This window comes from Chenopodium quinoa, unplaced genomic scaffold, assembly GCF_001683475.1.
Source record: "Chenopodium quinoa cultivar QQ74 unplaced genomic scaffold, ASM168347v1, whole genome shotgun sequence".
NCBI lineage: Eukaryota > Viridiplantae > Streptophyta > Magnoliopsida > Caryophyllales > Amaranthaceae > Chenopodium > Chenopodium quinoa.
The window spans coordinates 9,835,992-9,908,080 of NW_018743331.1; the positions used below are offsets into that span (position 1 = coordinate 9,835,992).

The 72,089-nt window shown below is 41.3% G+C and overlaps 2 protein-coding genes across 2 annotated transcripts; one reads left to right on the forward strand and one right to left on the reverse strand.

Moving 5' to 3' along the window:
* Positions 1-25,813: 25,813 nt before the first annotated feature.
* On the forward strand, positions 25,814-35,277 carry LOC110737626 (non-functional pseudokinase ZED1-like). The gene is made up of 6 exons (XM_021917959.1): positions 25,814-25,891; positions 26,640-26,870; positions 27,194-27,269; positions 27,748-27,899; positions 28,008-28,232; positions 34,306-35,277. The coding sequence occupies exons 1-6, from the start codon at positions 25,814-25,816 to the stop codon at positions 35,275-35,277; spliced, it is 1,734 nt and encodes a 577-aa protein (XP_021773651.1).
* On the reverse strand, positions 34,780-53,043 carry LOC110737914 (putative callose synthase 8). The gene is made up of 41 exons (XM_021918261.1): positions 52,374-53,043; positions 51,516-51,616; positions 50,980-51,101; positions 50,780-50,861; positions 50,582-50,677; positions 50,288-50,416; positions 50,100-50,192; positions 49,925-50,016; positions 49,641-49,767; positions 49,013-49,150; positions 48,849-48,925; positions 48,553-48,748; positions 46,941-47,072; positions 46,742-46,859; positions 44,806-45,134; positions 44,108-44,160; positions 43,950-44,010; positions 43,730-43,811; positions 43,595-43,644; positions 42,659-42,745; positions 42,437-42,568; positions 42,255-42,349; positions 42,094-42,178; positions 41,846-42,006; positions 41,599-41,722; positions 41,366-41,511; positions 41,150-41,288; positions 40,728-40,879; positions 40,517-40,623; positions 40,303-40,425; positions 40,125-40,193; positions 39,835-40,003; positions 39,609-39,729; positions 39,153-39,272; positions 38,959-39,074; positions 38,508-38,591; positions 38,160-38,272; positions 37,855-38,084; positions 36,648-37,496; positions 35,880-36,065; positions 34,780-35,767 (listed from the first exon to the last, which is right to left on the reverse strand). The coding sequence occupies exons 1-41, from the start codon at positions 52,642-52,644 to the stop codon at positions 35,531-35,533; spliced, it is 5,994 nt and encodes a 1,997-aa protein (XP_021773953.1). The 5' UTR covers positions 52,645-53,043; the 3' UTR covers positions 34,780-35,530.
* Between the last annotated feature and the right edge of the window lie 19,046 nt (positions 53,044-72,089).

The window sequence follows — 72,089 nt, forward strand, 5'->3', positions numbered from 1 at the left end:
CTGTTTCTTATGACGTACGGTGCAGAAACCGTCTTGCCTGTTAAGCATTATGAGTCAACTCTTCGAGTCATGCTCTATGACGAAGAGGCTAATTAGGAAGCCATGTGGCTAGCATTGGACTCACTCCCAGAGTGCAGAGGCAATGCTACCTTACGTCATGAGATCTACCATCTGAGAATGACAAGAGCCTACAATAAAAGAGTACACAAACAACCTTTTAAAGTGGGGGACTTTGTGTTACGGAAAATGGAGGCAATTGATAGGGCAAATGAGCAAGGAAAGTTGACTCCCAATTGAGAAGGCCACTATCGGATCTATGAAGAAGTGAGAGGCGGCACCTACCGCCTGGAATCTACAGACGGCAGGCGGCTAGCTAGAACTTGGAATGTAGATAACTTAAAAAAGTACTACTAAGACTTGTAATTTTTTTGTAAATAAAGTTTACCAATGAAAAGATGCTTTATTTTCACATAATTGTTGCTTTCTGTATAATTACCATATGTACAATGTACAAACGGACTGGTAAAAATTTTCACGTCTGCTCCAACATGTGTAGATATAAGCTAAGTCCAAGACTTAGCAGCTATTAATGAGGCCAATGACCAGATAACCTTAAAACCATCGACTGCTCCAACATGAGTAGGCAACCGGCGACGCCCATCCGGGTGAATTCGTCGCAGAGAGCATCTCCCATTTGGGTTCCACATTTTTCTATAAACTTAAAAACAAACGACCTTATCGATTGTCTGGATTAAGATAACTCGCAGCCGTTTGAATGATCAATTGAAACCTGGATAACTTTGGCTACCGCCTGTTCTATAATATCTGGTATCCGGTTTCTAGGTTGGATATGATCGGTTATTGCTCAAAAGCACTACAAACGGTTAAAACTGAAGATCTAAGCTAAATCAGAACCTTAGCAGCTAAAACAACTCGTTTAAAGCAACTATACACGGCCAATGGTCGCCTGCTATTAAACGATAACCCGTTGCTCCATCAAGAGCAAGAAATCGGTGACTAAATTCATCATAGAAATTGTCAAGCAAAGACTAACTAATCCCAGAAGGATTAAATTACAGCCGATTGACCTGAATAAACTAAGAGGGAACCTAGACGCCATAGCAAAAACCGCATGTCTTTTTGACACCAGCCGGTTTTCAACTATCATTTCAACTTAGAATAAAACTGAAATTTAACTTAGACGCGGCCAATGACCGTCTGACATTTAGCCCGGATGCTTAACGGACGAATGTCCTCTTGATTTGGGGCAATTTCCTAGGTAATTGATTAACCTAGGAATTTTTTAAACCAAGTATACATCCGTCCAAGGGCAAACACTCCTACTGTATCCGCATGTATTAGACTGCTTGGCAAAATATGTGCATGTTGAAAAAATTGCAGACTAAAAAATTTATGCAAGTTGTAGAGATTGGCAAAACCAACACAGTTGGCAAATCGTAATATAAAATCGACCAAAAGGCTGGGAGAGAAATTGTTAATCGGATATGCATCCGGAGAAAAAGAAGATTGTTAAATGCATTGAAGTATACGGCACGCAGGCCGGAAACAAAGGCAGAGAAATTTAAGCTTGAGGTGGAGGCCCCGCCCGGATGGGGGTTTGTCTTCAAGTTGCCCTAGTTGAGTTTTATCAACCGGCTCTTGCTCTTCCTCCTCTGCACCATCAACAACCTCCTCATCCTCCTATGCAAGCTCCTTCTGGACCCACTCTTGGAAGGGCTCAGGCTCCGGCTGACCTTCATCCTTAACCAGGATGGCAAGATCTGCGTATCTGTAGGCCAGCTCCTAGACGTTATAATCCGCCTCAGGATACACAAGAGACTAGGCCATTCTCTTCCGGTCCTCGCAGTCTTGCTCATTCTCCTCAATGAGCCGGCTCTGCTCAGCCTCCATTGTGGCCTTGATGTTGTCCCTAGAGGCGGGCATCTCCTTCTGCAGACGGTTGACATCTGCTTTTAGAGTGGCGTTCTCCTTCCTGGTCTCCTCCAAGGACTTGAGACCCGCCTGAGCATTTTTTAACTCCAGCTCAGCATTATGGCGCTCCGCCTCTAGATTTGAGGCTTCAGATTAGCCTCATCGAGGGCAGCCTAGAGTTGTTTGATGGAGTTCCCCTGCAATAGGAGCTGAGCTTTAGTTTCAAGATCATGAATTAGCATTTGATACCGAGCAACGTCAGTGGTATCAGACGCATCTTTCTTGGCTCGCCTTTCCTCTTCCTGCTTCCGGGCATACGACTTTTTTAGCCCCTCTACTCGCAGCATCATCTGTATAAATGCAAATGGTGTTAGAAAAGCAGCCGGCAATACAGTTGAAAGAGAAAAATAAAACTACTGTACCTTAGACAACATAGCAAGGATGCGATCAACATTGAATGTATGAATCCCGGGGATGGCCTCTTTGTCCTCCTGGGGACAACCTTCAACATGGCCTTGGACTACTACTGTACATCCGGCCACCGAGGGGATTGACCTGCACTTGAAGTTAGATATGGTGAGAAAGCTACATATGCGCCACCAATAGATCGCCGGCTGCCCGAAGATCAATCTGATTAAAGTTGGGAATGGGCTGAGGGTTTGAATCCCCTACAGCCGCTGCAGAACCGCTTGCAGCTTTGGGTGGCTGGCCACCCTTCGGTACCTTAGAAACACCCGACTGGAAAAAAAAAAGGTCAATCCCTACACTGACATTTTTTATACTCTTTCCCCCAACGGTCAGACGGCTTTTGTCAAGTGGAACCTTGGAAGCCGTTTAAGCAGACGTTTTTCTGGATTTGTTGGAACTAGTGACCTCGTCACCCAGCCTTTGTCTAATTAACTTGGAAAGCGATCTAGAAGCACCCTTGCTTCCATCCTGAAAAACAAACCAAATTTTAAGCACACAGTTGAAACCAGGCATTAATCATACAACCGGCTCATAACCGCCTATATACATTAATAAGGCAAATGGGAAGAAGCTGGGGCAGGCGGTTTATACCTGGCCTTTAGCCGCCAATGCGACTTTCTTCTTTTCCTCATTTTCCCTGCAAATGTCTATTGCAGAACGAAAGAGCGTTTTGTTTTTTGGGAGCATCCTTCTGGCGTTTTCTGCAAAAAGAACCACCTGTCAGACCATCAAGCAGGCAAAAATAAATCACAAGTTATAAACACTAAAGACGGCATAACATTGTCGGATGCATGCTATACATACGTCTTTCAAACATGGTGCTTAAACCACAGGTGGAAAAGAACCCCTCATCCTTCAAAAACTCGTGTTTGGGTACCCAGTTTTTGGGTACACTTTCAACTCCCCGGATGAGAGAGTGGTGGTTGTGAGTTCAAAAAACCCCGCTTCTGTTATCTTTTCATAGTCCTCACCCGGGACTTATGGAACCAGATCCGGCTTCTTATTTTAACAGCGGTATTCAAAGTTCTCTTGCCGTTTAGGGGCAGAAACCAGATAAAACCGGTTCTTCTAGTCAAACCACTTAGACGGTTTGTCTAGGGTCATCAAATACTTGGGGTAGGTGGTTAATGTGTACCACACCCTCTAGCCTCCTAGGCTACGGCTCAGATAATGCATATGGGCAAAGGCCTCCCAGTCGGGATGGAGACCCTGCATCTCGTAGGCGGCGATGTAGCCTAGAATGTTAACCCAAGAATATCCCATTTAATTAAAACACACGTACAGGGAATTTCAAAGCCAGTCTCCAACATACTTAATTCCCATCACCTCAATGTGCTTGTTGTGTTTCACTTGAGGCAGCGGTTTAGTCAAAGGATCAGCTACATTATCATCTGTGCCAATCTTACAAATTGTGATTTCACCTTCGGATTTCCATTCCCTTATCATGTGAAATCGCCTTTGCACATGTTTGACCTTCTGGTGCTCTCTTGGCTCCCTGGCCTGAGCGATAGCTCCATTGTTATCACAATAGAGGTTTATCGGCCCCTTGATTGAGGGTACAACACCAAGTTCGCTTATGAACTTGCAAATCCAAACAGCTTCCTTGCCAGATTCTGAAGCGGCCAAGTACTCGGCTTCAGTTGTAGAGTCTGCAATGGTGCTCTGCTTGGCACTCTTCCAGCTAAACGCTCCTCCATTCAGACAGAATATGTACCCCGATTGTGACTTGAAGTCGTCTTTGTCAGTCTGGAAGCTAGCGTCAGTGTAACCTTCAACTATGAGTTCTTTGTGGCCTCCATACACCAGGAATTTATCCTTGTTCCTTTTCAGGTACTTAAGGATGTTCTTGGACTCAGGGCATACGATACATCTGGCCTTGTACATATCATGGCATACATGATCGATCCGATTAGCGAAGCATATGGGATCTGATTCATTCTTTCTCGCTCAACAGGTGTTTGTGGACACTGTTTCTTGATGAGAGTTATGCTATGGGACATGGGTAAATGCCCTCTTTTGGCATTCTCCATGTGAAATCGAGCCAGTACCTTATCAATGTAAGTACTCTGGCTTAATCCAATCATCCTCTTAGATCTATCTCTGTAGATCTTGATGCCCAATATGTGCTGTGCCTCTCCTAAGTCCTTCATTGAAAAGCACTTTCCCAACCAGCCTTATACGGACTCCAGTAATTTTGTGCTGTTTCCAATGAGAAGTATGTCATTGACATACAGGACTAGGAACGCAATATCACTCCCACTGACCTTCTTGTATACACAAGATTCATCTGGACTCTTGATAAAACCAAACTTGCTAATGGCTTCATCAAATCGTAGATTCCAACTTCTGCTGGCTTGCTTTAGTCCATAAATGGACTTCTTCAGCTTGCAAACCTTTCATAATCGTAATATGCAACAATTCATTTTAGCATTACATGAGTGACATCCATTTTCCATATTTCATAATAGATTCCAACACTGTTTCTTCCAAAATTCCATTAAGGAAGGCGGTTTTGACATCTATTTGCCATATTTCATAATCGTAATATGTAACAATCGCTAGGATGATCCGGATGGATTTTAGCATTGCAACTGGTGAAAAAGTTTCATCATAGTCAATCCCGTGGACTTGTCTATAACCTTTTGCCACCAGTCTAGCTTTGTATATTGATACATTTCCATCCTTGTCTGTCTTCACTTTGAAGATCCATTTGCAACCAATGGGTGTATAACCCTCGGGCAAATTCACCAAGTCCCAGAATTGATTCTCAGACATGGAGTCCATCTCGGATTTCATGGCCTCTTGCCATTTTTCAGAGTCGGGGCTCGTCATAGCTTGCTTGTATGTCGCCGGCTCATCACCATCCATGACTAGGATGTCCTGATCATCGGTTAAGACGATACTGAGGTATCTGTCTGGTTGAGATCTTTGCCGTTGCGACCTACGAAGGGTAATAGGTTGAGCATTTACACTATCTGTTTGATTCTGACCAATCTTCTTAGATGCTTCCAAAGCATATAGATTGTCAGTTTTGTCAGGTTGACATTGTTGGTCGTCCTCTCGAACTTTGTCGAGTTCGATTTTCCTCCCACTTGTCATTTTGGAAAGGTGATCCTTCTCCAAAAAGACACCATCACGAGCAACAAACACTTTGTTCTCGGATTTATTGTAGAAGTAATACCCTTTGGTTTCTTTTGGATATTCCACAAAGAAACAGTTATCCGATTTGGGGTTAATTTTGTCCGAAATTAATCGCTTGACATATGCTTCGCATCCCCAAATCTTGAGAAAAGACAACCTAGGAGGTTTCTTAGTCCATAATTCATATGGAGTCTTTTCAACAGCTTTTGACGAAGCTCTATTCAGTGTTAGTGCTGCAGTTTGTAGCATGTCCCCAGAAGGAGATAGGGAGTTCACTAAGACCCATCATTGATCGAACCATGTCTAACAAGGTTCGATTCCTCCGTTCGGACACTCCGTTCCACTGAGGAGTTTCGGGAGGTGTCAACTCTGAAAGAATGCCATTTTCTTTCAAGTGATCGTCGAATTCATGGCTCAAATATTCGCCACCTCGATCCGATCGAAGTGCTTTAATTTTCTTGCCAAGTTGATTTTCAACTTCTTTCTGAAATTCATTGAATTTCTCAAAGGATTCAGATTTATTCGACATTAAGTAGACATAGCCATATCTACTATAATCGTCGGTGAAAGTGATGAAATATCGGTAACCTTATCTTGCGGGTGTGCTCATTGGTCCACATACATCCGTGTGTATTAGACCTAATAAGTCACTTGCCCTTTCTCCTAACTTGGAGAATGGCTGTTTTATCATCTTGCCTAATAAGCATCCTTCGCAATTTTCAAACGACTCTAAGTCGAATGAGTCAAGAACACCTTCTTGAAGAAGTTTCTTGATGCGCTTGATGTTAATATGGCCAAGACGACAATGCCACAAGTAGGTTTGATTCGACTCGATGGTCTTAGTTCATTTAGTATCATTCCTATTTTCTTTGTGTAAAGCGTGCAATTTAATTTGAACATATGTTTGAAAGATAATCTTTGAAACAACTACGTTAGAAGTCTTTCATTTTAAACATCTTGGTGTCCAACACCATTGATCAAAATATTGTTCAAAAGCATGATAAAACTAGAATTAGTTTTTATTACATCTCAAAGACAAAATGGTGCATGCAAGCACGACCGAAAAACCATCTTCGTCGTCTTCCTGCACTTGCACCAACACTTGATAAGCTTCTCACTTGGTTCCTGAAAAGGCAACATAAAGTGAGTCATACTTGGTATCTAATACCTTATGATAAGCTTAATTCACAAGTGTTTAGGAAGATACCTGAGGTAGTCGGAATGTTCCCCTCTTCCTTGAAGAGCATGCATTCTCTCTTGTAGTGGCCTTGCATGCCACAATGGAAGCATCTCATCTTTGCCTTGACCTTCTTGAACTCCTTCTTCTTAGCTCTCAAGGGCCTTTTGGTCATTCCATAGGCGGTGGCTTGGCTAAGAAGTTGCACCACCTCCTTGAGGGAGTGTGTCTCCTTTCTCGCAGCGATATGCACTCTAAGTGCATCATAGCCCGAGTGGAGTGAAGCAAGAAAGATATGCCCCGCCATCTCATCTTCCAATGGGATTCTGAGAAGCTGCATGTGTTTGAAGAGTCTAGTCATTCCAAGCACATGAGGTCGGAGGGGCATGCCGGGTCTCAATTTGGAATTGTAGATCTTTGTCCAAAGCCGGCGCCTTTCTTTAGCAAGACATCCCACGTTTGGTGGCATTATCCTCATGTTTGAAAGTGACCTAGTCAAGTCAAACACGAGGCCATCAAAGTTGTCATTGTCACTCTTGGTGACTCTTACATTGACAACGTCCTCAAGTGCTTTGAGGAACATGTACGGGAGATAGGAGGTAAGACTTTCCTTCCAATCTTCCGGGATGGAATTTGCCATAAGTCATGAGACCTTTTTGCAATTGGAAGACCATTCTTCATGAGCCTCATCGGTCATGATTCCTTTGGAAAAGGAGCTTGGAATGGGAGTATCAAGAGTATATTCCACGGAACAATTTCGGAGAGTTCTCCTGAGTTCCTCTTCCCATTCCTTGAAGTTGACCAAGTTTAAGGAAAAGGTCAACTTCTCGGGGAGTTCCGGGCACATATGGTTGTTGTTTGAGTTACTAGCAGACATGGTTCTACAATTGAAAGAATTTGAATTGAAAAACCATTCATAAATCAATAAGTTGAAATTTGAAACGTTCATGCATATTTTCAATCTTATTGAGCATTTTATCCAGGAATTTATAAAATTGTGCCCGGATAAAATCATAATAACATTATAGGAACTTAAAATTACAAGATCATAACAAGATTTCACATTTTATTGCAATTTATTTGCAAAATTTGTGAAAAAACCGTTTATGTTAAAAAATGGTATATGAACTTAAGCACTAATAAAAACTCCATTATTATGCTTAAGGATATTTTAAAACCAGTAGATTAGTGATGCAAATGTGCATTTAATCTAACCTTGTAATGTTTGCATTAATCAAGGCTTAAAATAATTAAAATTTTCGTTGAAAAACGAAAAACCCCATAAAAAATGTGTTTCTTGTTCGAATTTGGCTTCTGGACAGACCTAAAGGGGTTGAATCTGTTCCAGAATGTCGATTCTACCCAAAAATCACTATTTTTGAGCCAAAATCTGGGTTCGACAGCCAAATCGAGAATAAAATCGAGTTTTAAAAATTAATTAAAACGAGCATCTAATCTAATTAGAAGAACATGAACCAGAAAAATAAATTCCTTTAAAACACCTTAATTAAAAAATAATTGCAAAAATTAAAAGGAGCATGGCTCTGATACCACAATAGGGTTTCGTAAGAACCCGACACTACGCGGAAGGAAACCCACCAAGACCCGCCCTTTAATTAAAACAATTAACAAGCATATTAAACTTAATCAAACAAGATTAAGAACAAGAATTATACCTTTGTCGCGTGCTTCCCTCCCAAAGAGCTCTTACTTCAAAATCCCGAAAACACGAGATCTCCGACGGATCGTACCCTCGACCCGACCCGAACGTCCTAAGTCTTGAATGTTAGTCAAGACCCGAACAAAATAATTATGAGTTTTACGAATCAAAGGTTTACTCTTAATTAGAGTTGCCTTTTTAATTCCACTCAAGGTTGTATTCTCAAAATCCCAATCAAGTGGGTATTTATAGAGAATGGGGACTTGAACCCCCTTTTCATAATCAATGTGGGATCATGTGCAACTGCAATAATTTATTTAATTCCAAAATAAATAATTAAGAAAAAGCAATCACAAAGCAACAAGTGGCGAAAGGGTAGAGAGAGTTAGGTGAGGACCATGAACCTTGGGGGGGGGGGACCATTGCCTTGCTCCCCAAGGCATGGCTCTAAGCCTTGGTCCCCACTCTCCTTACAAAACCGCCACTAAGGGTTGTTGGGCTGGCAGCCAGCTAGCGTGCCAGCTAGCACCAGCCGGCCCAGCTGCCTCGCATGCTTGGTGCTGGGCGATGCTAGGCGCTGGTGCTTCCCAGTGCTAGGCACTGGTGCTGGCCTTCGCATCTCTCGCAGCACCTCTCGCACAACATTGCTAGCACTTCCCTCGCATCATGCTACGCAAAACGCACGCAGCACGCTACGCACGACACACTACTCGCACACGCATAGCCAGTGCCTAGCACTTCTATGCTTGGTGCGAGGCACGCACACACGCACATGCACATGCGCTAGTGCCCAGCACTGCAATGGCTGTGCTTGGTGCGTGTGTGGCCCTGCCATACGCACCCAGGCACCCAGGCTAGCACGCTGCTAACTGTGATGGGCTTCCTGGTGCTTGTGGTGCTTGCGATAGGCTGCTATGCGCACCCAGGCACCCAGGCTAGCACGCTGCTAGCTGCGATGGGCTGCCTGGTGCTTGTGGTGCTTGCGATAGGCAGCGATGGTGCGCCTAGCACACCTAGTGTTCTTAGGCTTGCGCCTAGCCATGCTAGTTACATGCTAGCTCGAACTAGCCTAGCATCCACATGGTTAGACCATTGTGGTGCTACGGCTACACTCATACTTTTCGCTTTGTGATTTTACGACGCTCGGTTTCGACGCCCTAGGCTCGATATCCGACGTCTGTATTCGTAAAACTCTGCTGACTCATTAAATCCTTTCGGATTAATTCGTCGTCTCGGATCGGTGATTCGATTGGGTTCGAGCCGAAGGGTTCAGTTAAGATTAAGTTGTAACATCAATTGTACATTGATATTACTGATCGGAAGCGGCCTCCACCTAGGCATTCCGATCACTTGAACTTACTGAAGAATTAGCTCCGTAATAATTCTGAACCCTCTATTGGAAGAATACACTTGTTGGAAGGACACCATTCCTTTTAGTTAATCCAATTAACGTGCCTAATTAAAACTAGTTAAAGTAATTATCCGATTATGTGAATTAATGCAATAATAATAGCACAATCAAGGCTAATATAAGCTCAAAACAATTAATGAAGCTCTCGCTAAATTCCACATCAAACTTAATTAAAATTAATCTAATTAAAATTAATTAAGCCAGTTAACCCAAAAAATTTTGAAATAACTTTGTAAGAACCAGGAAAATCTGAGGCCTAACCTCATTTTGAAACCGCAAAATTTGCAAAGTAGTAAACCCCTCAATGGCCGAGTTCCAAGCATCCAAGCTAAGAGGCTATGCTTGCTAGGCACCCTAGCCTATAGCTGCGTGCCGGTGCTGGCACGCACAGTTAGAAGCGCATGGTGCGCCTGCTGGCACTGACAGTGCGTGGCTGTGCTTGGTAGTGCTTGCATTACACGCTGCCTAGTAGCGCTTGTGGGCTAGCTGTCGCAACCTATGCGCACCTGCCCGGATCATCTGCACACACTTGCATGCATACTCCTACTAGCTTGCCGCAACATGCGGGTGAAAGGAATGGTGTCCTTCGAATAAGTGTTTTATTCTGATAGAGGGTTCAGAATTATTAGAAATCTAATTGTTCAGTGAGGTCAAGTGATAGCAATGCCTAGTTGGAGGCCGCTTTCGATCAGTAATATTAATGCATAATTAATATTACAGCTTAATCTTGACTGAACCCTTTGGGTCACACCCAATCGAGTAACCAAACCGAAACAACAAATTAATCCGAAGGATTAAATGAGGCATTACAGTATTACGACAAATTTTAGTTAAGCTGTAGCTTCGCGTTGGCCTAGTCATGTGAAGGCTAGGCTAGCGTAGGGCACCAACTGCGTCGCATGGCTGTGCCGCAAGCCAAGCATTCATGTGCATGCTAGGCTTACTGGCCGAGCATGCTTGGGGGGCTGGTGCACCAGGTCGCACGCATGCTAGCACATGGCACTCCATGCGTGCTAGAATGCTAGTGTGCTGGGCCTCACACTCAGCCGCAAGCATAGCAGCAGCTAGGCTGCGCCTAGAACGAGCATCACATCAAAAGCAGCAGCGTGCTATGCGTGCATGTGCTGTGGGCTATGCGTGCTTGCGTGCTAAGCAGCGCCTAGCACAAGCAGCAGCTAGCTAGCGATGGCAACACAGAATGTGCGTGTGCCGCACAGCAAGGCTGGCAGCCAGCCATGCCTTACGCCCATGCCAGCCACAGTTTGTGTGTGTGGTTGGTTGTGCGTGTGAAGGCATGTGAGTGTGGGTTTGCTCTGGGAGCAAGGGGAGGATGGTCCCCCCCTTGTGGTCCTCACCTAACCTCTTGCTCACCACGTGACACTTGTCGTTTGTTGATTCACTTGCACTTTAATTTGATTTTTGAATTAAAATAAATTGAATAAAATGCGTTATACCAACTCTCCCACACTGATGGGAGATTGGAATTCAAGAGCTCCCTTCCCTATAAATACCAATCATTTGGCTTTGGGAAGGGACACTTGACTTGTGAACTTTAAGGGATCTCCAAAAAGAGAATACCTTAGTTCTAATACTCTAAGTTCTTTTGGTCTAACCCCATCTAAGCTTCGGGGTAGGGGCCGTTCGGGTCGGGTCTCGAGGGTTAGAGCCGTCAGAGGCATGTGAATTTTCGCGGCTTTACGCTTTCAAGTAGAGCTCTTAGAAAGAGCGAAGCACGCGTCAAGGGTAAGATCGTCTTTTCTTCATTCTCTCTCATTGTTAATTGATTATGTGATTATTAATTAATTAATATGCATGGTTAGTTACTTTAATTTGTGTGCGGATTTTTGGAGGGTTTCATTCCGCGTAGTGTCGGACACTACGAAACCCAACAGCGGGCTGCACAAGCAGCCCTGCTAGTCGAGCTAGGTGCTTGAAGCTTGAGGCTTCAATTTGCATGATCATGCATCGGAATTTCATTTCGATTTTGTGTGTGACTTTAAAATTAATTCTAAATTGATTTTAGAACTTTACTTGGGTAACCATACCCCCCAAGGCCACGTGGCCCAATAAGGTGGTGACACGTGTCACCCTTAGAGAGATTCAAAATGAACCTCTCATCTGCTGACACGTGGCATCTCCAATAATTAGGAAAATGACGGCCTTCAAGGCCCAATTCCCGAGACAACCCACCATTCCCAGGTTTCTGTAACCTAAGATAACAACACAAATTCCAAGACCCTATAAATAGGGAGATATTCCTACTTGGAATACGTTAAGAAATATTCACAAAACCGGAGCAATCATTAATTGCAGATATTTACTCCTGATCTCGGAATCCGAGAAGATACTTTACTTTCCGCACTTTTTACATCATCCGAGCACGTTCTAACTTGATCGCCGGAGGCGGAACTCCACCCAACCGGAGTTTCCGTTGTTTTGCAGGTACAGGCGCCCGGAATCCAGTCTTGGAATTGTAACTCTCCCGAGGGACACCCGAAACAATTGGCGCCGTCTGTGGGGAGAGTACTTCTAAGATGGCTTCACATGAGTCTGTACCACTTCCTAATGAGAAACGGCCTACAACCGACTTTGAGGTCTATATAGACAAAGACAGTGGTGATGACATCGATGTCGAAACCTATGTGGCCCTAAACGGGTCACTCAGAACCAGGTGAACCTGTCCCATGGAAACAAAGGAACGGGGTGAAGATCAAGCTGGTCCAAGCGAGCCAATCAGACAGCCGTCTGGACAACCCTAGGCGGCAGAAGGCGCAGCCCCAGTTACTAGAGATGAACTCATGAAATTCATGACAAGTTTCAAAGGGGAAATCAAGGACCAAATCAACAAGACAACGGCTGGCTCCAGCAGGGGTCAGTCGGCCAAGAAGAAAAAGTCAGTCAAGGACCGTGTGCCTATTCCGCATCCTAAACCAAAGGATGAGAACCGGCCCTTGATTGATCTGTCTAAGATCCGATTCCATGAAACAGGGAAGAGGAAGGCCATCCGGCATGTTCAGCCGAATTCATCAAAGCAGACTTATTCGGACTATTCTGACGCCTGGATGTTAATCCAGCAGAAGAAAAGTTAGCAACTGTCTGAGTCGGCCTCAACGTCGACTTACCCAAACAACTTTCAGAATACCTCAATGAGGTATTCGTAATCAAACCGAGAGGGTCAGTTAGGCAGCCTGTCCGTCCACTCTGGCCCTCAGATAATCCATTCATCTCCGTATGTGCCTCAGCAGCCATACATGCCATATGGGCAACAATAAATGCAGGCAACACAGAATGTTCAATCTTTGGACTGACAGTTTCGTCTGCTCAAACTTGGGGAACATCCTTCTGCGTTCTCCAAGGAGATAGCCGAGGCGGCCCAGCCGGCCACGGTTAAGAATGTGTTGGTAGCTACTTATGATGGCTTGAAGATCACTGGATGGCCTACACCAACCTCATGTATTTACATGGGTTGGATGATGTCACCTGGTGCCGGTGCTTCTCGGCTACATTGAAGGGCATTGCCCGACGATGGTTTGGTAACTTGCCAGCCGACTGCATCAATAGCTTCAGGACACTTGCTTACTTGTTTGCTTATAACTTCTCTATGAACATTCTTGCTAAGAAAACAAGTCTAGACTTAGGTGTCATACAGCAGGGAGATAGAGAAGGGCTAAGGTCTTACGTCAGGCGGTTTAATGTAATGAGAATTCAGATTCAAGGGACGTCTGACGAAGTGTCTTACACAGACTTCTTAAAAGGTCTGAAAGACGGATCGACCTTTAAGTTCGATCTTGTCAGGAAGAGGGTTGCTACCCTCCAAGAAGCCCTGATGGAGGCGGAAGCCTATATACAGGCGATTAAGATTTGTGTCACCAGTAAGCAGTCAGAACCTGAAAATTCTAACAAAAAAGAGAGTCAGTCTGCTCATCCAGCTAAAAAAGAAGAGAGCAAGAAGAGGAAAGAAGTCAGTGTGGAAGATGACTCTGAGCAGCCATCCTAGAAAAAGAAGAAGGAAAAAGAGTTTAAATCGTATGTTCCCAAGTACGAGTTTAACAAGGACTGCTAATCCATCCTCATGGAGAATAAAGACTGGGTAACTATTAAAGACCGGCTGCAATGAAGGGTTCTCTCAAAAATCGGAACAAGAACAAATACTGTAATTTCCATGAGGACATAGGCCATGACACCAACGAATGTTATAGCCTCAGACGGTTGTTGGACCGTATGGCTGATAAAGGGGTGCTGAAGTCCTCATCCTGAAGTCCAAGGTGACCCTAAAAACAAACAATGGACAACCGTCCAAAAAGGCAGCCCAACTTGCTATTAGCTCGGACACTGATGAAGAGCCAATCTATACAATAGCAGGCGGCTTTGCTAGAGGGGGTCCAACCATCTGGAGCACCAAGGACTACATCAGGCAGTTTGATATCAACTCAATTGATGAGGGTCAGGCGTCAAAAGACACCTTTCCTCAGGTCATTATCATGGACAAAGACAGAGGCAAGTTTAAGCGGCCGCATGATGACCCCATAGTCATTAAATGCTAGGTGGCCAACCAATGAGTAGGTTGGATCCTTATCGACACCGAGAGATCGTCTGACCTTATCAGCTACAAGTGTTTGGAAAAGCTCAAGTACAAGCCTAGCAGTATGCACAAAGTTTCTTACCCCTTAGCTGGTTTTGGGGTGGAGTAGTGCATCCGGTAGGGAAGATTGACCTATCCATCCGACTAGGGGAGAAGGGAGAAGGACGCCACATGGTCATCAAGTTCTTGGTTGTTAAAGAGTTGACCGCATATAATCTGATATGGGCCGTCCAACCCTCAACGAATCCAAGGATGTTATTATCTCCTTCATGCTCCCAAAAATTTAGAGAGATGACGGGTTTGTAAGCTCGTTGAATGGAGATTAGAAGACGGCGCGGGAGTGTTATCTCTAAGACGTCAAGCCTACTATGGTCGCATCTGGCCAAGGTAAAGAGCCCATAGACCTTGATGAACTCAAGGAAGCTGCGTCTGCTCCAAAAGCAGCCGGCAAAAAGAGGAAGGCAGATCAGTTGATGGCCGTCAAAAAAGAAAAGCAACAATAATCACTGATCGGGGATCGGTCAGATGATCTTCGTCCCCGCCCGACTGATGAACATATTGACATCGTTTTGGACGATACACGTCCGGAGCGAACAGTTAAGGTTGGGACAGTTGCATTTGTGAAGTTGGGTGCAGAATTGCACCATCTTCTGAAAGAATTCAAGGACAATTTTGCCTTTGAAGTGGAAGAGATGTCAAGCATCAACCCGGATCTCGCTGTCCACAACCTCGCTGTAGATCCAAAAAAGAAGCCTGTTAGGCAAAAGAAAAGAAATCACGACGAGGAGAGATCTCAGGTGGCAGCTACCGAGGTAAAGAAGCCGTTGGATGCCAAATTCATTCGGCAATGTTACTTCCCGGATTGAGTTGCAAAATGTTGTTCTTGTAAAAAAGCCGAATGGTACCTGGCGCATGTGTGTTGACTACACAGACCTGAATAGGGCATGCTTGAAGGATAGTTATCCCCTTCCTAAGATCGACAGTCTAGTCGACTCTACAGCCGGTCATGCCTTGATGAGCTTTATGGACGCCTACTCAGGCTTTCATCAGATACCCTTGTGGAAAAAAGATCAAGAGAAGACGACATTCGTCACTGATCAAGGGTTATTCTGTTGCACTATGATGTCGTTTGGGCTGAAAAATGCACCTGCTACTTTCCAACGAATGATTAACACAGTCTTCATTAATCAAATAGGGAGGGATGTAGAGGCGTACATTGATGACATGGTACTCAAATCCAAGCTACACACGGATCACCTTGCTGACCACCGAGAAACATTCACCACCCTCAGGTGGCACAAGGATATGCTTAATCCCAAGAAGTGTGTCTTTGGTGTTGAGTCTGGGAAGTTTTTCGGATTTCTGATTGATAAAAGGGAGATAGAGGCCAATCCATAGAAGGTACAAGCGGTAATTGACATGAAGTTGCCTCGTACTGTCAAAGAAGTACAAAAATGAATCGATTGTCTGGCGGCATTGGGGAGATTCCTCAGCCAGTCAGGCGACAAGTGCCTCTATTTTTTCCAAGCAATCAAAAGGAAAATTAGATTTGAATGGGGGGAGGATGTTGACGCGGCATTTAAGAAGTTGAAAAAACACTTGCACTCATTGCCAAGGCTTGTTAGCCCTCTACCACAAGAGGTGCTTTACATGTATTTGGCCGTCTCAGACCATGCCCTAAGTGTTGTTCTCCTAGCTGAGAGAGACGACATACAGCTCTCAGTCTATTTCATTAGCCATGTTCTCCGAAATCCTGAACTACGGTACCCCATGGTTAAAAAATTTAGCCTTGCTCTTTTCATGGCAGTCAAGAAGTTAAAACCTTACTTCTTGGCACATCCGATTGTGATCTACACAGATCAACCCCTCAAGCGGCTAATGACAACTTTGAAGTCATTCGGCAGGATGCTCAAATGGGCTATTGAAATCCAAAGTCTTGAAATCACTTTCGAACCAAGGAAGATAGTGAAGGGTCAGGCGTTTTCCGACTTCATTGTCGAAATGACAAGCCCGACTGAGGTAGAGAATCTTAACCAGGTTTGGAAAGTGTATATAGAAAGGAGCTCTAATATGAACGACTGTGGTGCAGGGATTATACGTCAGTCACCTAAAGGGGACAAGTATGAATATGCACTACAGTTCAAGTTTCAAGCCTCAAATAATGAGGCAAAATATGAAGCCCTGCTAGCCGGTATCCGGATGTGTAAGGCAATAGGGGCTAGAAAAGCTGACGCTTGCTCTGATTCACAACTGATTGTTAGCCAATACCATGGTGACTATGAGGCCACCCATCCGGCTATGATGAATTTCATCTAAGTCAAGTGACTATGGGACACTTGATGAATTTCATCTAAGTCAAGTGCCTAGGTCAGAGAAAAATCAAGCAGATGCTCTCTCTAAGCTGGCATCATCCGCCTCCTGTGATACGCCTAGGTCAGTCTTTTAGGAAGTTATGGAAAAAAGAAGTATTAAACAAGATCCCACTGGAATTCTTGACCGAAGCTCAACCTGGATGGATGGCATCCGGGCTTATCTAGTAGACGGCACTCTGCCGGATGTATACTCAGAAGTGGTTGCAATGAAAAAATGTGCCGCATGCTTTGAGATTCATAAGGGAGAACTCTTTAAGAATGGTTATCTCCAGCCGCTATTGAAATGTGTCATCCCAGAAAGGGGGAAAGAGGTTCTAGAGGATCTGCACTCAGGTTTTTGTGCATCACATATAGACGGCAGGACTATAGCAAAAAGGGTTAGGCGGCAAGGCTACATTTAGCCCATTCTTAAGGCCGATGCCATGGAAATGGTGAAGAAGTGTTACAAGTGCCAAAAATTTGGCAAACTCATACACCGTACGGCTACTGATTTAACGGCTATTCACAGCCCAGTGCCATTCGCAAAATGGGGAATGGACATCCTAGGTCCATATACGCCTGCTACAGGTGGACGGAGGTATATTCTAGTTGCCGTTGATTACTTCATCAAATGGGTAGAAGCAGAGGCGGTCAAAGGCATAAAGACAAAGGAATGTCATCTCCATCATTTGGAGGAATATTATCACCCAGTTTGGGGTACCTATGTCTATGGTCTTTGACAATGGCCCTCAATTTGAGACGCCTACCCTCAAGAATTGGTTGGGAGATCAAGGGATCTCACATTGCTTTGCATCAGTTGGCTGTCCCCAAGCAAACGACCAGGTTGAAGCCTTCAACAAGCTGATCTCATACAGTATTAAGAAGAAAATTGAAAGGGTTGGCGGTCTATGGGCAGATGAGTTTCCTGATGTCCTATGGGCTATCAGAACAACTGAAAAAGGGGCAACCGGTGAAGCTCTGTTTCTTATGACATACGGTGCAGAAACCATCTTGCCTATTAAGCATTATGAGTCAACTCTTCGAGTCATGCTCTATGACGAAGAGGCTAATTAGGAAGCCATGTGGCTAGCATTGGACTCACTCCCAGAGTGCAGAGGCAATGCTACCTTACATCATGAGATCTACCATCTGAGAATGACAAGAGCCTACAATAAAAGAGTACACAAACAGCCTTTTAAAGTGGGGGACTTTGTGTTACGGAAAATGGAGGCAATTGATAGGGCCAATGAGCAAGGAAAGTTGACTCCCAATTGAGAAGGCCACTATCGGATCTATGAAGAAGTGAGAGGCGGCACCTACCGCCTGGAAACTACAGACGGCAGGCGGCTAGCTAGAACTTGGAATGTAGATAACTTAAAAAAGTACTACTAAGACTTGTAATTTTTTTGTAAATAAAGTTTACCAATGAAAAGATGCTTTATTTTCACATAATTGTTGCTTTCTGTATAATTACCATATGTACAAAGTACAAACGGACTGGTAAAAATTTTCACGTCTGCTCCAACATGTGTAGATATAAGCTAAGTCCAAGACTTAGCAGCTATTGATGAGGCCAATGGCCAGATAACCTTAAAACCATCGACTGCTCCAACATGAGTAGGCAACCGGCGATGCCCATCCTGGTGAATTCGTCGCAGAGAGCATCTCCCATTTGGGTTCCACATTTTTCTATAAACTTAAAAACAAACGGCCTTATTGATTGTCTGGATTAAGATAACTCGCAGCCGTTTGAATAATCAATTGAAACCTGGATAACTTTAGCTACCGCCTGTTCTATAATATCTGGTATCCGGTTTCTAGGTTGGATATGATCGGTTATTGCTCAAAAGCACTACAACCGGTTAAAACTGAAGATCTAAGCTAAATCAGAACCTTAGCAGCTAAAACAACTCGTTTAAAGCAACTATACACGGCCAATGGTCGCCTTCTATTAAACGATAACCCGTTGCTCCATCAAGAGCAAGAAATCGGTGACTAAATTCATCATAGAAATTGTCAAGCAAAGACTAACTAATCCCAGAAGGATTAAATTACAGCTGATTGACCTGAATAAACTAAGAGGGAACTTAGACGCCATAGCAAAAACCGCATGTCTTTTCGACACCAGCCGGTTTTCATCTATCATTTCAACTTAGAATAAAACTGAAATTTAACTTAGACGCGGCCAATGATTGTCTGACATTTAGCCCGGATGCTTAACGGACGAATGTCCTCTTGATTTGGGGCAATATCCTGGGTAACTGATTAACCTAGGAATTTTTTAAACCAAGCATACATCCGTCCAAGGGCAAACACTCCTACTGTATCCGCATGTATTAGACTGCTTGGCAAAATATGTGCATGTTGAAAAAATTGCAGACTAAAAAATTTATGCAAGTTGTAGAGATTGGCAAAACCAACACAGTTGACAAATCGTAATACAAAATCGACCAAAAGGCTGGGAGAGAAATTGTTAATCGAATATGCATCGGAGAAAAAGAAGATTGTTAAATGCATTGAAGTATTCGGCACGCAGGCCGAAAACAAAGGCAGAGAAATTTAATCTTGAGGTGGAGGCCCCGCCCGGATGGGGGTTTGTCTTCAAGTTTCCCTAGTTGAGTTTTATCAACCGGCTCTTGCTCTTCCTCCTCTGCACCATCAACAACCTCCTCATCCTCCTATGCAAGCTCCTTCTGGACCCACTCTTGGAAGGGCTCAGGCTCCGGCTGACCTTCATCCTTAACCAGGATGGCAAGATCTGCGTATCTGTAGGCCAGCTCCTAGACGTTATAATCCGCCTAAGGATACACAAGAGACTAGGCCATTCTCATCCGGTCCTCGCAGTCTTGCTCATTCTCCTCAATGAGCCGGCTCTGCTCAGCCTCCATTGTGGCCTTAATGTTGTCCCTAGAGGCGGGCATCTCCTTCTGCAGACGGTTGACATCTGCTTTTAGAGTGGCGTTCTCCTTCCTGGTCTCCTCCAAGGACTTGAGACCCGCCTGAGCATTTTTTAACTCCAGCTCAGCATTATGGCGCTCCGTCTCTAGATTTGAGGCTTCAGATTAGCCTCATCGAGGCAGCCTAGAGTTGTTTGATGGAGTTCCCCTGCAATAGGAGCTGAGCTTTAGTTTCAAGATCATGAATTAGCATTTGATACCGAGCAACGTCAGTGGTATCAGACGCATCTTTCTTGGCCCGCCTTTCCTCTTCCTGCTTCCGGGCATACGACTTTTTTAGCCCCTCTACTCGCAGCATCATCTGTATAAATGCAAATGGTGTTAGAAAAGCAGCCGGCAATACACTTGAAAGAGAAAAATAAAACTACTGTACCTTAGACAGCATAGCAAGGATGCGATCAACATTGAATGTATGAATCCCGGGGATGGCCTCTTTGTCCTCCTGGGGACAACCTTCAACATGGCCTTGGACTACTACTGTACATCCGGCCACCGAGGGGATTGACCTGCACCTGAAGTTAGATATGGTGAGAAAGCTACATATGCGCCACCAATAGATCGCCGGCTGCCCGAAGATCAATCTGATTAAAGTTGGGAATGTGACTTGACCTGCATGGGCCAACCTAACTGAAAGGGAGAGTTGAAGGTGTCAACACTACCTTGGGGATAAGGCTGAGGGTTTGAATCCCCTACAGCCGCTGCAGAACCGCTTGCAGCTTTGGGTGGCTGGCCACCCTTCGGTACCATAGAATCACCCAACTGGAAAAAAAAGGTCAATCCCTACACTGACATTTTTTATACTCTTTCCCCTAACGGTCAGACGGCTTTTGTCAAGTGGAACCCTGGAAGCCGTTTAAGCAGGCGTTTTTCTGGATTTGTTGGAACTAGTGACCTCGTCACCCAGCCTTTGTCTAATCAACTTGGAAAGCGATCTAGGAGCACCCTTGCTTCCATCCTGAAAAACAAACAAAATTTTAAGCACGCAGTTGAAACCAGGCATTAATCATACAACCGGCTCATAACCGCCTATATACATTAATAAGGCAAATGGGAAGAAGCTGGGGCAGGCGGTTTATACCTGGCCTTTAGCCACCAGTGCGACTTTCTTCTTTTCCTCATTTTCCCTGCAAATGTCTATTGCAGAACGAACAAGCGTTTTGTTTTTTGGGAGCATCCTTCTGGCGTTTTCTGCAAAAAGAACCGCCTGTCAGACCATCAAGCAGGAAAAAATAAATCACAAGTTATAAACACTAAAGACGGCATAACATTGTCGGATGCATGCTATACATACGTCTGTCAAACATGGTGCTTAAACCACAGGTGGAAAAGAACCCCTCATCCTTTAAAAACTCGTGTTTGGGTACCCAGTTTTTGGGTACACTTATCAACTCCCCAGATGAGAGAGTGGTGGTTGTGAGTTCAAAAAACCCCGCTTCTATTATCTTTTCATAGTCCTCACCCGGGACTTATGGAACCAGATCCGGCTTCTTATTTTAACAGCGGTATTCAAAGTTAGAACCGGTTCTTCTAGTCAAACCACTTAGACGGTTTGTCTAGGGTCATCAAATACTTGGGGTAGGTGGTTAATGTGTACCACACCCTCTAGCCTCCTAGGCTACGGCTCAGATAATGCATATGGGCAAAGGCCTCCCAGTCGGGATGGAGACCCTGCATCTCGTAGGCGGCGATGTAGCCTAGAATGTTAACCCAAGAATTTGAGGTTAACTGCCACACGCCTAGGTCTTATCCTCGTAAGATAGCCTTGATTGCGTCATGGAGGGGGAAGCAAAGACCGGCTAGGAAGGCCGCCTCATAGCAGCCAAAATAAAGGTTGGCATTTGGCTGGTCATCATTCCAGGCAATAGTCCCTAATTCAGGCGGCACCCGGATGGTATATCCTTCGCCAAGAGGACGCTTGGATATGAAGGCTTCCAGTTGCTTCTCCATGTTCGCCCTGTCTCTAGTAGAGACATGGATCCGGAAGAGATCCCCCTCACTATTCCATTTTAACCCCCAGTCCTAGACTAAGCCGTACTAGGGGACCAGCTGCCTGCTAAACTATATTGTGTCGTGTGTGCTGTTGGTGAATCCGTTTATGGAACAAAATTTACGCAAACGGTAAAATATGAAAGAGCTGAGAAGAGGAGAGACGGTACCTCTAATAAGAGCTGAAATACAGTCAAGCGTTGACCTGCAGTAGCTAGCAGGTAGAAGTCAAGAAATTGCTTGCAAGACGCACAGGCGGTTAACCGGATGTACCCCCTTGAAAAAGAGAATTTCTTGAAGAGTATCCAGGCGGTTCTCAGAAGTTCTCTCGTCTGCTAAAAGACGGTGGACGATTTTATCTAAAGGAAAAAAGAAGGCAATTGCTTGATGAATACACAGGCGGTTGTCAGACGTTTTCTTTCTAAAACGGTTAACTCTTTCTAAATTTTGGAAATGACCAAAAAGGGAAGGGTAAAAACCTATTTATAGGAGGGTAATTTCAGTGGTGTTCCTGTAATTCTCCCAGAAGGTGAACAGTTAAAACTGTGTTCACCAGTATCCCAGTAGCAAGTGTCACAGGTGTCGCGTGGCACGCCACATTACACCTGTGAGGGGAAAATTATTTGGGTAAAAATACCCAAGGCCACATGGCCCAATAAGGTGGTGACACGTGTCACCCTTAGAGAGGTTCAAAATGAACCTCTCATCTGCTCACACGTGGCATCTCCAATGATTGGGAAAAAGGCGGCTTTTAAGGCCCAATTCCCAAGACAAACCACCATTCCTAGGTTTTTTTACCCTAAGATAACGGCACAAATTCCAAGATCCTATAAATAGGGAGATATTCCCACTTGGGAGCACATTCAGAAATATTAAAAAAAATAGAGCAATCATTAATTGCAGATATTTACTACTGATCTCGAAATCCGAGAAGATACTTTACTTTCCGCACTTTTTAGATCATCCGAGCACGTTCTAACTTGATCGTAGGAGGTGGAACTCCACCCAACCAGACTCTCCGTTGTTTTTGCAGGTACAGGCGCCCGGAATCCAGTCTTGGAATTGTAAATTTCCCGAGGGACATAGAAAACCCCGAAAGAGAACTAATATTTAGCAATATTGAAATAAAACACGTCTAACTTAAATAATTTCAATTTTAGTGCACAAACCAAAATTAATTTAAGAAATATTCTTTAAATTATTTTTTGCTCAACTTAATGCAACAAAAATTGAGGGCAGGGCTATTCTCACAATTAATTTAACCAATATAAATTAATAATGAGATTTGACAAAAATAGTTGAATAAATAATCAATCATCCAATGAAATAATTTATCCAACACTTACTTATGCACATTTGAATATTGTAACCATCTAATATTAAGAACAACAATATTTCAAGCACAAGTTTGAACATTTAAGATTTTAATCAACTTCCAAAATGATTAAAACCAAAAATTAGTTCATTATGGATTTTGGCAAGGGTTAAGATTCAACCATTTAAACCATTAAAGATTGAATCTTTATCATTTGAAGGGGCTTCAAAAATCATATTCACCATAAACTTTCACACTACAAGCAATTTATTTGCAAGAATGTGAAATTTCAAGTTTATGTGAAATTAAGAGCTCACCAAATTAAGCAACCAATATGAATTCATAAACATGCTTAATAAGATGTAAATTTGCAGAAGATTAATGGTACAATCTAACACATAATCCAACAATCGCATGCCATAATTAATCAAGGTTTATAAATTTAAAAAAATTTCGTTCCAAATGAAAAACACCTCAAAAAAACCACTTTCTGGGTGGATTTTAGCTTATGGAAGGTCATTTTTAATCACATTGAAGGTAAAGAATGATTTAAAACATTGATTCCACCCAAAATTCACTATTTTTCAGTCAAATTCGAGGTTCGTAGGCCAAAAATAGCATAAATACAATTTTAATCTAATTAAAAAAGAGGTCCTAATCTAATTAGGACGCTAAACCAATTTAAATCCATTTAAATCACCTTAATTAATTTTTAGTTGTAAAATTAAATGCAAGAGGCTCTTATAACGCTGTTGGGTTTTACGGTGTCCGACACCGCGCAGAAACTAAACCTGACAACCGGATCGCATGCATAATAATTACAACATAAACAAAAGCATGCAAATAAATAAAACAAAAACATGTAAAGAGAAGATAGAGAAAGAAGCTCACCCTAGACGCAAGCTTCTCTCACTAATTGAGCTCGGACTTTGAAAACTTCAAGCTCCACAAATCCATGACCTCTGACGTCTCACACCCTCGATTATCGAACCGGCTCCTACCCCGTAGCTTAGACGGGGCTAGACCAAGATTACTATGAGTTTACGAACTAAGGTTTTCTCACACTTTTGAGATCCCTTATAGTTCACCAACTCAAGTGAAATTCCCAATACCTAATGATTGGTATTTATAGGGAATTATTCCCAAGATTTCCCATCATCTTTTATTGTGGGATAGTTGGTGAAACGCCAAAAAGAATGAATTAATTTAATTCTAATTAAATTAAAATGGCAAAACAATCATCAAACAACAAGTGTCACAAGGAGAGCAAGGGAGTAGGTGAGGACCACAAGGTCTCCTTGCTCCCCAAGCAAGGCCCTCCCAAAACCGGATCCAATGGGCTACGGCCAGTTGGTCGCCAATCCTTGAGCAACAAGGCGCGCCACGCTGGCAGCCCTTGTGCTCGGATGGCCCAGCCAGCGACGCCCAGCCACTGCTCACATGCCTAGTAAGCTTTGCGTGCTTGCAGGCTGCTGTGTGTGCTGGCGCTAGTAAGAGCTAGCGAGGCCCAGCGAGCTTGCTAGCTGCTCGCCTTGCTAAAGCTGCTAGCTTGCTGTGCTAGCGAGCCAACGCTGCTGGCTTGCTCGGCATGGCGCGACTGCCCAGCTAGCACGTGTATGCTGCTGCTGGGCTTGCGGACATTGCCTTGCGTGCTAGCAGCCCTTGCTAGCCACATTGCATAAATAAACTCGACGTTCGACGCTAGGGCTATGCGTTATGACTTGTTTGACTAATTTTCTCGTCTCGCCGATTGCATAAATAAACTCGACGTTCGACGCTCGGCTTCGACGCTCTATGCTCGGAATCCGGCGTCTTAGTTTGTAAAATCACTATCGGCTCATTTAATCCTCCAGATGAATTTGTCGCCATGGTTCTCTTACACGATTGGGTGTGACCCGAAGGGTTCAGTCAAGAGCAAGCTGTAATATTAATTGTAAATTAATATTACTAGCCGGAAGCTGCCTTCAGCTAGGCATTCCGATCACTTGACCTCACTAAATATTTAGCTTTCCTAATTAGTTCCGTTCTTTGGCCCTGAGTATACCTGAACTAATAATCGTTATGATTTTGATTAAACTTTTGAGCATCTAGATAGGGCCTATGCGACTGCTCCTTGGTTCCAAGATTATCCGGAGATAATTGTAGCTCATTAACCCATTCTGTTTTCTGATCATGCTACTATTATTTTATCGGACTATTCTTCGTAATTTTTGGGAAAGAGGCCATACAGGATTGAAAATTGGTGCTTATTATCTTCGAGGTTGGAACACTTATTTCCACTAATTGCACACAACATTTTCCTAGTTCTCTGATGTTCTCTTTATCAAAGAAACTTTCACTTATTCGCGGTTGTCTTTTAGCATGGTGTGTGTCCCATGAGAGAGAATACGGTATCAATTAGAAAGAGTTAATTTCGGAGGTTGAACATAAATCTTTATGTCTTCACTTTCACGTTGATCGGGCTATATTCATTTCTACAAGGAGGGAAACGATTGCTAAAGCTCAAGCTGCTTTTCTATTTTGGCGGCAACGAGCGAAGATTAAGTGGGATGCCTTTGGAGAATCCCATTCTCGGCTGCTATTCTCTTCTGTTCAGGCTCGTTGTCGTCGGAACTGGATCCTCTCCCTAAAAGATGATTCTGGCTTCTAGATTTCTAACCCTACTTTGATTCGTCAGGAAATTATGAATTTCTATTCTAACTTATATGCTGTGCCACCTTCATCTTCTAAGTTAAAAACTTTTGAATGGGATCAATTACACCTACCTTCCCTATCTGCTGAGCTTCGGAGTCAGTTGTTGGTTCCATTTTCGACTCTAGAGATTCGTACATTGATGTTTGGTATTGATGACGGAAAGTCTCCTAGCCCGAACGAATTTACTTCGGCTTTCTTCAAGTCTTACAGGCATGAGGTGGGTAACCATGTGGTTTATGTTGTTCAGTATTTTTTTTGCTTATGGGTACATGCTAAAAGACTGGAATCGTACCTTCTTGGTTCTTCTGCCTAAAGTGGACAATCCGGAACTAGTTTCTTAATTTTGGCCTATAGGGTTGTGAAATATATTGTATAAATGCATTGCAAAATGTCTCACTAGACGTCTTAGGAAAATTATGCCTTTCCTGGTCTTTGACTTTCAGAATGTTTTTGCTCCCGGGCGCCTGATGTCTGATAATGCCCTGATAGCTCACGAGCTTCACTCTTTCATGAACGCCTCTCGGACACGCAAACGATTTTATGCAGCTCTTAAACTAGACATGAATAAAGCTTATGATCGAGTCCGTTAGGACTTCTTACTTCAAGTGCTGCAGGTTTTTGGTTTCCCTCCTTACTAGATCCGTCTTATAAAACAGTGCGCGTCTACTGTTTCCTATCAGGTTTTGGTCAACGGTTATCCCTTCTCCTTCTTTTCACCCGCATTGTGGTCTTCGCCAAGGAGATCCGCTCTCCCCTTATTTGTTTGTTCTTTGCATGGAAGTTCTTTCTGCCATGATCCACAAGGCTGAGAGGGACACATTATTAGAGGGTCTTCGTATTTCTAGGGGAAGCCCTCCTATTTCTCACCTATTCTTTTTCGGATGATGCATTTTTGTTCTTCCGAGTTTCTCCGGCAGCTTGTGATCAGGTTATGTCTTTATTACATGATTTCTTTTCGATTTCAGGTCAAATGGTTAGCCTGCAAAAATCCTTTGTTATGTTCAGTCCCAACACTCCGGATGACTTTAGGGATTACTTGGCTGCATCTTACTACTAAACCTTCTCTAAGCTCGTATCTGGGTCTTCCAATGGACATGGGTTGTAGTAAAACGGCTGAGTTCGGGTTCCTAGTGGATAAGATTGTCCGTCGCTTATCGGGTTTTGCCAGTCTTTGTCTGTCCTCTGCTGCAAACTTGGTAATTATTAATAGCATTCTGGTTGCCTCTTTTAACCACATTCTCTTAGTGTTTAGAGTTTCGAAGTCCATTTGTGACCGCATCGATAGTTTGCTTACCAGCTTTTGGTGGAAATCTTTTGAGTCTCAGGGTATAGCTTTTAGTTCTCCTTCCCTTTTTCATTTACCCAAGGATTTAGGTGGGCTTAGTCTCCGACGTTTGGGATGCTTTAACTCTGCCCTCTTAGCCAAGCAAAGTTGGCATCTTATGCATCATCCGCAACTTCTGGTGTCACGTCTTCTCTTTTCCAAGTATCCTTCACTTACCTCCTGCTCTTTTTCCAGGATTCATCATCCTTCATGGGGATGTCGTGGTCTAGTGGAGGGCTTTTCTACTCTATCCCAGGGGATAGCTTGGAAGGTTGGCACAAGCTCTCGGGTTAGGATTACTGAGGATACTTGGGTTTTGGGAAATTATATACAGTTTAAAGCTTCTTGTTCTGAGTCGGTTCGTCAGTCTCTTGTTTCTGATCTTCTTGATCCGTGTTCAAACGCGTGGGACTCATTTAAAATACATCGGCTGTTTGATGATCCTACGGCTTCCTTTATTCTGTCTATGGGTCGGCCTCTTCTACCGATAGATGATTTTGTATATTAGAAGTTTACCAGGGATGGCTCCTTTTCTACAAATCTGCATATGCGATGTTTATCCGACAATGTCCCCTATTGTTCCTTCTATTCGGGTTTCTTCTTCATGGTGGAAACATTTTTGGGACTTGCTCGTTCTTCCTAAATGGAAGATATTCTGTTAGAAAATTTTTTATGACGCATTACCATTGACTCCTAAACTACGATCCAGGGGTTTACCAGTAGACCCTGTTTGTGTTTTCTGTTGGCAGGATCAAGAGTCAGTATCTCATCTCTTCATGGATTGTCCTTTATCGAGATGTTTTTGGGTCCGGGGTCCATTGGGTTTTACTCGCAACTCTTTGCATTCTTAACCTTTTTTGGTTTGGTTTACCATTGTCATCTCCCTCTTCACTTCCTTCAAGTATTGGGACGGTTAGGCTTGGTTTTAGGTCAACTTTTGGCAATTTGGTTGGTTCTCAATGACGTTCACTTTTGTCGATATTCTTCTTCTCCGAATATGTGATTGGAGATAGCAGCGAAGTGGGTTGCTAAGAATTCTCAGGCATATGAGGTAAAACAAAAAACCTGTCTTTTGCATCGTGATAGGGACACCTCTCCTCCAGATTATGTTCATTGTCTTCGGAGAATTTCTTCGGATTCTATAGCTTTGTGTTTACTTTTCAACGGCGCATGGTCTTTGTCGGATAATTGTGCTGGTATGGGTTGGATTCTTCAAACGATTAACTCTTCGCAGGTTCTTGGAGGTTGCACAAGGGCTTGTCACTCAGCTTAAGCTCTTCAGGCGGAATTACAAGCGTGTCTTTTGAAAGGAATGATGTCCTTCCAACAAGTTTATTCTTCCGATAGAGGGTTCAGAATTATTATGGAGCTAATTCTTCAGTAAGGTCAAGTGATCGGAATGCCTAGGTGGAGGCCGCTTCTGATCAGTAATATCAATGTACAATTGATGTTACAACTTAATCTTAACTGAACCCTTCGGGTCGAACCCAATCGAATTACCGATCCAAGACGACGAATTAATCCGAAAGGATTTAATGAGTCAGCAGACTTTTACGAATACAGACGTCGGATATCGAGCCTAGGGCGTCGAGACCGAGTGTTGCAAAATCACAAAGCGACAAGTATGAACATAGCCCTAGCACCACACTGGCCTGACCATGTGGATGCTAGGCTAGTTCGAGCTAGCATGCACCTAGCATGGCTAGGCGCAAGCCTTAGCACACTAGGTGCACTAGGCGCACTATCGCAACCCTAGCATCATGCCTAGGCGCTATTGGAGCCCTAGCATGATGCCTAGGCACCATCGCTTCCATCACAGGCACTAAGCGCACCTTGGGCACCATCGCAGCCCATCGCAAGTGCTATGTGCACTATAGCAACCCATCGCAGCACAAGCACAGCACCATCGCATGGCTAGGCCAGTGCGTGTGTACGTGTGCTTGTGCCTTAGCCCATCACATCATCACAACAAGCATGCCTGCACACATGCGTGCCTTCGCATGGCATTGCATCGCAGCATGCGTGCTTGGGTACTAGGCACCATCGCAGGCACCTCGCACAAGCACAACACCATGGTAAGCCTTGTGTGCGTGTGCATGTGCGTGGAGGGCATCGCAGCAGCAGCAGCATGCGAGGCTGGTGCGCATGGCTGGCAAGGCAAGGGGCCAGCATGCGTGGCTTGCTAGCAGCACGCATGCTGGCTATGCTAGCGTGTGCGATGGCGAGGGCTGATGCGTGCCAGAAGCCAACACTAGCGCCTAGCTAGCAAGCAGCATCGTCTGGCTAGCTAGCGAGCAGCAGCGCTGGGCGTGCTATGCATGCGAGGGAGCTGGCAGCAGCCTAACAAGCCTTGCTAGAGCCGGTTTTGCAAGTGGGGACCATTTCTTGGAGCAATGGCTTGGGGATCAAGGCAATGGTCCCCCCAAGCCTTTGGTCCTCACTTGAGTGGAATTAAAAAGGCAACTCTAATTAAGAGTAAACCTTTGATTCGTAAAACTCATAGTTATTTTGTCCGGGTCTTGACTAACCTTCAAGACTTAGGACGCTCGGGTCGGGTCGAGGGTACGATCCGTCAGAGATCTCGTGTTTTCGGGATTTTGAAGTAAGAGCTCTTTGGGAGCGAAGCACGCGACAAAGGTATAATTCTTGTTCTTAATCTTCTTTGATTAAGTTTAATATGGTTGTTAATTGTTTTATTAAGGGGCGGGTCTTGGTAGGTTTCCTTCCGCGTAGTGTCGGGTCACTACAAAACCCTACAGCGGTATCAAAGCCACGCTCCTTTTAATTTTTGCAATTATTTTTTAATTAAGGTGTTTTAAAGGAATTTATTTTTCTAGTTCATGTTCTTCTAATTAGATTAGATGCTCGTTTTAATTAATTTTTAAAACTCGATTTTATTCTCGATTTAGCTGTCGAACCCAGATTTTGGCTCAAAAATAGTGATTTTTGGGTGGAATCGACATTCTGGAACAGATTCAACCCTTCTAGGACTGTCCAGAAGCCAAATTCGAACCAGAAACCCATTTTTTTATGGGGTTTTTCGTTTTTCAACGAAAATTTTAATTCTTTTAAGCCTTGATTAATGCAAGCATTACAAGGTTAGATTAAATGCACATTTGCATCACTAATCTACTGGTTTTAAAATATCCTTAAGCATAATAATGGAGTTTTTATTAGTGCTTAAGTTGATATACCATTTTTTCACATAAACTTGTTTTTCACAAATTTTGCAAATAAACTGCAATAAAATGTGAAAGCTTGTTGTGATCTTGTAATTTTAAGTTCCTATAATGTTAAAGTTCTAATCTTTAAAGCTTTAAATGATTGGAACCCTAACCCTAAATTCCATGTTGAACAAAGTTTGGATTTTTCATGTTTGGTTGATTAAAATCCATCAAGTTCAATTACTTGTGAGTAAAATTTGATTAATCTTCATATTGGAAGATGTAATCTTGGTATTTTACACAAGTATGCAAGTTGGAAAAATTTTATCATTGGATGGTTAATTTATTTTTCCAACTCCCATTTGTCAAACCCATTATTAATTTGCATATTGGCAAGACTAATTATGGACATAGCTCGTTTTATTTTAAGCATAAAGTTAGACCTAATTTTGTTCAAAATTAAAATTTTTGGATAATTTAGGCTTGTGCACCAATAAAATAAATTTTATTTAAGTAGGACTTAATTTTATTTTATTTTGTTTTTTCCCTCAAATTGATTCTAAAATATAATTTAGATTTAATTATTGTCACACACAAATCGGAATTAAAATTCCGAGGAAATGCACGCAAATCGATGCAAAACCGTAAGCGTCACCAAGGCTAGCCGGGCTGCCTAGCAGCCCACATGTAGGCTGCCTATGGTGCACGCAAGGCCATTGCACCAATGCGCGTGGCTGTGTGTGGCAGGGAAGGTGCTGAGCGCTATGTGGTTCGGGGTATATTCCTATTTTTGCTAATTGGCTATTCGGAAAGGTTATAGTCGTATTCTCATGTACACCGATTGTTCTACCTTGGTTTCCCTGCCTGCTATGTGGTTCGGGGTATATTTGCTAATTGGCTATTCCGTGATATCCAGTCTACTATTTTGAGTCTTACTGTGTGCAGAATTAGAAAGGTCCCTTGTTCTTGGATTACTCTAGCTCATTGGTTGGCCACGACGGCGAGACATCGTCAGCTTTTATATTTTTCTTTTTGACCTTTTTTTTGTTTGATTGTTCTTCTTGTCAAAAAAAAAAAAAAGAGAGAGAGAGAGATTCTTTTACTATCACTAACGCCTTATACACTACACTCCAAATATGAAAACACCACACTGCTGTCTTTGTAGAGATAATTACCTAAATGACAAAATATCTATTGATGAGAACACATTAAATCAATGTATGCACAAGATTTAGTATCTATTGAAGTGAATAGAAATTACGTTAATGATAGTACGACTCATATATTTGATAATATTTATGTTTCAATTGACGAAATATCTAACAATTGTTTAAACCATATTTAAAACCATATATAATGACATATGTATGTATTGATATCTTTCTTTCTCTCTTTGATAGTATATATTATGGGAATGACAATAAATATTAAATTGGTAAATATTATTTGGATCGATAAAATTTTCAAGCTATGTCATATACACAACCTCTTCCAAAATCCCATTGAGGAAGGTGGTTTTAACATCCATCTGCCATATTTCAGAATCATAATATGCAATTATTGCTAGAATAATCCTTACAAACTTAAGCATTGCAACTGATAAAAAGGTTACATCATAATCAACGCCGTGAATTAGTCTGTAACCTTTTGTTACCAATAAATCTAGCTTTGTATACATATACATTTCCATCTTCGTCGAGTTTCAACTTGAAAAAACCATTTGCAACTAATAAGTCTATACCCTTCGGGCAAATCAACTAAGTCCCATACTTGGTTTCAAACATGGAGTCTATTTCGGGATTTTCATGACCTCTAACCATTTTTGGGAGTCAGGGCTCATCATATCTTGCTTGTATGTAAAAGGCTTATCAATATTTAATACCAAGATTTCATGATTCTCAGTTGTCAAGTTCCCATCGTATCTATCTGGCTAAGATTTTGGCATCTGTGACCTTCGTGGGGCTTGAGCATCCACGTCATTGAGTTGACTTTGAATTTCAACAATAGGCACTTCTAAAGTCCTTTGTGTGTCAGATTGTGTTTGTTGCTCATCTCGAATCTTATCGAGTTCTATTTTCCTCCCACTTGTCGTTTAGGAAATATGTTTCTTTTCAAGAAAGACATCCTCTCGAGCACAATACTTAGTTCTAAGATTGGTTGTAGAAGTAATACCCCTTTGTTCTTTTGGATAACCCACAAAGAAACACTTATCAGACTTTGGTGCAAGTTTGTTAGGCATACTTAACAAAACTTCACAACCCTAAATCTAAAGAAAAGATAGCCTACCTAGAAGGTTTCTCTATCCATATTTCTTACGGAGTCTTTTAGACAGCTTTTGACAGAACACGATTCATTGTTAATGTTGCTGTTTGCAATGCATGTTCCTAGAAATTTATAGGATGTTCGGCCTAACTCATCATTGACCGATCCATGTTTAACAACGTTTGATTTCTCCTCTCAGACACACACCATTCCATTGAGGTGTACCAGGTGGTGTTAATTCTGATAAAATTCCATGTTCTTTCAGATGAATTCCCGACTTAGATATTCTCCACCTCCATTTAATTAAAGTGCCTTGATCTTTTTTCTAAGCTGTTTTCCTCCTTCATTTTTAAATTCTTTGAATCTTTCAAACGAATCAGATTCATGTGACATTAAATAGATTTAGCCATATCTACTAAAGTCATTAGTAAACGTGATGAAGTAGTGAAATTCACCTCTAGTAGTTTAGCTCATTAGGTTGCACACATGCGTGTGTATAATGCCTATTAGATCACTTGGCCTTTCTCCTAACTTGGTGAAAGATTATCTTGTCATTTTTCCATATAAACATAATTCGCAATATTCAATCGAATCTAAGTCAAATGAATCGTGTAGAATTTCTTCCTTTTGAAGTTTTTGTATGCATTTTATGTTAATATGGCCTAATCGCTAATGCCGTAGATAAGTGGTATTTGATCAGTCACTAGTCTTAGCCCTTTTGGTAATATTTTCAATGTTACAGATTTGTTTATCAAACCATAGCACATATAGACCATTTTCTTATCGTGCAAAATCACAGAAGATATTATCGAAATAAAGGAACAACTGTTGTCTTTTATTTGAAATTCAATTCCACAAGCGTCTAACGCGGAAAATGAAATAATGTTTCCAATTATGCTATGGAGAACGAGGGAGAGGAAACTAAGTCAATCACATGAAATTGACATAAAAAATATAATAGAAGAAATGAACAAAGGAAAGCAATAGCAAAACTTTTTGAAGATATGCTTTAATGGTGGAGGTTAAGAAGTGTTTAAATGAAAATAATTAATTGAAAGGAAGAGTAACTAGTCACGCATGACAGGAAATTATCTAAGTTTAAAAAATATTTAAACAATAATAAAATAATGAAGATTCCACTTTTTCCATGAAATCTTAGTTCGCTGGTGACATTTATACTGTTATGTGCACCAATGTGCATAATTTGTGATGTGGATCACACTCTTAAAAGGTTGTGCTGCTACACGTACCTTTGTTATATAGTTGATGTCGTTACAGCCAATATTTCCTTTTTAAAATAATACAAAAAGTACAGAGCCACAAGCAAAAGGACAAGAGAATGTTTTATATGTTGAGTAACGTGATCAAAATCAGTTCCTATTATTTAAGAGTGTTGGTAGCCTAGGATTCTTAATTAAATAATGTAGTTTGTTAGCATGTTGTTAGTGGTAAATTATCCAAGCCGTTAGTGGAGGACATGTCACTAATTCTTAGCATTTCAGTTTGCAGTTTGTTAGTAGCACTTTCCTATTAAAACCCTTGTAAATTGTTCTTCGAAATGGATTTAATACAAGTTTATAATATTCTTTCCCCCCTCTCATCTCTATTTATAATTTCAACATTATAATCATTGAGAACCTTCTCATTCTTTACTATTGTCAGCAGTAAACGAGTCTTACGCGCTAATTAACGACTTTGAAATGATGAGCATCCAAAGTTGACTTTAACGATATTTCTAGGGTTGTAAGCCTATACAAATTCCATATGCAATTGTAACATATAGTTTATTTTTCCACCTTCCAAACAAAAATTTCCACATAGTACTACAATCTCTTTATAATGTTCGATATGATAGCATTCAAATGTTGTTGGACAAAACAGAAACTGAAGGAATGTGAAAACAACTTCATAAGGAATGGAAGCTTGCTACAAGAAGAAATCATTGCCGTCTGTAAGGGAAAGAATCTTCCCATCCATGTTTTCTCAGCTAACGAAGTTACAAAGATGAGCACCTTCACTTCAGATTATATACCGGATGCTCATTACCGAATATTCTGCGGTACAATAGATGAGGGCAACCGACGTGTTTTCATCAAGAAATTTCACTCAGTAAACTCATTTGTTGGTGTAGAAGGCATTCTTCGAGAAATTGTCACAGCAACACAAATGTGCATGCATCAAAATTCTTTAAAGCTGATAGGTTGTTGCCTCGAAACAGAACTTCCAGTTATTGTGTATGAGTTCCCTGATCAAGGATGTCTTCAAGATATTATCAGTAATACTAATACAGGATTTTTTCCATGGAAACTCAGGTTAAAAATTGGCTCCGAAATATCATATGCCCTTGCATACCTCCAAAATGGTTTTTGTAGGCCGGTGATTTTCAGAAACTTGAGCATTAAAGATGTATATTTGGACAAAGACTATGTCACGAAGCTCACAGGGTACTACTTCTCAGTGTTGATCCCTGAAGGTGAAGTTCATGTCAATGATGCAGTAGTTGGAACTACAGGTAGTAATGCACCTGAGTATATAATGTCTGGAAGGTTGACAGAAAAAACTGACGTATATTGTTTAGGTGTACTGCTTTTTGAGCTTTTGGTTGGCCGCAACAGGCTTACATATTGGTACCAATTTGATATTTCTAGAAGAATACGGGAACATGACCAAAATCTTAAGATCAGTATGTTCGTAGATCCTGAAATTTCATGTGAAATAGAAGATAGTGGAAAGCAACAGCAATTGCAGGAAGTATTTGAGCTTGCTTGGAGATGCACACATCGTAATGAAGATGACAGACCAAGTATGATTGAAGTTGCAAGTGAGCTTAAGAAAATTGCAGACTCTAATTAGTTCTGTTGAATTATCTCAGATTAATGTTATTAGTAATCCAAATTTTGAGGGAGAACTTGTTGCAATAGTTTTCTTAAAATACTGGTATTACTGCTAATCTATATACCATTTCAAATTTTATTTGTTCTCAAGCTACACAATAAAATTCCTATATTGTTCTGAAAAAATATGCCTATGTTATTTTTACATCTACCTAAGGTTTTGTTAATATGGTTTGACTATACATAGAGAAGAATGAGCTATCCTGAGCAACCTAAGTGCACTTCTTTTTCCCTTGGCCTTGAAGAATAGGTAGAATATGTAACCTCCTGTTGTAGGCTTCATTGAAAAGAAACCGAGTTTGAAAGGCTGAAATAATCGGAAGCCAGGAAAATGAGGCGATGGGAGCAAAAAGGACAACGCCCATGCCAAAATCATACCATCGAGCAAAAACCTGAGCAAAGTCCCAGATTCCAGTGTTCTCTATCAGTGGCCTTAGAGCTTGTGCAATCTGAAGAAAAAATAAATGTCAGTAATAAGAAGTAAATGTTTGTTTTACACTCCTGATTACAGAATTACAGGAATATAGAAAAGAAAAAAAAAAATGTCTCTGACTAGCTTACCAATATCAATCCCCATCCAGTGGGAAGAAAGGCCAGGCAGCACACAATCAAGTCCATGATAGACAGATTGCATAAGAGCGAAAGCGTGATAATAGTAGATATAACAGCCAAGAAAAGACATGCTTTGAATAGTCTGAACAAAAACTGATGATTAGCACTGAGCCACTGCCTTCCCACATTCACTATCTGTACAACAAATAAACATCATCTCAATGAGAATTAATACAAACCTAATTTAGCCATCAATAATAGTAAAAAAATGAAGTGATTATAGATAAAGCACAATTCAATGACATAAAGACTGGGAAGATCAGATCATTTAGTTAAAAGTTGGCTACAATACAGTCATAAGACGTTTTCAAATCCGGAAAACTACCTGGGAATTACAACATCAGCATAACATTGGATGAGCCATTAGAAGTTCCCGAGTATTATTACTCATTATTAGATGGAACTGCAAGTTATCAGTATTAAAATTCTAATTTCTTTAGGAACTATTAGGGAACTGCATCAATGCATTACGTGGTCACTTGATGATAGCTGTTCATTACTTACAGGATCTGATGATCACAATCATCACATTATGATAGGGAGGGTTCCCTAAAGAATACTAGTCTGGTCAAAATCACTATATGAATTAGATCCATCTTTACCTTATAATAGCAATTCAGTCCGGTTTTTCTCCATAGCATTGTCAAAGATTGTACACTTAACTGTTAACAAAGTAATGCATAATCAATTTGTGAAAAAGAAAATTATAAATTTTACCTTAACCAATAGAAAAATCACACCTATGACAACCCATGAGAGCACGTACACAATAAAATTGCTGCTGTTTTTGGATATGTCTAATTGATAGACCAAACCATACTGATACACGAAAAACCTTAGTGAGAGAATAATTTCAATGATCCTAGAACTCCATCTGGAACGGCGAATATGCTCCTGCTCATCATCCCACCAGGACTGCCAACTCTTATCAGGTGGGATTCCTATACCACCTTGCTGCCGTATCCACTTATTCCAATCTCTCCAGTCATCTACAATTATAGGCCAGTCAAAGCCAGATGGATTAAACAGAAATGGAGCAAACAACCATGTCAGCGACAAGAACCAGATTGCATAGGTGATCAGAACGTATGCCATGCTGCTTTGATAGGACTTCCGATACAGATCATACACAGTCAACAGTAGCAGCAGCTCAAACCCTTTTACAAAGTGGCTTCTCGAATACAATCTGTAGTTTTCTGAGAAGGTGGCATGAAATATCACAACTTTGCGACCTGTAGGAATATATTTGGCACCACCATGGAGAATTGTTCGGCCATAATAATGAGATTTTGCTCCACAAGAAAAGGTGAAGAATACAGAAGCAAGCTGCAGCTGCATAAGAACAAAATCTTTAAGAGCGGTGTAAAACCCTCTCTCTAATGCAATCTCCATAACCATAGGTAGCCCCGTCAAGAGTCCTAGTTGTATAAATGACTGTGAAGCCAGAGCAGTTTCTAAGGACTGTACGTTATGGACTCGAGCTTCAATTATGAGTACTTTTTGCAGTCCACTTAGAACAAGGTACAACTGCCCGTAGAGGAACACATAAATGGAAATAACTGATACCTGAGAGGTTTCGGCAGTATAATTATAGTTAGTATGAAGTAATGAAGGCTTAAGATAGTTGCTGAAAGAAATAAAGCAATTAAAGAAATTGATACATGAATGTGATTTAAAAACCAAGTTAGTAATAAAAGATGCATGTTAACAAGCATAACAATGTAAAATATTGTTTGACAGTAGCAAAATAAGGAAAAACAGCATGCAAGAAAAGCAGGAAGTGTTGAAAGGAGATAAAGGATAATAGAGATGTTAATCGTAGAACGACAAAGATCTACAGAATGAAAATCTTATAGAAAGTAACAATATACAAATAGAGCCATAGGGAGGGAATGCAAGCAGAAATGCCACTAGAAAAACATACCAGGTTACTGAAATAGAAACCAATGGTTGTGTAATAACATGATAACATCCGGAAGAAGTCAAATTGCTGCCCAAGACGATAAATGTCACGGGTTAGAGTCTGTTCACTGTTTCCATTAGCTACTTTCGCTTCAAATTTTGATATCTGGATTAGTCCTACATCACGACCCTTTCCCACTTGGATATATTCCTGATAAGTCACATATCCACGCCGCAGTACAGAGTTGAATCCTGCACATAAATGGTGCCTCACCATACAAATTACATAATATGTTAAACAAAACAAAGATGGCTACAGATTTCTACCCGCAAAAACATCCTCGCTTAGGTTTATTGTTTTTGATGCTTTGCTGATACCTCCTCGTGTTATGTGAAATATCCTATCAAATATATCTGGATGACCATAATGAAACCGTACCCTGTGCAGGAAAAGTGGAGTACAAAAAGTTAATCAAATTTGATAATCATGCTGATTTATCTAATAGTCAGAAGATTGATTATAGAAAACACAAAGCATATCTCAAACTACCAAGTATAAAATGAGAATTGTTGACATGCACTTGTTCAAATAGGCAGAAAATGAATTCATCCATGGTGCATTGTATCAAACTTTTTTTGAATAAATAAAACATGTGGCAATAACCAAAAGTTTACCTGAGAGGATTAGCTAATATTCTCTGGCCAATGGTCACAAAGCTTGTCTCTTGGTATGACATGAACCATGCTAGGGTAGAAACACTGAGTCACGCGTAATAACACTCATTAGCATAGCTTACATAATAAAAATAAAGTTAATAGCATATCAAGAGTGACACATTGATACGCTGACTACTATAAGCTAGATGAATCAAAGAGACCTTTTTTTTTTTTTTTTTTTGGTAGCAAGATATCAGCTTTTTCTCACATCCAGGGAGTTCATTTGGAATATGAAAACAAAGTGTATAAGACACAATATTAGATAAGATAAAGAAACAGTTGTAGACTCTTGTAACCGTGACCCACATATTCAAATTTAGAATGTCCATGTAAGATTTGAACTCATACTCGAGTCTGACATTCAAGCATAGCCAACAGCATTCACATCAATGAGTTCATATACACTGACCTTCCAGTAAATACATGTTCTCTCAAACCGACTATAGTGGGAGCCCGGCGTCCTCGGTCTTCAAAAAATTCTTGCAGTATGTTTCTCATTTTGTAAGCTTCTTCCAAATAGTTATCCTGAGAGTACATACAATGTGAGAAAGACAAAAAATTTTGTAATGAATCTTTTACACCGTTACCTAGTAGCACACATACTTGATTCATATCTATTGTCTGGAGGGCTTCACCACGTGTAAAAATTATTGCATGGTTTTGGTTTTCTGGTTTTCCTTCACCTATATTAGGCGGACCGGGAAGCTTTATACGATACACCTCCTGCCAAATTGTATCAGAATGAGAACTATACTGCTTAAAGTTATAGAATTTATAATGAGAAATTCTCTGAAATAAAGGTTGTAAAGATCAAAATTTCATGTTAATCTATACAATGAGTTTATAAGTCTGAGTATCATCACAACTATTACGCATATAATTCTGTTTTACGTATGGAAACCTAATATTAATGTTTAGCAAAAGTACAGAACATGTGATTAACTTTGGTTGGTCCAGAGGGAAGTTTTCTATGATTTTCCTTTCTTCTGTAAGAACCCTCTAAGGCCATTTTCTCATATTGCAACCCTTAAGATTCCAACAATTTGCACTGTCCTTTACCTGGTCATGACCATTGATTCCGCCTTTGACTAGCACAGACGAATAAACCTTAGCCTTTTCAGACTCATCTGCAATTGTTTCTTCTGTCTCTTCAACATAAGCAACACGTAAAGCTGGGTACCTGTCGTCATTGATCATTTGATCCAGTAGTCGCCATATTAATTTCATTCAACTAAGGTTTGAATTTCGATGGGAAGCAATTATAGTACTCACTCTTAATAATTACCTAGTCATCAGATCAAGCATGTCCTGTGCACGTGGATCACCATCTCTTTTGCATGTACCGTACATTTGCCATGTAACAACATATGTAAATTTCATGTCTGATAATGCATCCAGATGAGCAGAGAGACTCTCATTCCCCCTCTCAATGGCATCATAACCTTGAAGAATATCTGCATAATCAATGCATTCATTAGTTAACTGATGAATTTTCACAAGGGGCAAAAAAGCCCTTCATATATCATGTCAGAAGCTAGATCATTAAGTTAAATCCTAATTCTCAGTCGAATGAACCTTTATCCTCTGCCATGTCAAGATATGCTTGTAATTTCAGGGCTTTTTTGTAGTACATCATTCCTCTGACTGTTAGCATCAAAGAAATGAAAATAGAAGTTAAATAGGAACTAAACATATATCTGAAACTGGTATTAGAATAGAATATCATTGCATAATAGCATTGCGCTTCCTCTACCTGTTCTGCTTAAAGTCTGACCCCGGAACGAAGCCCAATCCCTAAGCTCAGCCTCTTTGTCTTTTTCCATCAAATCATTTAAATCTTCACAATCCATACGTTCTAAGAAATTTTTCCACTGATCTGAAAGTGTAAAATAGTATTGTCATGAGGCAAATCTTTACAAACAGTTACAAGCTGTGAAGAAAAGAACTATGATACTACAAAAAAAAACCTGGATATATCTTTCTCATATAGAATATGATTGATACTTGTTCTTGGCTTGATAAAAGTTCTTTCATAGAAAACTTGACTTCTTCCATGTAATGTGGGGTCAACACACTGCAACAAAAAGACCTCTAATTTATGACCAGGAGATCTCATACATAAGAACATACACGTCTACTGTAAAAGATGACTAAAGCACATATAAGATAAATGCTGACCTGAATGATAGCATATTTCGCACTTTAGGAGCAGCAGGCATATTCATAGAGAGAGAAGTGGCAAAGAAAGAGATGCGCCTCCGAGCATCCAAGTTTGCAGGAACATCCATAGCTTTGTCTTTGACTGTAAGCAGCAGGAGAAAGCGTTTTATCTGTTTACAGTCAATGTTAGTTCAGGGATGAATAATATATGCTGCTTCCTTGTGCAGTTTTGAGATCACAAAATATCAAATGAAGACAATTAAAACAACAATTTCCTAAGCCTTTATCCCACTACGTATCAGTATTTGTAAACAAATTGATGTTCTAGTGACAAGAAAATAATTCATGGATATTCAATATGTCTTTAGGATATTAACGGATGAGAAGATTTTATGAAATATTCAGCATAACTATAGACAGTGAAGTTATATCGAAATTACTTTGTCATGAAGCGCCCCATCATTAGGCAATGGGAAATGAATAGAGTCCTTCGATGCAAATATTTCTGGTTGAATCTCCCTAGAGAAGAATGCTGAATCTTCAACTTTTTGATCAGAAGAATGGAGCGTATCCAAAGTTCTGCACACATTTCATATTGAGTGTTAACAATAAGTTTATAACAACTAAATAAAACTAATTGAATAACGAAAACAAACCTGGAACCATTTATCATCATTTCATTTGTCACAAGTTCAAATATGTCTTGGAGTACTTTCACTACTTGAACATAAAGAGCACCTACTACATCATCATGACGAGCCACATCTACTACTACAACATGATAAAGCTCATTCCCTTTGACCTGAGCAACATGATCAATTAGCCACCTGACTAAAATTTGGATGAAAGGAAAAGGGAAGCATAATATCATTAATTTTTAAAAAGTTACCAGTAGCTCAACCAATTCTACACATTTAGCATGTAGAGCTGGTAGTTCACTCAATTGAATCTTTTCAAGCAGGGTAGAGCTTTGGATGCTTTCGTTGATTTCAGATATAATACCTGAAACAATTCTGAAAAGCCAGAGATTTCCATAAGGAGAAACCATAACCCGGAAGAGAAATAAAAAAAATTTAGCACATAGATATGGGAAATAGTTGAGAGGAAAGATGAGTCTAATAATTCCTGTCCCCTACCTCTTCTCCAATTCCCCAGCAGCAATGATTCCAAAAATATACTTCAATGACTTATAGCACTCTTTCACCGCAAAGTACATTAGGCTACCTCTTCCTATCCTTTGAATTAGATCTTCATCTTTCCCATCAAATTCCTTAGCAATGCTCAATGCTGTTGAGAACTGATCGAATAGATGCGAATTGGCATTGTAAGCCTCATAAAAAGATCATAGCAAAAGTTCTTAGAAAAGTAATTTGACACATCTTACTTCATTTGTCAAAAGGAAGACAGGCCAACGAACATGGCCGGATAATATTTCTGCTGACAAGGGCATAATCATCAAATCCCTCTCTCTGGAAACAGAAAAACCACATAAGAACTTTTCTAAGGAATGCTTATGATTTAGATTTCTTATCAAATACTACTTACCTGTTGTTTATCAAGTCCTCTTGCCGGAAACTGATGATTATTTGGTTCCACATTGTAACAAACTTTGCTAGATCACCCTTTTTGTCTCCAGATGCCTATGACAGCATTAGTTACAAATGAAAAGAGGTATCAAAAAATCGTCCAATTGATTAACTTCAGGGGACTAACTTGCAGAATAATACCTTTTTCAGTTGACTAAAGAACCCTTTGCTTATTCTGCCTCTATCATTTTTTAAATTCGGTGGAATCAAGCGAGCATTAAATGCTGAAGGCAGCAACTGAAATCTACTTCGTAGCATTCCTAGTGTCCGTATCTGTATGTACAGTATAAGCATGACTAAGATAACATAACATAGCTTAGAAGAAGAAGCGAGGGGGAAGATAAAAAATCAATTCAAACATACTTCACCAAGGTGATGCAGAATTCCATAAATGCCACCAAAAAGTGCACAGAAAACAGAATACCAGATCTGTGTGTCCATAAAATATACCTGAAAGCCAAAAGATGAGAGATATCAAATTGTTTTTATAAGCCTACAGTATCACTGTTCTTTAACTACCTAAAACAGCTTCCAAGCTCATGTTATTAATGCATGAATAACAAGAATCATTTGGTAATCAAGAGGCATGATCATTTTTGCTGAACAATTTTTTTCCAAAAGATGGACAGCCACAATCACCTTCAAATCGTCAATTGACAAGTTTGGTTGGAAAGAAGGAGATTATTCAGCTACTAATAAATTTGTCTACAGAAGAGCTGCTCTTCCACTTTTGCCGAAACAAAAAGAGTTAATAGTCAATTCTCCTAATAGAAAAAGGATAATTAACAAATATTTCATATTCTTTCCTTCCCCAAACAATAAAGAAAGCAAGGGATGAGAAAGAAAGTTGGCATGAAAGATAGAAAATCATATTTCAGTGAAAATCCTTGCAGGACTTTCTCGACAAAAAAACTTCTGCATGGTCCTTGTCTGCTATAGAAGTACTAACATACAAATCACCTCGGACTAGAGTCTCTTATCTTTCTTCCATTAAATTAAACATGAACACATCAAATTCAAAATGGTACTATTGCGATTTTGTTATATGAGGGAGAGAGGAGAGGGCAGATAGAAGGGAATGCTTATGTGTTGTGTCTACTTAAATTCCTTTCCTCATTGTCTAGCTAAAAATCACTGTTCTACTTTGTTACTTTGATACTAATTTTAGACTGTAAAGTGTTACTTGTCAATGTAATGGAAACATTATCTTCAATAGAAAGAATATAAGTTAATACAACTAAACATCTCTTAGGTTGGCAATGATGAATGTATTTACATCCTTGATTCAAATAAACTTACCAAAAGAATAGGAGCCCAAACAGCAACAAGTACACCTGCATTACTCTTGACTGAACCATTATGAAGTCATGTAATTAGTTCCTAACCAAGTTAGCAACCAAACCAAAAATACTCTAGTCTACTATTAAGGTTTACCATGAGGAAATAGCTCACGCCTTTGATATCTATGCGAACCAACTCGCATCATTTGTCTGGTTGGTTCTATAAGTGGCTTTATCTGCAAAACCCATTGGCAATAAGGTTAACTTTTTTTTTTCTTTTGAGAAACATCGGCAATAAGGTTAACTTGAAACAGTGATTAAACTTGTTTGGTCATGGTATAAGATAGAGAAAAAACATTAGGACATGTACTCACCTCAAAATAATAACTGAAAGACAGTTTGCTCAGTAGTAGCAGCACCCAGAATAACATATACCTAGCAAATAATAAGTGAGGCATCTCTCAATATATAACATTATGATGCAAGAAAATAAACGTAACAAAAAGTGAGGTAAAGCAGTAAGAATAAGTACTTGAATGAGGAAACTTGATCTTCTTGCATTCCACGTCCAACAAATAATCTAGGCTATGTCACACAAAGAAATTGTCAGAACATGAACTGATATAATGTCTGAAATGAGGAAACTACCTTAAGCATGCATTATTCATTAACATATTCAATCTAAATTCACACAAAATATCATCAAAATCAATTCTATTATCTAAAGGGGCCAATCACAAAACTATCCATCCAAGTATATAACGGTGAAGGAAGAAGACAACATAAAATCAATTAATGAAATAGTTTTCAGATAATTTATCCAGAACAGCATCTTTTGATGCAACTCAAAACATGAACATGTTTTGAACTCTAAACTAGTATTATTTCATGTACACCAATGCAATCAAATAAGGGTACGTTGTAGAGTGTAGAATCTTTAGTACATATTAAACACTACATAGATAATAGAATCAGAATTTTGGCTTGAATAATTATCACAGACTACCTATTGTACAAAAATTGAAAACCATTCTTGTATAGAAAAATTAAACTACATGCAACCAGTAGTAGTAAAATTAGGGACTTATTTTGACATATATATACCGAAGTAAGACTTTCGAATATAATCTTTGGCAGCTATTGATTCTTACTAGTTCAAAAGTATCATCCGATACATTTTTATCATGCAAATATGCAATATATTTTCGGAGCTATTATCCAACCATGTACCTGTGTCCACCAAGATAGATAGGTGCAGATCCTGTTATTTGAGGTCTCAATATATCTACCAATTGCGGGAACAAAGAAAAGGATCACATCAACTGCATTACCAATAAGGTAAATAGCAACCGCCATCATGTATGATGAATAACACCACTTTCCTAGCAAGGTCCCAGGCCGGATGGAGTAACAAGTATATTTCCTTCTCGTGTTCACGTAGAATACAGGAAGAATTATTGCCCATATTGTGGCAATAATTAGCCTCAAAACATATTTCCAGATTCGTTTGGTATCCATTGTTGTCCTAGCTTTCCATGTAAATGCAATCTCAAGAATAGCTGCAAAATAAATAGTTAATTATTTTATATTGATATATAATTTTGTAGCAGCTCATCAGTGGAAATTCGTTGCAAATATTCTAGTACTTCAGTTAACACTTAACAGGATCAAGGTAGATCACTTTATAAATCAGCCTTAGTTAACTCAGCTCACAGAATTGAGCAATTAATCATGCCCTTTCAAATTACAAGTAAAAATTAAACCTGTCAGCGGCCACCATCCCTCAATCCCCCAGGGAAAAGAAAAAGAGTAATTCGATGCAATATTAAAGTGCTTATTGCAGAGAACAGTAAGCAGTGTAAACATCAACAGGAAAAAAAAAAAAAATAGAAAAAAAAAGAAAGAAAAAAAAAAATGTTTTCTTAATTTTTTTCCTTTTCTATACTCTCATGTATGCTTAAATCTATACATCCTCTGTTTTCAGTTATTTCCAAAATTGCCTTATGTCATGCTTTTTAATGAAACATTGAGAGTAGGTAAACGGAACAGTTTATCAAAATGATATAACGACCTGTAGGAGGGAAGAGTAAGGGTATTAGGTGTATACATTATACTAATAATATGTTCTGTTTACATTCTATAATCACTTCCTCAAAGTGCATGTCATGAGACTGTGTTGCAAGTTAGAAAAAAAAAAATACATAGAAAGTATGTTGCAGCCCTTGCAGGTATGTAAGGAATCCCAGATTGATGACCAGCATTCTGGCTGCAGGATCAACTAAATGTCTTGGAACGCCTGATTTTAAAATACTTATACAATGGTGTACAGAGATTGCATCAAATAAAAAATAAAACAATGGTGTACAGAGAGAGAATTTCATTTCTATAATATTGTGGCTAAAGTTATACATTAAAGGATATCAAAGTAGAATGTCAAGTAAATTATTTCCTAATTCGGCAATCAGATATAACTGAACCAAAGGCTTGAAATGATTTCTTGAAAAATGAGGTTTGTATTGTTGATTCTAATTTAATCTCAGTTAAGAAGTACTAAGGCTCTATAGAAACTCTCCAACCACCCCACTCCACAATGCAGTTGAGTGTTGCCCCAATCTCCTTATCAATACAAGAAACCATAACCAAATTTTATTATTCTGCACTCTATAGCCTAATTTACATACAAAATTTTACAGAATATTTTGTCAAGTATTGAAGTGTCATTAAACTGATGTCGAGATCCAGACAGTGATGTAATTTATGATCGTAATGGGAAAGTTATAGAGGAAATTGACCGTCATTCATAGAAACTAGAAAGTCATTTTTATGCTTAATTAGGCTGCTTTAAGGTGCGTAACACATATCGTTACATTTATAACTCTTTTGAAAGGAAATAAACTAGACAATTTTGAATTGAGAAGAACTTTAGTTAATTATGACAGGACTCATAAAGTGGATACCACAAAGTTGATCTTGTATCTATTGATGAATGCAAGGTCTTATCTTCCATGAAATGTGGACACCAATTGACATGTTCATCCTCTATTCTTTTACTTGTGTTCTTTATCTATCACAAACAGTTGTCAACATAATTCCTTGCCATCATGTAGAATAACATACAGTGTTTTAAGTGCAGAATATAAGTTAAAATTGCTAGAAAACACCGTACCTTGTACCACTTTGAGTCCTGCAGATGTGATGAAGATGCTACTTAAATCCTCAAGTATTGTTGTCTCAATCAACTGAAGAGGAGAGGTAACATCATGACATGCAATAATAACTAGTGCCTGAAAAAAAACAAGGAATTCAGTTATTAATATAAACATCATATAACATCAATCTTCAGTTGATATAGCTTGTAATCCTACCTGAAGGGCTAAAATTAAGAAGCTCCACATTCGATCAAAACTTCTAAATAACTGCAAAAACGAACGAATCTCAACAAAATTTGTTTTCCCCAGCCATTTGTTTTTACTGTCCTTGTCTTCAGTCTCCAGAATCTGCCATGGAAAAGACTCATTATAGCAATTATAACAGATTTTGACTGTCCTCTAAAACTAAAATTATTTGCAGGATATCCTGACAAATAAGTCAAACCACCAAAAACTAAGCCTTAATCAAATAGATAATGATGGTATAAAAGATGAATTGCAAAGAAGCATAAAGAATCCACACATTTAAGCTCAGCTTAGATTTTGCTCAGGCTGTGCATTACCAAATCCAGATTGCCCAACCCAAGAAAAGGACATAGAATTTAGAAGGCGTAGTAACCCGATACCAATACCAAGCTTCAAATTGGATATAAATTACATTGCAAACAATTAGAAGAATAAATCCAAAAACAAAGAAAAACTCAATCTCTATACAAAAGAAATATGTATCAGCATACCACCAAATTTCTTGATTCTCAAGACTGGTGTACATAATTGGGAGGTGGTTACAGTTGAAGTAAATGATTGTGGTCTTCTAAAAATTTATAAAAGTGAATTACAATATATTATCATGTCTCTGCTATCCTCCATAATTCATTTTCTAAGAATATTCTAGTTTGTGAAATATCAACAGCATAAAATTTCCAAGTTTCACTTCAGCACAACCAGAATCACTTGGACTCGAGGGGTGGTTATCAGCAAAAAATATTCCCTTTTTCTGAACCCTTATCCTCCATGATGTATGATTCAGTTGAAAGATCACAAACCAATACACAGATAAATGTTATGAAAATAAAAGGAGCAAAATCCCTTGATCCATCAGCCGATATTGTCCAACAGCATCTAGCAAGCTAATGCTGCTGCTAGTGCTAGCAATGTCACAGAATTATCAGCAGTTGTATCTTGATATTTAGAGAAGCACCAGTTATTTCCTAACAAATCATTGTAGAACTCCATGTAAGAATTTAACCTTTGCAATTACCCACATCAAAAAGCAACTAGTTGTGTTCTGATTCCAATATCAATCAATTTTCCCAATCTCTACTCTATGATCTTTGTTCCAAAATTTAGATAATAATGGCTGTAGAATCTTGGCTTGTCAACTTAGGAACTCAATTTGAACATTGTCATCATATAGCATCTTTCTTTCTTTTTTTCTTTTTTTTTTCCTTCTTTTTTTTTTTTTTTTTTTCTTTTTTTTTTCTTTTTATTTTTGGAGATGAAAGGCAATCTTCTCTAATATAATGAGCTATACAAAATTTCTTGATTATCACTTTTGCTTCTAATTAATCAGTTGTCTTTCTTCTGTCAAAAACTCAAAACTACGCAATTGCTCGAGAAGGAAAAAGAGTAATAAATTTGTGGCCAAAACCAACAGAGATCATACTCAATATACAATTAATATTGAGATCATACTCAACATTATAACAGTACCTTGAAAAGGGAAAAGTCATTACTTTATTTATTTCAATTAAAAGAAAGTCATCAACTAAAAAAAGATGCATCTAAGCAATGAAAAGAGCTAGCAAGTGTATAGGAGATGGCTTACTCCTTCTTCCTCATCCTTCACCGCGCTCTTTCCTATAAACTTCTTAAAGCGAACAAAGATGTTGCCCTTACTTTGATAATCAGGAAATTTCTTCTTCTTACTTTGATTAGCAGGAGAATTGTTCACAAAGAAAAAATCATGAAGATCATTTTTATCTGTACGCATTGGCCAACCTATTGAAAAACAATCTGGTGACCTGCATTTATACAATCACAAAAATTGTTAATTGTTTAAGGCCTATGAAATTTAATTAAAAAAAATATTAGCAAGAAGGTATAGAAAACTCTCAATCTAACCAGAAGTACTCGTTCAGGTCATCATAGTTTCTCCATTTAGAATGATCAGCAATTCCACTATTGCTTTTCTTAGCTTCCTTGATACAAATGAAAGCAGTTAGATTGAGAATAAAGATTCAAAGAATGAAACCTGTAAAGAAAGAATACAAGTCTGAGGACCTCACCCTAGATATAACATCGTAAATGGGTCCGACAACTTTTTTAAGAAAAGCCTCATCCTCTCCTCCATATACCGGCATGACCTTCTCCCATGTCATCAAGCTAACAGCATCAGTCAACATGCTATGCAACTCATACGCCATCTGAACATGAATATAAATTTCAAAAGTTGAGTGATATTTATAAGAATTTAACACTGGACATTTCAGAGCATATACACCTTGTACACTTGATACCCAAGCAGAACATCAAAGACAACTATCACAAGTATCTGTAAATCTTTCAGCAAGGGCAGAGTATAATAAAATGATACAGCCAATGGATCTTATTTTGTGAAACTTCCCTATTATTGCAAATTCAAATAAAAGGCATAGTTGCAAGGAAAAGAGAATACTCTGCATGCTGGTGTTGATTCACCAAATTGGTGCTGATTCTGTATGTAATTTAGACATAGTAAATCCCCCACTAGATTTATTAATAGTGATACAACCAAGAGTTTGTCTTTACACTGGAGAAAGAGGTTGAGAGAGCGAGAGAGAGAAGAGATACTAGGGACAAAGGAAAACTGCATTGTAACTACATCAAATATACATGATAACTCATTCAAGAAAGTCGTGGCCTTTTTCATCTTACATGGTGATATATATAACAAAGACATTCTGGCATCAATCGCAAGTTTGCAGCTTCTCCCCAAATTAGAAGATAAAGTGCTATATACAATAGTTTATATTGTTGAGCTTCCTGTTTCACATAGGGTAACCTGCACATATAAGTCATTCCCTTAAGAATCTTTGCCCAAAATTATTATGCAGAACAAAATATTAACTAGAAAGTAATAACATTCAACGAGAAGGTGAAATGTTATTGACATTGTGTCCTCTAGAGACCTAGATAAATGCTCATTGGTATTTACTCACCGAATGTTGCTTTTTTTGCCTAAAAACTTGCACCACTTTGTGTAATTTTTGAAGAATTTTCTCATTAGTCCATCCAATGCTCCATCAGAAAACTTCATAAAAAGACACGATACTAATCATAATGATAACAGTTGAAAATGTTATTTAAGAGGAGAGGTTAAGCCAGAAAAATTACCTGCAGCACTGATGCTAGCTTGTGACTCTGTCGGATGTGGGTGTTGGCAAGCAATAGAATTAGATGCTCCCTTTGGTTGGCAACATTTCCTTTCTGGATTCAGTAAAATTTTATAGAATTCAGGTATGGAATCAACGAAAGCCTTCCAGTAGGTTATTACAATAGCCAGTAAAAAGTATATATAGGACCTGAAACCCGAAGATAAAACCAAGCCAGTCAAATATGTCATAAGTAGCCCTGGGAGATTTGTTCTTTTTGAATTCATCCATGAATGGTAAACCACGAATATTGCGTACAGCTGCTACAGCAACCTTGATCTGCAGTAAACTTTCTGTTCTGTTACCAAAAAAGTTCAACTAATATATCTCAAACATCCTAAAGAACAGCTAGCACAACACAGCTCATATAATACCATCAAAAAGAAGAAAACAAGAATCATGTAGATGTAGCATTATCTAGAGAATTCTTCAGCAATAACACACCTCAGGGAGTACCATGATAGGTAGATGAACACCATCATTACCCAGTGGCAAGATATTGTACGTGACATGATCAATTGAGCCTCTATCACCATGAACCTGTTGGGAAAGGTGGGTAAAAGAGCAATAAGAATGCTGTTAGCAATATTTCTGAAATTGCTGATGATGAATTGAATCAGAAAGACAGAGAAAAAATAAAACCTGATGACCAGTTGCTCTTGTAACTGCAACTAATACTTCATACAGAACAGACGCAATGTCACGTGCATTTGTAAACTTATCTCTGCAAAATATTAGATTCATAACCTACAAATCCATAAAGTTAACCTAATAGTAATCACCTATCACATAGTTTGACAAAGAAAAAAACAGTATTCTGAAAATGTAAGTGTAAATCTTACTTGTTGATGAATTCCTCAGTTCCAGTGTGTCTGTTGATATAATCTTTATATCCATTAAAAACACGTCTAAGCTCACGTATATCACTCTTTTCTTTCCGCCTAGCAATACTGTCTTCCATATCCTATTTTTGAAGAGCATAACAAGTCAGGGACATTTGAAACAGTTGGATGCTCATCCAAATGCTCAGAGTATGCATTTTACTATTAGACGTATTATTTACCAATTACCATCAGTGCAAGTACGACAATATATAGACATCAAGTATATTAACATGTATGTAGTAAGGCCTAGTCAAGAGAAGTGGCACAGAGAAGGCAAAAAAGGGGTATAGCATTGAACAATTATAAGCCAACAGACAGGAATTTTAGATAGAAAATCGCGGTTTAGAATTAAATGAATGATAGTACAATGGTACCAAAACTATAAACCAATTAGCCTTACCGTAGTAATGATATAAGATATGATAGGATGATTATTTTAGAGTGATTATATAGCGGGAATTCTATAACAAACGGAGCATAAGAAAGTATTTAACCTGCTCAAGGCGCTGAAGTAATGCAGTTTTGAACTGCCGAACACCACGCCCTTTAGATTTTTTGTCCTTATTATGTGCTCTCTCAAAAGCATGGAAACGGCCTGCACAAAACAGAATAGCGTACGTGTTCTGTAAGCAGATTGGGGCATTTATAACATATCTAGAATGATGAAATATTTGTTTTGTCCATTGTTTTTTTGTAGTCACAACTCTTTGACTTTTACATTATTTATAAACTAACTTTTCAAAAAGAGTTGGTACGTAATTGAACATATTGATGGTCAAAATAATGCATTGGCTAGCGTGAAAATAAAAATGCAATTTCTAACCAATTTTATCAAACATAATTTTAGCTTCATATTTACATGCATTTATTTTTTCTAAATAAATCAACATATTCCGTATAAATTTCTAAAGAGCTCCAAAAAGAAGAAAAATTATGAGAATTAAATTTTTTCTAAATTATACTAGTATATTCATATCATCTTATACCAACTTAATATTTTACTTTATCATTGTACGGAATTTATATTATGGTAGAACCCATTTATTTAATATTTTTTAGGCTCCAAAAATCAAAAGCTTATCTAGAATTAAAGTAAATAAATTCAATACAAACCAAACAAGATATAGCTACAAATTACATTATGCTATTAAATTATCACTTCCTCGGCTCTAGAAAAATTATACTTGTATTGATTTTTTTTATTTTTTTTTTTTTAATGAACAATTACTTTTTAAATAAGAAAGAAATTTTAGAGACAGATTACAACTAATCCGTGCTACACATAAAACCCGAAAATTATATGAAAATAAACAAAATTGAATCAAGATACAAGAAAATTAAAATTAACATACAGAGATAAGCAACACGAGGTTCTTGGCTTTCAATCTGGTTAGCAACACGAAGAAACCGTCGAATATCAGGAGCCAAAGAAAGAGGCAATTTCTCGCTTTCAAAGGGTTTAGGCACATAATTATCATAATCATCATCTCCATAAGTAATTGATCTAGTAAAACTCCTACTACTAATTCCACTACTTGTACTTGGAATATCCCTCTCATCAATTTCATGGTATGTTTCTTGAATTGGCTCAGCTAAAACAATCTCCGACGACGTCGACGACATACTTGATAGCTAGCACACATAAAAGTGTAAAGAAGTCGAACACGAGCAGTGAATTTGTATATATAATTGAACTTGGCATAGTGTTATTTGTGTAAGTGAGTGTAAGTTTGGGATTTCTTAACGTGGTTATCTTTAGCTTTTGATGCTTTATGAATGTGAGTGTGATCTCTTTTTAGGAGGTGCTTTTGCTTTTGAATTGGTTTGGTGAAGAAAAGAAAAGGAGGGAAGGAAGGAAGTAACTTTTTTGAATGTGTCAAAATGAGCGGTTTTGTTTATTAGCTGAAATGGAAAAGAGAGGGGGATATTATTAGAGGATTTGATGATTCTCTCTACTTTTTAGGGATCCAAAAAGTGATGAATAGAATGATTTGGTAAATTAAGTTTGGGACTTTCTTGTAGAGAGGAAGGAGGATGGACAATGCTTGGCAAAGTAGACTTGGGCTTGATAATACCCCCTACTAGGTAGGGGACTTGGGCTTGATAATACCCCCTACCTATATTGGACTAATGGGTACTTTTGGCCAATACCAAATTTCGACATACTCTTTCCGTTTTTTTAAATGTATCATTTCCTTTTTATGGGTGTTTTTTTTAAATGTCTTACTTTTATATTTGGTAACTTTATACTATATTTTATCATTTCTCCCTCTTAATTTAAACCGCACTTAAACTATTTTATCAATTCTCTCTTTCCCATAGTCCCCACTCTCTCTCATATACTTTCTCTTTCATGGTTTTCATCTTATCTTTATTACTACCTCCGTTAAATATTAGTTGCAACTTTAGGGTATTATTTGTAAGATATAAAATATTCCAAAGTTGCAACTAATATTTAATTAATGTAGTATAATAAATTATTCACCCACTCACAATATTATATTACTCTCCTAAAACTCCGCGCATCACCAAGTGATGCATTTAAAAGAAATTGGAGAGAGTAAACATCTCTATGTAATGCTACCTAATACTCCTTCCGTCCCTTAATTTTTTCTCCATAGGGGTTGTTTGGGGGTATTTTATGTCCTTCGGGAGAGTTACAATTTCCTAGCAGACTTCCTTCTTACGCCTGTACCTGCACAAGTAACGGAGACTCCGGATGGGGGTGGGAGTTCCGCCTCCGAAGATTAAGTTAGTATCTTTTCGAAGTGGAATAAGAACGATAAAAGCTTCTCGGTTCGAGAGTGTTTCAGTAGGTTTGGGCTTTGTTTGGTTTTTTGTGTGGTTGCAATTAATGTGTCATCTCCATAAATGAGGTTTACCCTTACTATTTATAGTAAGGGAGAACTGTACCTCAATTAGGGTACAAGGGACACGTGTCGCAAAGGGATTGGGCCTTTGCAGACCGTTGAAAGATTGACACGTGTTTATTGGGCCACGTGTCTTAGGGTATTTTCACCCTAAACATCTGCCCCTCACAGGTGAGATGTGGCAAATTCACGTGTCATCTGTGACAGACGCAGGGTGCATGGGGTAAGTGACGGTTCGTCTGCTTCCCCCCTTCTCTTTTTTTTTTTTTTTTGAATTTCAAATTTTCGTGCAGAAGGTGAATGTTCGCCTTCTGCCTCTTTCTATAAGTAGGGTGGCTACCTCTTTCCTCCGCACTTTTTATTTTCTTCAAATTTTTTTTCAAAAATTTCCTGAGAAGAAGCTCTGATACCGGCTGCTTCTTTCAAGACTTTCGAGCATCCGGTTTTCGCAAGAACTTGACATCTGCCTTCCGGCTGAGTGCGGATTTAGTAAGGTACCGTCTGCTTTCTCCCTCTTTGCCCCTAGATTAAGGACCTCACTCGGCATTTTGCCGCCTGGGTATATTTTGTCCAAAATTTCTGAATTACCCCTACCTCATCCGGGATTTCCCGTGTGAGGTTTTTGAAATATTTCCCTAGTTTTAAAATGCCCTCATCCGGCATTTTGCCGCATGGGGCTGACTTGGGACAAGTCCAAAAATCCCCCTCATCCGGCGTTTTGCCGTCTGGGATGTTTAATATACTCCCATCCGGCATTGTGCCGCATGGGACCCCTTTGAGCCAACTTTGTTTTTATTCAGACTAGTTATAAGTAACCCCATCCGGCCTTTAGCCGTATGGGGGTGGTTTGATCAACCTTTGCTTTCAAACATCATTCAAATTTCCCCCATCCGGCATTTAACCGTATGGGGGTAGTTTGAGCAGCCTTGGCTTTTTCTCAAACATCATTCAAATTGCCCCCATCCGGCATTTAACCGTATGGGGGTAGTTTGAGCAGCCTTGGCTTTTTCTCAAACATCATTCAAATTGCCCCCATCCTTCATTTAACCGTATGGGGGTAGTTTGAGCAGCCCTGGCTTTTTCTCAAACATCATTCAAATAGCCCCCATCCGGCATTTAACCGTATGGGGGTCGTTTGAGCAGCCTTGGCTCAAACTTTTTCAAATTGCCCCCATCCGGCTTTTAACCGTAGGGGGGTCGTCTGAGCAGCCTTTAGCTTTTTCTCAAACATACAAATAGCCCCCATCCGGCTTTTATCCGTAAGGGGGTCGTTTGAGCTTCCTTGGCTCAAACTTTGTTTCAAATTGCCCCCATCCGGCTTTTAACCGTATGGGGGTCGTTTGAGCAGCCTTGGCTTTTCCTCAAACGTTGTTTAAATTGCCCCCATCCGGCGTCTAACCGTATGGGGGTTGTTTGAGCAGCCTTTAGCTTTTTCTCAAACATACAAATAGCCCCCATCCGGCTTTTACCCGTATGGGGGTCGTTTGAGCTTCCTTGGCTCAAACTTTGTTTCAAATTGCCCCCATCCGGCTTTTAACCGTATGGGGGTCGTTTGAGCAGCCTTGGCTTTTTCTCAAACGTTGTTTAAATTGCCCCCATCCGGCGTCTAACCGTATGGGGGTTGTTTGAGCAGCCTTTAGCTTTTTCTCAAACATACAAATAGCCCCCATCCGGCTTTTACCCGTATGGGGGTCGTTTGAGCTTCCTTGGCTCAAACTTTGTTTCAAATTGCCCCCATCCGGCTTTTAACCGTATGGGGGTCGTTTGAGCAGCCTTGGCTTTTCCTCAAACGTTTTTTAAATTTCCCCCATCCGGCGTCTAACCGTATGGGGGTTGTTTGAGCAGCCTTTAGCTTTTTCTCAAACATACAAATAGCCCCCATCCGGCTTTTACCCGTATGGGGGTCGTTTGAGCTTCCTTGGCTCAAACTTTGTTTCAAATTGCCCCCATCCGGCTTTTAACCGTATGGGGGTCGTTTGAGCAGCCTTGGCTTTTTCTCAAACGTTGTTTAAATTGCCCCCATCCGGCGTCTAACCGTATGGGGGTTGTTTGAGCAGCCTTTAGCTTTTTCTCAAACATACAAATAGCCCCCATCCGGCTTTTAACCGTATGGGGGTCGTTTGAGCAGCCTTGGCTCAAACTGTTTCAAATTGCCCCCATCCGGCATTTAACCGTATGGGGGTCATTTGAGCAGCCTTGGCTCAAACATTGTTTCAAATTGCCCCCATCCGGCTTTTAACCGTATGGGGGTCGCTTGAGCAATTTCCAGTCCATCTCTGCTAACCCTCATTCGGAGGCTTTTAACCGCTTGGGGAGCTTTTGAATGAGTTTCTATCAAATACGTCTGATCTATGTATCTTTATTTCAGCTTTAAACTCATTCGGAGACTTCCGCCTGTGAAGGTTTCAAGCAATCAACTCAGCAAATTTCAACCTCCAAAGGTACCGTCTGCACCCTGTTTCAATTCTTTTTGTTAATTTTCCGGTTGCATAGATAGGATATGGACCCTTCAATTATACACTCGGCACAGCCTACGACTGCTGTCAGGCGGTCACCAGGCACGGCTGAGTCTAGGACTGGGACTGCCGTCTGGGGGTATTTGGGCGAACCTTCACCTACCTCGAATCCGACCGTCTCTGTTCATGTGCAGGACAGAATGGCTCGGATAAGATGGACGGCAGTTGACCCGGATTACAAGTTCGACGACGCAGCCGAAGATCCGGCTGATCCCAGAAACGAGGACCAGACGGCAGGACCGTCTGGTGAAATTCCTTTGGAAGAAACCCTGGGGACTCGTCAAGATTCCCCGAGTGGTCCGAGCACACCGGGTGACAGCATATTAGAAGACTCTGATTCTAATGCCGAAGGATCCGGCGATGAATCTGCTAGAGAAGGGTCTGGGTCCGAATCTGAAGCCCCTGCACATGAGGCTGAGCCTATTGTTGAGGAGGCCTACAAATGGCCGGCTAAGGGGGATCCGACTGACATGACCATGTCTGCGAGAGACGTGGTCACCCTTACTGCAACCCTTCCTGCCTTTCTTTTTAAAAGGAAACCAGTTGGGAAGGACTGGGAAATAAGAGTCCCGCCTGTTAATGCAGCCGTCGTATGGACGGACGACTTGGACCATGCCGATGATTTTTTCGGCTGTTATGAGGCGGCATTCAAAGCAGGCCTCCGGTTCCCCCTTCACCCCTGCATCAAGGACATATTGCTGGGGTATGACTTGGGCGTATGGCAATTGACTCCTAACTCTTGGGTCAATATTTTGGGGTACATTGCCGCATGTGAGCTGCAGGAGGTGAACCCCAGTTGGGAGGCTTTTGCACACATGCATTACCTCAGCCGGGCTCCGGGTGGGTGGAATGCCTGGTACACCCTTACCACCAACCAAGAATACATGATGACTTTGGAGAAGCCATCAAAGTGGACCAACTGGAAGAGCAAATTTTATGTCGTCTCTTCTCCTTCCACTTCCCTAAATCACCGCTGCGGCGGTATAATAAGCACCCGGCATTGCTGGGCAAAAAATGCGCGCTCCCGAAAGTGCCGTCTGACGCCTGGGACCAAATAATGGAGACGGGTCTCTTCCTCAAAACGACCCATCTGATGGAGGACGGTAGTGAAATCATCGTCCCAATGTTCTGGGTACCCCTCCCAGAATGGTTCAGGGACGAGTCCTTCTTGTCCCTTTGCAATCTAAGTTCAATGTTTAAAAAGAGTAGGTTCATTAACCCATCCGGTATTCTGACGCCTGATTATGCGTACACGCTCTAACTCGAATCTCCCTTTTTGCAGGTAAAGCTAAAAGAATGGTGCCTCCTGAAAAGACACCTGCCTTCTCAGCTATTGAGCTGAGAAAGAAGCAAATCGAAGAGAAGAAGGCGGCACTGGCCGCCAAGAATGCTGGGGTAAAACCTCTTCCATTTCTTACCGGATGACATATGATGAGCTGCCTTTGTTTCTAACTGATTGCTTTGTTTTGACTATTTTCAGGGTGGAACCCAAGGCATGCCAAAATCACTAGCAAGCATGCACAAAAGACCGGCTGGTGTGATACCCCAGCCGGCTTCAAAAGCTCCAAGGCTGCCGGGTCCACCTTTGGCAGCTAGTCCTGCAAAGAGGACGCCTGCCCCTTCCTGGCCAACCACTGCAGGGAAGAGCCTGCAGCTAACGCCGAGTGCTTCGGCAGGCCAGACCCGGATGGGATCTGGCTCAGATGCGGCTGGGGGGGATGGCACCCCACAGCCTGAACAAGGTAAAACCTATGCCTTTGATCCCCCCTGGCCGCTTGGGTATATGAGAGTCAAAACTCATACAAGCCAGTCTGGGAGCTCCTCTGGCAGCCGCATGAATATAGGCGGCGCATATGCCTAGTATCTGACAGATAACCCTTCCTTTGCAGATGACTCTACCAGCCGGCCCGACTACAACCAATACGCCAAGAGAATGGTCAAGACTCTGACCCGTTCTGAAAAGGAGGCGGTGCCGGCTGTACACCAGGTTAACCTGGATCGCATCAACTCTCTTCTTGCTGAGGTAAATAACCCGAATGCCCTATGCTTGTCTCAAGCTCTGCTTTTTCCGGATGAGTAGTAATTATCATCATTAGTTCTAACTCCTTTTCCGGTTGGTACCATAGGTGATGCTGAGAGTGGACGGGCTCCGAGTCCCCTTGCGTAAAAAGCAAGAGGAGGTAAGAGACGCTCAGAAGCGTGCCCTTGACCTAATTGACGTTAGTCAATTTCACACTGTTAAATATGATTTGGCAACTAAAGAGAGGGAGTTGGAACAGGAGGAATTGCTGAAGAAAGCTGTGCTGGCAGGGGATGAGGCTAAGAAGAAAGCTGAAGATCTTGAGCTTAAGGTCAAGAACCTCCAAGCTGATCTTAGAGCTCTGGAAGGAGTTGACAAGGAAAATGCCGACCTCCGCCAGAAAAACAGCGAGCTGACTGTCCAACTGGCTAATATTCAGGCGGCCCACAAAAAGGAGCTAAACGAGGAACTCAGCCGCCTGATTTCTGAGAATGAGGTCGACTGCGAGGGACGCATGAAGCTGGCTTGGGGCCTTATCCATCCGGACTCTGATTTTGACTATTTCCACGTCCGTTACTTGTATGCTTCTGAAGTTTATGAAGCTCAAGTACTCGGCACTCCTGCCCCTCCTCCTTTTGACGAGTGGGCTGAGAAGGGGTTAGGGTCAGAGCCGGATGGGGTGCCAATGGGAGACCAGCCGAAACAGCTGCAGGAGCAGACGGCTGAGACTCAGGTAGCTCAAGGGTTGGAGCAGCCTCAGCAACAAGAGCAACAGCAAGATCAGCAACCATAAACTTCTCTTTTTTTTACCGGCCTGCGTGCCGTGTATTTTCAATGTATCTTTCCCGGACAGGGGTCCGGCTAACATTTCAATTAGATTAATATTAATCTATTAACCGACACAGTCGGTTTTGCTATCTCTATTATTAGCATTTTTTTTATTTATGCATTTTTACAAGTATTTCAGCCGTTCTATATATGCCGGATGAAGAAGCGATACCACAATATGCCCCTGAAATGGCTACCTGTTTACCCCAACAGTAGACTGGCAGCCGTTTCATGGAAGCCGGATGGGGGGTCAGTGACTGACCTAACCTTGCCCCGTCTGGTACAATTATATATAGGATGGGATGTAAAACCGTTTAGGTGGTTACGGTGGCCCATTAGGAATTTCATTTTTCCGGATGGACCTCTTTTGGGTCCTTGCCGGATGAATGATAGATGCAAAGGATCATTTCTAACGGCTGCAAAATTGTTTGACAAATGCCGTTTGAGTTATTGGATCGCTAGAACAATGTTCCACCCAGAAGGGAGCTGTTCTCTCCAGTGATTCACCCGGATGGACCTCTTTTGGGTCCTTGCCGGATGAATCCTAGATGCAAAGGATCATTTCTAACGGCTGCAAAATCGTTTTAGACAAACGCCGTTTGAGTTATTGGATCGCTAGAACAATGTTCCACCCAGAAGGGAGCTGTTCTCTTCAGTGATTCACCCGGATGGGTGTCACCGGATGACTGCTCTTTTTGGAGCAGTGGTTTTAACAAGTGTTCTTCCGTCTGTGTTCTTGCACTAGACAGGTGCAAATACAATTGTATGAATGGAAATTATATGCTTTCACATTTCAATCCTTAGAAGTAGAACTTTTTCAAGTTATCTACATTCCAGGTACGAGGCAGCCGCATTCCGTCTGGGGTTTCCAGGCGGTATGTGCCGTTTCTAACTTCTTCAAAAATCCGGTAGGGTCCCTCCCAGTTTGGGGTCAGTTTCCCTTGTTCGTATGCCCTACCGGTTGCTTCAAGCTTCCGTAATACAAAATCTCCAACTTTGAGGGGGCGTTTAAGCACCCTTTTGTTGTAGGCCCTCGTCATTCGAAGGCGGTAGATTTCATGACGCAAGGCGGCGTTGCCCCTTCTTTCTGGAAGAGTATCCAGAGACAGGCGCATGGCTTCCCAATTTGCCTCTTCATCATACAACATGATTCGAAGTGTTGGCTCATATAATTCAATGGGAAGCACCGCCTCTGTGCCATATGCCATAAGGAATGGAGTTTCACCGGTTGACCCCTTCTCAGTAGTTCTGATGGACCAAAGAACGTGAGTCAACTCTTCTGCCCAAAGCCCGCCTGCCTTCTCGATCTTTTTCTTTATGCCGCCTAAGATGAGCTTGTTGAAAGCTTCAACTTGACCGTTTGCTTGCGGACGGCCAACGGATGCAAAGTAGTGGGAAATCCCTTGATCTTGCAACCAAGTCTTTAGGACAGGCGTTTCGAACTGGGGGCCATTGTCAAAGACCATTGACATTGGTACACCGAACCGGGTGATGACATTTCTCCAGATGAAGGAGATGACATCCTTAGTTTTGATGCCCTTAACCGCCTCGGCCTCGACCCACTTGGTGAAGTAATCAACAGCCACCAAGATGTATCTTCTGCCGCCTGGGGCAGGAGTGTATGGCCCCAAAATATCCATGCCCCATTTTGCAAAGGGAATTGGACTGTGAATAGCTGTTAAATCAGTTGCCGGCTGCCTTATCAGCCGGCCGAACCTCTGGCACTTGTCACATCTTTTCACCAGATCTAATGCATCTGCCTCAAGGGTAGGCCAAAAGTATCCTTGCCGCCGGGTTCTTTTGGCGAGGGTCCTCCCGCCAATGTGAGATCCACAGAAGCCGGCGTGCAGATCTTCCAGTACTTCCTTACCCCGTTCTGGGGTAACACACTTGAATAGCGGCTGCAAGTAACCTTTCCGGAACAGTTCACCTTTGTGCATTGCGAAGCTTAATGCTCGTCTTTTAAGAGCAGCTGCTTCGGATGGGGTCTCTGGTAGAGTGCCGTCTACCAAGTAATTCCGGATGGGGTCCATCCAAGTGGAGCTTCGATCTAGAACTCCAATGGGGTCATGTTCAATGCTTTTCTTTTCCATGACTTCCCAGAAGACTGATCTAGGCGTATCACATGTGGCGGATGATGCGAGTTTGGATAGTGCATCCGCCTGATTATTCTCGGATCTGGGTACTTGACTAAGGTTGAATTCATCAAATGCCCCAGCCTCCTCTTTGACCGCCTGAAGATACTTAATCATCACCGGATGGGTGGCCTCGTAGTCACCGTTGTACTGGCTAACGATGAGTTGGGAATCTGAGCAGGCGTCAACTTTCCTTGCCCCGGCTGCCTTACACATGCGGATACCGGCTAGCAGGGCCTCGTATTCAGCTTCATTATTCGAAGCTTGAAACTTGAATCGCAGAGCATACTCGTATTTGTCCCCCTCCGGAGAGTGACAAATTACACCCGCTCCGCAACCATTCAGCGTAGAGCTCCCGTCTACATAAACCCTCCAAACTTGATCAGTTTTATCCGGCTGTATTGGCCTTGTCATTTCAACGATGAAGTCGGCAAACGCCTGACCCTTCACTGCTCGCCTGGGTTCGAAAGTGATTTCTAAGCTTTGGATTTCCACAGCCCATTTAATCATTCTTCCGGATGACTCTAAAGTGGTCATAGGCCTTTTGAGCGGCTGATCAGTGTAAACGGTCACCGGATGTGCTAAAAAATACGGTTTCAGCCGCTTGACTGCTTTGAACAAAGCCAGACCGAATTTTTCGATCATGGGATAACGAAGTTCAGCATTCCGGAGGACATGGCTTATAAAGTATACCGGGAGCTGATTACCGTGTCTCTCAGCAAGGAGGACGGCGCTCAAGGAGTGATCCGAGACGGCCAAGTACATGTAGAGAGCCTCCTGGGGTAGGGGACTCACCAATCTTGGCAAAGAATGCAGGTGTTGCTTCAGCCGTTGAAATGCCGCCTCAGCCTCTTCACCCCATTCAAACCTTGACCTCTTTTTGATTGCTTGAAAGAAATACAGGCACTTGTCACCTGACCGGCTGAGGAATCTCCCCAATGCCGCCAGGCAACCGGTAAGCTTTTGAGCCTCCCTGACGGTACGTGGCGACTGCATGTCAATCACCGCTTGTACTTTGTCCGGATTGGCCTCTATGCCTCTCTGATCAATCAAAAATCCAAGAAACTTCCCGGACTCAACTCCAAAGACGCATTTTTTTGGATTTAACATGACTTTATGCCGCCTGAGGGTGGTGAGAGTTTCTCGGAGGTCAGCTAGATGATCCGCCTGCAGCTTTGACTTGACAATCATGCCATCAATGTACGCCTCTACGTTCCTTCCAATCTGGTCATAAAAGACCGAGTTCATCATTCGCTGGAAAGTAGCAGGCGCATTCTTCAACCCAAACGGCATCACCGTGTAGCAGTATAGCCCTTGATCTGTTACGAAAGCCGTCTTCTCTTGGTCTTTCTTCCACAAGGGTATCTGATGGAAGCCGGAGTAGGCGTCCATGAAACTCATCAGGGCATGGCCGGCTGTAGAGTCTACCAAATGATCTATCTTTGGAAGCGGGTAGCTATCTTTTGGACAAGTCCTGTTGAGGTCCGTGTAATCTACACACATCCGCCAGGTTCCATTCGGCTTTTTCACAAGGACGACATTGGCTACCCAATCCGGGTAGTAACATTGCCGGATGAATCCAGCATCCAAGAGTTTCTTGACCTCGGTTGCTGCCGCCTGGGACCTTTCCTCGCCATGGTTCCGTTTCTTTTGCCTGACCGGCTTCTTCTTAGGATCCACAGCGAGTCTATGTACAGCAAGATCCGAACTTACACCCGGCATCTCTTCTACTTCAAAGGCAAACACATCTTTGAACTCCTTCAGCAAAAGGAGCAAATCTGATCCCAAACTTTCAAACGCAGCCGTTCCAACCTTGACGGTTCTGTCTGGCCGGCTGTCTTCAAGGACAACATCAATTATTTCTCCAGCCGGCTGAGGGCGAAGGACGTCTGTCCTCTCCCCGGACAGTGATTGCTATTGTTTCTCCTTCACAGGCGCCAGTTGGTCCGCCTTCCTCTTTTTACCGGCTGGCTTTGTAGCCGGTAAGCTTTGATCACAGTCGTCAAGTTCAACAATTTCTTTCTCTTGACCGCCTGTGTCAAGCGTTGGTTTGATGTCCGAGAGGTAACACTCTCTCGCCATCTTTTGGTCCCCACTCAAGGAACCGACTGTGCCATCATCCCTTTCAAACTTTATCAACATTAGAGATGGGATGATGACTGCCTTTGAGAGGTTAAGGGTTGGACGGCCAATAATCAGATTGTAGGCAGTCAGCTCTTCTACAACAAGAAACTTGACAACCATATGCCGGCCCTTACCCTTCTCTCCGAACCGGATGGGTAGATCAATCATGCCCACCGGATGTACTACTCCTCCCCCAAAACCTACAAGAGGGTATGAGGCCGGATGCATGCTACTGGGCTTATACTTGAGTTTCTCCAAGCACCTGTAGCTGATGAGGTCAGATGAGCTCCCGGTATCAATCAAGATCCGGCCAACTCTTTGATTGGCGATTTTGCACTCGATGACTATGGGGTCATCATGAGGCCGCCTGACCTCGCCTCTATCTCTCTCGGAGATGTTAACTTCCGGAAATGAATATTCAGACGACTGGCCCTCATCCACTGAGTTGACCAGTTTCCGAATGTTGTCTTTTGTGCCCCGGATGGTAGGCCCACCTCCCGCAAATCCACCGGCTATGGTGAGGATGGTTTCCTCATCCGTATCCGATTGAGTAGCCGTCTTCTTTGGGGGTGGTCCTCTTGCTTGTTTAGGAGTACCCCTTGACTTGGAAAGATAAGATTTGAGAGCCCCCTCATCAGCGAGCCGGTCGAAGAGCCGCCTGAGGCTAAAGCAACCCTCAGTGTCGTGGCCAATTTCCTCATGAAAAAGACAATATTTGCTCTTATCCCGGGCGCTTAGAGGACTCTTCATAGGAGACGGTTTTTCAAGATTCAACCGGTCCTTTACTTCGTTGAGAATGGAGGCACAGTCCTTGTTGAACTCGTACTTTAGCACATACGGATCCGACCTCTTCCTTTTCTGGGAAGGTTGTCCGGATGAGTCTGCCGCCCATACCCCCTTTCTCTTGTCTTCCTTTTTGGCCGACTGGGTAGGCCGACTCTCTTTTTTATCGGATCTTTTGTAATCCGTTGGAAGTTTAACAGCACACAATTCCACTGCCTGAATGTAGGCCTCCGCCTTCATGAGCGCCTCGTGAAGAGTGGAGACCCTCTTCCTAACCAAGTCAAACTTAAAAGTTGATCCATCTTTTAAGCCTTTGAAGAAATCAGTATAGGCAACGTCATCAGACAATCCATGGATTTGGATCCTCATCAGGTTAAACCGCCTGACATATGACCGGAGCCCCTCTTTGTCACCCTGTTGTATTGCCCCTAGATCAAGGCTTGTTTTCTTGGCAGGGATGTTCATAGAAAAGTTGGACGTAAACCAGTAGGCCAAGGTCCTGAAATTATTGATGCATCCGGCTAGGAGGTTACCAAACCAACGTTGAGCAATCCCTTTCAACGTAGTCGGGAAGCACCGGCACCATGAGGCGTCATCCAAACCCTGCAAATACATCAGGTTGGTGTATGCCATGAGGTGATCTTCCGGGTTGGTGGTACCGTCGTAGGCGCCTACCAACACATTTTTGATTTTAGACGGCTGGGTCATCTCGGTGATTTCTCTGGAGAACGCCGTTGGCTGTTCCCCAAGGTTGAGCAGCCGGAGCTGCCAGTCCATAGGCTGGACGGGCGGCTGATGCTGCCCCCCGAAAATACCTGCCTGTGCATAGGGGGATCCAAAGGGCGTATACGGTGTTCCATGCACTGCCGGTTGGATCATATGGGGGCCGGATCGAGCGGAAACCTCGCTCGTCCGGCTGTCATTGTTTGTTCTCGAGTGCCTTCCCGAGGTGGCATTGAAGCTGTCTCGAAAGGTCGATGTTGATGCCGACTCGGATCGCTGAGTCTTTTTATCTTGGATGAGCGTCCGGGCGTCATAATAGACTTTCTTGGTTCCATCCGGCTGAATGTGCCGGACGGGCTTTCTGACTCCATCTATAGGAGTATGCATCTTTGAGAAATCAAAGAGCCTAGCCGGCATGTTTGACTTCGGATGCGGGGTAGATGCTCTACCCTTTACTGTTTTGGCTGTCTTTTTACCGTGACGCCTTTCTTCCGCCTGACCCTTACGGGGGCCGGCTGTATAGTCCAGAAGGCCTTTGATCTCTCCTTTGAAGCTCATCATCATATTCATGAGCTCATCTCTGGAGACTGGGGAGTCTCCAGCAGTAGAGGTTAACCCAAGCGGCCCCCTAGTTGGCTTGCTAGGAGCCGCCTGGTTCCCTTCCCGTTCTCTCTTATCTTTGGAACGGGTGTTCTTGGTCCTTAAAGAGCCATCCGCAGCAGTGTAGGCTTCCAAGTCATAGTTATCGGCTGTATCTTGGTCCGAATGGACCTCAACCTCCCCAGTAGGCAGATTGCCTTGACCAGGTAGTATAGGCTCAGATGTCATCTAGAAAGTACTCTCCCCACAGACGGCGCCAGATGTTTGGGGGTATTTTATGTCCTTCGGGAGAGTTACAATTTCCTAGCAGACTTCCTTTTTACGCTTGTACCTGCACAAGTAACGGAGACTCCGGATGGGGGTGGGAGTTCCGCCTCCGAAGATTAAGTTAGTATCTTTTCGAAGTGGAATAAGAACGATAAAAGCTTCTCGGTTCGAGAACGTTTCAGTAGGTTTGGGCTTTGTTTGGTTTTTTGTGTGGTTGCAATTAATGTGTCATCTCCATAAATGAGGTCTACCCTTACTATTTATAGTAAGGGAGAACTGTACCTCAATTAGGGTACAAGGGACACGTGTCGCAAAGGGATTGGGCCTTTGCAGACCGTTGAAAGATTGGCACGTGTCAAGCCTTTATTGGGCCACGTGTCTTAGGGTATTTTCACCCTAAACAGGGGTAATGTTGTTTTATTAATTTTTGGTTGGAAAATATTGATAAGAGAGGAAAGTAGTGGGATTAATTAGAGAAAAGTTTAATTTAACCAAAAAAAAAAGTAGTGGGGTTAATGAGGTGGTTCAGAGAGTGAAGGTGTGGTCCAAAAATAAAATAGGGCAAAATAAAAGGAACAGACTAAAAGAAACTGGGGCAAAAAAAAAGGGGGGGATTGAGGGAGTAGTATTTGGCAACTTATGAACAATATCTTATTATATTATAATTGTAATAGTTATTGCGCTACCAATCTACTACTTAAATCTTAAACAAAATAATTAATAAATCTAATAGATCACCGTGCGTACTTTGCAATAATGGTATATCTATTTCGTTTCCTAGCTTACGCCGTGATCCCTAGTTAAACAAGGTTTAATTGTGTTTATGATGAGCTTTTAAATAAAGAAATTGATAGAGTGTAAAACATATTCTTGGGTTTCAACCATTAGCTTAAACTTTTGGTTGAATTGGTCTTTTAACAAGGTATCACAGCTAGCGTGACACAAAGGTCACGAGTTCAAGTCTCATCCACACCTCTCTTTCAAGTGGAATATTAAGTATGAATATGAGGTGGGCCCATGCTGCATCCACATTTCAAGCCCAACGAGCTCTCGTGTGAGGGGGCGTGATAGAGTATAAAACATATTTTTTGGGCTTCAACCATTAACATAAGTTTTTGGTTGAGTTGGTCCTTTAACAGAAATTATTCATTTGCCAAGTTTGAGAGGACAACATTCCCTCTTAAAAGAAACTTTTTATTCAAATACAAGAGATTGTAACACTCTTCATATATTACAACACTTAAATTGAAAACCTAAATAATCATGGAGGATTCTAGAGTGTACTTTATTTAAAGAGAGAAGGAAAACCAATCTATCTCTTAGTGCAAGTATGTTGCTCTAGAGAATATTTTTCATGATTTATTTGAAAGAATTGAAGTTAGAAATTTTTATACTTTCTAAGAACCTATAGTCAACTCCCTTTAGCTCTACCTTTCATTCTTTGCTTAAGGCCTATAACATAATATTGAAAGGCTTACATGATTTTAGTATACCTTATTCACACATTTTATAGTGTAAAATATTTCCCAACTCAGCAAATAGCTAGATATAATCCATTATTTCTCTTACATATAGGTATTTTAGCAAAGAAAACAGTTTTATTCTTCAAAACATGACTGCCATAAAAGATGCACTGATTTCCTTAGTACGTCTTAATCTTCCACCATTTCATTTATCATCATAATTTCTTGTATGCATCCTTCACTATATTTGTTGTTCAAATAGTTTTCACCTAAGGTGCCCTCAGTGATTCCTTTATTTATGCAAAATTCTTGGACACATTTAGCAGCATATGACTCATCCTAAGTCACAAAGATTTCTAATAGGTGTTCCTTTCCTTCTAAGGATATAGAATATCCAAGCTTTAATAATCTCAAGATAATCAAGGACTTATTTACCATTAGCTACTCCATCAAAGTGAAATTTTACCAATGCTAGTGCTACTATTGTTACATTTCTTACATGGGTCATAATGGGAGGGTTCGTCTTCTATTTTCCAAAACCTGATTGATCAGATATTAAGCAATGTAGAAGCTAAAATACATATGCCCTTGTTTTAATAGGATTTTTAACCCTTTTATGCCTGATATAGATAGGATCCTTGGTTTTCTTTATTAATATCTTTGAAGACGATTAAATAATGTGAAAGACTCACTTTTCTTTTAGCTACTTTTATATTTGAACACTGCACTTTAACTTGTCCCTTGTATCTTGTAGCTTTATATATGATTTTTTTTTAATACGATATTTAGAACTTTGTGAGTTTCCAAAAGAATATATTATTTTTATCAAAAAATGGCAGAATGCTATGAACCATTCCATAATCCCAAGCTTTGTAATAATATGTTACATAAGGTGTAACCCATTTAGGAGAATGTGGATGAATTGTTATCGTTCCCACTCTAGCATTGTTGTTGAAGATTATTCAACTTCCCCAAAGATCAAAAGCTTCATATAGTTTCCCAGATCTTAATACTACTAAGTTGTATCAAAATCTAAAGTCATTATTATCTCTTGTTTTGTTTAAAATTATAATCTAGACACATCAGGAATAAGTCACGAAATCATAATCATTACTTCATACATTAGGAACTATTTCGGTAGGAAAACAATAAGACCTTCGGCAGGCCCTTTTTGAGGGAGAAGACTGATCTCGGTCCAAGTGATGACTGGGCTGAGGATTTCCTGCACAGCAAACACACGTAAACTAGCCTCGGGGGTTGTGTCTAGGAAGACCCCTCTGATGCTAAAGTCAGTTCAGTATATTGAGAGATAAAGCTATGCAAGAGAATTTAATTGCTTGAGGCTTGTACTCTGTCTCCCCTATGAATGAAGTAATTAAAGGCTTTTATACCTTGCTCAATGGATGAACTGGGCCCCAAATCAAATGGGCTTGCCATGCTGACTGGGCTTGACCGACTTGACATGCTTTAGAGGGTTGAACCTTGCTTTTGGGCTTTTGTAATTAAATCATTTGGACCGGCCCAATTGGATGATTGAATTGGACCCAAACAACTTGCTCCCCAGATCCGATTCGGAAGAATGACAAGTCGGGTTTGACTTGCAAAATTTGGAGGGAAACAAATGATTGTAATTTGAATTTGGAATTTAGAGAAGGTGGAAGGTTTAGTGGGTAGTTAATCAAGGGAGGTGTTTAACAATTCGAATTTAAGTGGAGGTAGTGGGGTTTTTGGCGGTTCTGACTCTTGGAATTGTTGATTCCGAAAAGTTTATTTAAACCGCCCTCTCCACTCTCTTTCCTCACTTCTCCCCAGTTTTCATTAACACCCTTGAAAACTCGATTCCTTTCTTTCCTTTGTTCTATGAATTTCTGAACCTGAAGCCGAAGATCGTTGCTCCGAATCTGTAGATCGGCGAATTCCATTTCTGGTAAAGGTAATTTTCTCCGAAACTTGTTCGGATTTCATTGTTTTTTCAAAGCTTTCCCCTTTTTCTCAATTTCCCGATTCTTCGCATAAAAATGGCTCAAGGCCGAGGAAAAAGGCCAATGGCTGCTAAAGAGGAGGAGGAAATTCCTCTATTGGGTGCTCGGCGCAATCGACCACTTGGAACGATGCCGCCTTTAGGCAACTGAATCTCTCGCCCTAACAGGGATACTAGGGCTTCTTCGAGAGATGCCCTCATTGCTGCGATACCATTGGCTTCGGTGCCTTTCCGAGGCTCGGAAGAGGCAAGTACATCTGGCAGTGGTTCAGCGCATGGGCCTCGGCAGCTGCCATCTGGGGCCACAGAGTGGTATAACCCACTTGAGAATGCTAGGCTGATTGCTCCGTATGACTGGTGGGTTAACGGAGGTGCCCTCCACTGCTTTGTCGAACAAATCGATGCATTTTATGGCATAATGGAGGAGGATGGGTATTGGTGCCGAATGCCCACTACCGAGGATAGGATTCATAGGCCCCCCTGGTTACATCGGGGTGTACACCAGGCAGCTGCAATTTGGGCTTCGGTTCCCCTTGCACCTGTTTATTGTTGAAGTGCTGAATGGGTACAACATCTCGTTGTGCCAATGGGTACAACATCTAAAGAGTAATGACATTCCTTTATGTGTGTCTGTTCTACGGATTTGAGCCGAGCATCCATGTGTTGCAAAAATTACACAAATTGATGCCGAACTTGCAACCAGACGAGCATCATGGCGTTGGGTGGTGGAGAATTGAGACCCAAAGGGGGTATTTGACCACCTGGCCGGACGATACATCTGATAAGGACTGGCAAGGCCAGTGGATTTGGATTCAGGCTCCTACTGAGGAGGATCACCCAAATTATTATAGAGGACCAAGGTATCTGAGTATGCCAGATCCTCGGATGAACGCCATTGGGCCGGATGAGTTCTTTGCCGAGGAAAAGGAGCTGCTGACCCTCTTCGGCAAAAAGAGAAATCCGGGGGGCGCTTGCTGAATGGCCCAAGTGCCAGAGACTTGGCTGCCTTGCTATCACTACATCTTCAAAGAGAAGATGCTTGCTGCTGTCGGCCTCAGCCAAAAGTACCAGGATGGTAAGGAGTTTGGCTGGGGCTGAAGGCCTTTGTTTTTCTTTCATTTTTCTTTCTATTTTTATTGACTGTGTTCTTTCATGCTATTAACCTTTTGCTTTGGTTTTTTAGTGCTGCACGAAGGGAACTGCTGTCTTGACTACCACAAACTCGGCATCAACGCTGCTAGGAGTGTGACGAGGAACGCCCCAGCCATAACTGATCCCTCGGCTCGGGCCCCTTCTCTATGCCCTTCGACGCTTAAGATAGTCAAGCCTAACGAATATTCCAGGAAGAAATATTGGTTTTAGAAGAGGGATCCATTTTATCTGTTGGGCGCCGAAGAACAAGTAGCTGCTGCTGCTACCACCGTTAGAGCAGGAAACTTTGCTGGAGTTTCCAAACAACGCGCTGAGCAAACAACCTTTATTGCTGAACCTCAAGTGCTCACTGTAGAGGACGAGCAATTGCTAAAGACTTCGGTAAGTCTCAACTTTTCTCTTCTTTTCTTTTTCTCCTTGCCTTGCTCCTTCTACTTAGCTTTTCTTTGAATTTTTCCAAAAAATTTCTAAGTACTAAGCTTTGGCCTGGAGTTTTTTTTTTTTTTTTTTTTTTTTTTTTTTTTTTTTTTTTTTTTTATGATGCTAATATCGCTCTTTGCCCCCCTGTCTCTTCTGCTGTAGTCTTACGAAGAAGAAGAGGACAAGGGAGAGCCAGATAAAGAATCATCTTTTTCGGATGAATCTTCGGCTGAAGAAATGGCCGGACAGAGAAAGAGAAGGGCTGTAATAAATCCGGGGCGGTTCCCGACTGCTAAGCCCCCTACAAAGAGACCTCGGCTAAACGAGGGCCTAGCCGAGTTGGCTAAAGAGAAAACTACTCCTCTCGAAAACTGGGATGAAGTTTAGTAGAGGACTCCCGCCATCAGAAGTTCCTCTCCATCTCCTCGGCACATTGTCGAACCTTTTGCTGACGAGGTTCGGAAGAAGGCTGATGCACTGATTGTGTAGCCCGAGGATGATGACATACATATTCTAGATGGGTGGCTTGAAGACTTTAAGGAGGCTGAGGAAAGAGTTGAAGAGCCAAAGAATTTTGAAGTACCTTTGACTTCAGCTAGAACTTCTTTCCGGACCTTCCAGTCTTCAGATATGGGGTTTGAGTCCGCCCCGCTATCAGATGTTCCAGATGTTGTTAGGAACAACATGCTCTCTCACCTAACCTTGGCTATTGAGTTTTTCGGTGATGTGTCTGGCCTTTCCGGACTGGAAAAGGCGAAGGTCTGGTCCCTTCGGGCCGCTGCTAGGGTGTTCGAGCCCTTTGTTAGGGTACCAGACCCTTTTGCTAAAAATCAAAAGCTGCTAATGCAGGTAGCTTGCTTTTACTTAAACATTTTTATTTTTGCTTAAGTATTTTTCCTCCTTTTCATTTAAACTTTTGTACTCAAGTTATTTTACTTAAGTTTTTTCACTTAAGCTCTTTTTTGCTTAAGTCCTTTTCTTCGGCTGACTTATTTTTGCACTCTGTAGGTTGTTCATAACCACGTCATGGTAGTGGGAATGAACGAGGAGCTGAAAAGCAAGGCCGAGGAAGCAGATTGTCGAGCTCGACTTGCTGAATTGAAGAGCAAAAAGGTAGAGGAAGAATCTGCGACGAGCCGATCTTAAATGGATGAAATGGCGGCCAGTTTCCGCAACTTCTGCCGAG

What these genes read in the sequence shown, in the direction of transcription:
- LOC110737626 (XM_021917959.1), top strand. Translation starts at nt 25,814, where the DNA reads ATGTTTGGTATTGATGACGGAAAGTCTCCTAGCCCGAACGAATTTACT. An exon ending in CCCAGGGGATAGCTTGGAAG is followed by an intron (nt 27,270 to 27,747) that starts GTTGGCACAAGC and finishes TTCTGTTGGCAG; the next exon opens with GATCAAGAGTCAGTATCTCA. An exon ending in TCCCTCTTCACTTCCTTCAA is followed by an intron (nt 27,900 to 28,007) that starts GTATTGGGACGG and finishes ATGTGATTGGAG; the next exon opens with ATAGCAGCGAAGTGGGTTGC.
- LOC110737914 (XM_021918261.1), bottom strand. Translation starts at nt 52,644, where the DNA reads ATGTCGTCGACGTCGTCGGAGATTGTTTTAGCTGAGCCAATTCAAGAA. An exon ending in ATCTATCTTGGTGGACACAG is followed by an intron (nt 44,161 to 44,805) that starts GTACATGGTTGG and finishes TGTGTGACATAG; the next exon opens with CCTAGATTATTTGTTGGACG. An exon ending in TGATTTTTCTATTGGTTAAG is followed by an intron (nt 36,066 to 36,647) that starts GTAAAATTTATA and finishes TTTGTTGTACAG; the next exon opens with ATAGTGAATGTGGGAAGGCA.